The sequence below is a fragment of the Malaclemys terrapin genome, chromosome 18, assembly GCF_027887155.1.
Source record: "Malaclemys terrapin pileata isolate rMalTer1 chromosome 18, rMalTer1.hap1, whole genome shotgun sequence".
In the NCBI taxonomy this organism is placed as follows: Eukaryota; Metazoa; Chordata; order Testudines; family Emydidae; genus Malaclemys; species Malaclemys terrapin.
Window position 1 is genome coordinate 6,646,879 of NC_071522.1, and position 72,089 is coordinate 6,718,967.

General features: G+C 40.2%; 3 protein-coding genes across 3 annotated transcripts in view; 1 reads left to right on the forward strand and 2 right to left on the reverse strand.

The window, feature by feature from the left end:
* Nucleotides 1–8,917, reverse strand: part of PPM1D (protein phosphatase, Mg2+/Mn2+ dependent 1D) — a 38,671-nt gene extending 29,754 nt beyond the window's left edge. The window contains exon 1 of the mRNA XM_054008059.1: nucleotides 8,252–8,917. Within this exon, the coding sequence (XP_053864034.1) occupies nucleotides 8,252–8,714 (463 nt within the window). The 5' untranslated portion in view covers nucleotides 8,715–8,917. The remainder of the gene's footprint in view (nucleotides 1–8,251) is intronic.
* Nucleotides 8,918–19,749: 10,832 nt separating this feature from the next.
* Nucleotides 19,750–59,133, forward strand: APPBP2 (amyloid beta precursor protein binding protein 2). Its single transcript, XM_054008061.1, has 13 exons — nucleotides 19,750–20,025; nucleotides 32,932–33,020; nucleotides 35,010–35,161; nucleotides 35,896–36,019; nucleotides 43,640–43,808; nucleotides 45,544–45,633; nucleotides 46,957–47,024; nucleotides 47,101–47,206; nucleotides 48,123–48,247; nucleotides 48,502–48,587; nucleotides 51,244–51,434; nucleotides 51,891–52,056; nucleotides 52,928–59,133. Exons 1-13 carry the CDS (start codon nucleotides 19,885–19,887, stop codon nucleotides 53,179–53,181), a joined length of 1,761 nt encoding a protein of 586 aa, XP_053864036.1. The 5' UTR covers nucleotides 19,750–19,884; the 3' UTR covers nucleotides 53,182–59,133.
* Nucleotides 59,134–64,357: 5,224 nt separating this feature from the next.
* Nucleotides 64,358–72,089, reverse strand: part of CHCT1 (CHD1 helical C-terminal domain containing 1) — a 10,182-nt gene continuing 2,450 nt past the window's right edge. The window contains 5 exon segments of the mRNA XM_054008689.1: nucleotides 64,358–64,527; nucleotides 64,530–64,572; nucleotides 66,384–66,577; nucleotides 69,470–69,569; nucleotides 71,161–71,336. Of these exon segments, the coding sequence (XP_053864664.1) occupies nucleotides 64,480–64,527; nucleotides 64,530–64,572; nucleotides 66,384–66,577; nucleotides 69,470–69,569; nucleotides 71,161–71,336 (561 nt within the window). The 3' untranslated portion in view covers nucleotides 64,358–64,479.

A 72,089-nucleotide genomic window follows, 5' to 3' on the forward strand; every position in this document is an offset into this window, starting at 1 on the left:
GGATTGCAGCCCTGGTAGAATCCATGAATCTTAAGAAAAGCTGCTTTTTTTCCCCCCCCAAGGAGGGGGAGCTGTACCTCAAAAAACCTTTTCAAGTGACCTCAAATTTGGATCACTAATCCTACCCTTTCCCCCATAAGGCTCACCAAATTTCAAAGGAATCAAAGGGTATGTCTACACTACCAGCTGGATCAGCGATCGATCCAGCAGGGATCGATTTATCGCGTCTAGACTAGACACAATAAATCGACCCCCGAGCCCTCTCCCATCAACTCCTGTACTCCAGTGCCGCGAGAGGCGCAGGCGGAGTCGACGGGGGAGCGGCAGCAGTCGACTCACCGCGGTGAAGACACCACAATAATTCAATCTAAGTACCTTGACTTCAGCTACATTATTCACGTAGCTGGAGTTGCGTAACTTAAATCGACACCCCCTCTCCCACCCAGTGTAGACTATGGCTAAATAACATTGGAGATTTTAAAGCACTTTAAAAAGTCCAGCTTGAAATAGAACGCTATTCTAAACCTGAACTATAGCAGAGCTGGCACTCCACAACTGTGGAGAAAGGCCCCCACTAATGAAATCTTGAAGAGAAATATTACTTTGGCCAGTATAGATAAAGCCGATAAAACATTTAGAAGGAATGTGTGCAGGCAGAGTCAGGAAAACAACGTGGGCAGCTGCATTCAAACACAATGCATCAATTATCATTTTTCTTAGCCATTGTTTAAAAAAGAAACGTTTTTTTGGATTCTCTCTTTGGAATCAAAATCTTCAGTCAGAGACATGGATAATCTTTAACATTCTTGTCCAGAAATTCTGTTGTTTGAAGGTTATCACTTGTACAGGTTTAGATGCCTTCCCACTGTTCACCTTCTGTTAACTGAACAAAAGGACTGGAGCCTTCAGACTATAAGGATATGTTTACACTACAGCCGCACAGCTACCGCACTGCAGCTGTCCCATTGTACCATTGTGGTGTAGAGGCTTCTTCCATCGACAGAAGGAGTTTTTCCATCAATGTAGATAGTTCCCATCTTTCAGAGAGGTGGACTATGTCAAAAGAAGAATCATTCCATTGACTTAAAGACATGGACACCAGGGGTTAGGTGGGCCAAAGTTATGGTGCTCAGAGCACATCATTTTTCACAGCCCTGATCGATGTAGTCAGGTCAACTTAAGTTCTAGGTGCAGACCAGGCCAACATGTTGTGTACTTCTATAGCACTATTCAACAAGGGATCAAACATTACTTTACAAACATTATGTCCCAAGATCTCTGGGAGGTGGACAACTACTATCCCACCCACTTTGCAAATGAGGCTTGTCCAAGTCCACAGAGCAAGTCGATGACAAAATTATGTCTAGAAGAACCCCAGAGTCCTAACTTCCAGTTGTGTGTTTAGCCAGCAGAAACCACTTCCTCCCCATTTAAAAATGTAATTAGATATCAATTTCATCCCCAATTATTTATTGAACACAAACTGCATTTGACCTGACAGGTGGATCAAAAAGGGCTTTGTCCAGCAAGCATGACAACTGTGGATATATTTAATACACTCATAAAATGGTGAGATTGAGGCAGAACTCTGAAATCCTCATTTCCATTTAACCTGTGCATTTATTACACAACAACATGCAGCTAATGAGTTCCTACCAGTGTAACAAACCCTTTTTAGCAATAAAGAAATGTATTAGACAATCAAATTAGTGTTTACGTAAAATGAAAAGCATTGTAACCAAAATCCCACATTTGAAAACAAAACAGATACAGCAAGAGCTCATGATTTTAAGCTCTCACTCAGCCACACCTATGTCCATCTACAAGTTAAGCCTCGATTTGTTTTAGTGATGAATACTACATATAATCTAGAATAGGACTTTCTTCAGATATTCAGATCATGCTATCTCAAACTACGAGAGAGATGCGTTTTAACTAGTAAACCCAAATTATTAAAATCCTCTTTGTTCTGTGGGTAAGCAATACATTCATTATCATTGGCCACGCTAAAAAAGATTTAAAAAAAGCTGAAACAAATGTAGTGATAGAGTTTATCCATGAGCGTTAGCCCAAAATGGATCCGACATGCGGCATTCAGTGACTTGTATATAGTCAGAAACAAAGAACTAAGGATTCTGTTAATATAATACTACTTTCAAAGAATGCAGACCTGATCAGACATCAGTGGATGAGTCAAGACTCCAGATCAATTACTAAAAACTATGACTCTGGGGGAAGGCGCTCACATGCCTCAAGTTTCTTCTCACTTCAGAAAATGAGGATATCTGCCTACTTTAGAAAAGTGCTGTCATGCTGAACACTTGTAAAAGACTTCGGCTTTATTTTCACTGGGGTAATGGAGGTGTTGTTAACTCAAGTTAGCTAATGCAAGGTGGATTTTACCTGCCATTTCACTCTGAATCTCACTCATCGTTAGATTATCAAGTTTAAGATGGCTAACAGATCCCCTCCTCCCTTCATTGTTTTAAGACCCTCACAAAGCCCAGAGTTAAGAAGAGTAGCAGTTTTAACTCAATTTCCTTGCTTTAACCACTTTAAAAAAAAAAATCAGGCTTTTCATAACCCTAATGCAGAATGGATGTTTTTAAAACACCAATACAGTGTTTTTTGTTTTTCTTACACTCAATAAAAGGTTCAGGAGTAGTCAGGTATGCACTTTTATTTCCAAAATAAGGACTCTTAGTACAAATTGTTTCAGTGTTAAGTCCAAAGCGAGGGTCAAGCCAAGACTAAGATTACTAAAATATAAAGATGTACATTTATTTTTCATCCTGACAAACGTAAACTAAAGACATAACAGGTTGTTACAGGTGTGTCTACAACCACAACACCAGATGGTCAGACAAACGATCCTAACTTTCTCTGTTTGTTTGTGGTTTGGTTTGTTTTTTTAAGTACGAAGCTGTATCCACCACTGACTACACAACTATTCTCATGTGGCCCATTCCCTAGCTAACTCTTGAGCTGCAGCTAGTTGCCTTAAAGGATACACTGCAATAAAACAGCTGTGTTAGATCAGTGGTGATTCGCACAGTAATTTCAGATTTTCTGTAGTGTATAGAAGCCAGGTGCTGATACACAAACCTAACCACACCTGATCTGGTGATCTGGAACTGAGGCTTAAGTTCAGTATTTGTTTCAGTGGGATCACAGGTCCCAACAGGACTTCAATAGCCTGCCACTGAGTATTATCTCAACCCAGCAACATGCATCTTTCAAGCTTTTTTTTCCCCCCTTTCATTAAGTGTACACGTGAAATGTAAGACCACGTTTCCTTTTGACAAAACGAGTCCAGTGCACTGTGTTTATACCAGACTCCAATATTCCAGATCATCCAATATGGTGGACAAAAGCTATTTTTCCTAAATCAGATGCACTGAGAGCACATGCCACTTTGTTAAAAGCCACAATGCATTGTTTGTTCTGGACAGTATTAGGTTTTCTCCCTGTCCAAAATGCTCCAACAGCTTCCCAAGCCCCTGGTTTCAACTGCTGCTATCCCTCATTCAAAATACTGCCATGGCTCCCAAATGTTCCTTGCGTCTTCCCTCCTCTTCCCTACCTGGCCATTGAGAAAGAGCCTTCGCTCAATTACGCTATCTTAAGAAGTTTACATAATCTGTTTTAAAAAACACACACAATGCATACCAGGGGTCTTAGTAATGTTCCTTTAAGATTGAGGGACTGTCAGTAGGATTCTTTATAAACAGGGATTTTTCTGACAGTTAGAGGACTATTGCAAGGCAAGATCAAGATGACCCAACTATAAAGGCAAAGTTGTACATCATTAAGTTGACGAATTATTGCCCACTTTATTGTGCACTAAGTTGAGAGTGATCAAAAGAGGAATATTGAGATGAGACAACACCACCACACAATTGCATTCACCACTCAGAATTATACCCGCACGGCCTGTAAACAACAATCTCTCCTACATGTTCGGCAACAGAGGAACAATGAGAAACTGCTGTTATGTCCAAGTAATGTAATTCAACAATAGTTTTCTCGCTTCATTGGATCTATACTCCAACATTTACATTTAAATCATACAATTATATTCTCGGTGTCAGCATCCGACTACAACATAGCTGCAACTGTGCACTAACACCATCACCTGCCTAATAGTTATAGGTTTCAGAGTAACAGCCGTGTTAGTCTGTATCCGCAAAAAGAAGAACAGGAGTACTTGTGGCACCTTAGAGACTAACAAATTTATTAGAGCATAAGCTTTCGTGGACTACAGCCCACTTCAGTCCACGAAAGCTTATGCTCTAATAAATTTGTTAGTCTCTAAGGTGCCACAAGTACTCCTGTTCTTCTTTTTGCTAATAGTTATAGACTCAGATACCTCTTCCCGCACAGTATCAATTTGTTTTAAAAGGAGTTAGATTTTGGGATGTCCTTAACAGCAGAAGACAAATGTGCTAACATGCACTAATACTTTTGGCACAGACAGGCCCCAAATTAGAAGTGTGTAAACTGGTTAACAGTGTTAACAAATCTTCACCAGCCTTTTTATATACAAGGCTACATACAGTACTCTACAATAATGGTCCAGAGCAATTTAGGAACACTATTTTGAACCATTACGGTGAAGAATTTTAAATGGGCAAGTTGAAAACTTGTTTGGAGACATGTTAAGACAGGTGCCTACTCTTTCCACCTGTGAAAATCCTTCAGGGCTTGACAAGCTAGAAATTTACGCATTACTAGTAGTTGGTACTAAACCGGTGTCACAAATACAAATACCCCACCCTAACTGACAAAACAGACACCACCTTGGAGTTTGTATTACAAAGGAGTGCAGCCAGCCCAGTGTGCACAACAGTGGGGAAAAGAGAAATTTTGAACAAGAACAAGAGAACAAAGCCCTTCTCTTGAAAAAAGGACCTTGTGGTTATTTTGTTTTGTTTTCCATTCAGACTAAAACAGGATCTCATTGTTTAAGGTCTCCTCCAAAAGGCTCAGACAGCAGACTGCATGGAACTCAACCCACCTACCTTGGAAAGCGTGGAATCAGATCAGTCAACTCTGTCAGGAATGGAACAGCTCATTCCAGGGAATGCAAGTGTTCTAAGCCTGCCATTAAACTACACGTAAGCTAGTTGTAGTCACTGTGTAGCAAGAGATTTAATAAAACAACAAGATGGTAAGTATTGTTTTAATTCTACACACACACACACACACAGGCACACACACCAAGCCCTTCTTCCTTCCACACAAAAATATCACTAAAACCCTACATAAATTGTGGAGCAGTTTTTGTTTGTTTTTTAAATGGGCAAAAGAGTGTTAGAAAAACTAATTTCAGAGTAGCAGCCGTGTTAGTCTGTATCCGCAAAAAAAAGAACAGGAGTACTTGTGGCACCTTAGAGACTAACAAATTTATTAGAGCATAAGCTTTCGTGGACTACAGCCCACTTCTTCGGATGCATAACATATGCATATGCATCCGAAGAAGTGGGCTGTAGTCCACAAAAGCTTATGCTCTAATAAATTTGTTAGTCTCTAAGGTGCCACAAGTACTCCTGTTCTTCTTTTTGAGAAAAACTAATAAGGTTACTACAGTTGTACAATTACATGGTAGAGTATTAAAAAAAACAAACTTTTGTTTCTGGTCTCCCCATGCTGGTTTTCTCACCCTCTTTCCTCATCGATCAACAAAGCTTTTGCTACACACCGAAGCAGTTTTATAATCCAATTTAATGCTCCTCTATCTCAGCTTTACTCTGCCCACAAAACAAAGACAGATCCCTCTTGCAGGACATTGGTCGTCAGCTTGGAAATATCGGAGTCAATGGCTTATTGGCGGTAACCATGGACAGTCACTCAGGGTATGCATACGCTACAAACACTACAGCGGCAGCCACACTGCTACAGTGTAGTTGCTTCCTACATTGCCGGGAAAGGTTTTTCCCACCACTGTAGTTAATCCACCTCTCCAAGAGGCTAGATTGCTGGTAGAAGTCTTCCATCAACCTAGCTTTGTCTACATTGGAGTTAATAAAAACTTCAAGTTTTCGTGCACCTGCAGCAAAAGCTAGCAAGTTTGTGCTCCAGAAATCAGGGAGGAAGGCTTACTGCAAAACTTACAGAGAAGTTACAAAACTACCAGCAAAAGACAGTGCCCTGCCTTAAGGTGTCCTCGAAAACTGTTTAGAACAGTCATATATCAGAAGCTCTGTTTGGTACTCACCAGTTGTTGCTCATAGCATTTCCTACATCACGTCAATAGTTTTGTTTTTATGTGGGGGGGGGTTGCACGTGCTATGAAAACCACCTTTGGTTACCACACTCAGCAGGGAGACAACTAGAAAACAAGCTCATTATCTTTTCCCTCCATGCTCTCTCCCCATTGTTTGGGTCCATATGACCACCCTACTTCCTGTCATGCAAGCCCATAATCTGGGGGTCAGCTGCCACTCCTCTCTTTTCCCTAATATCCAGGCTTTGATCAAGTTCTGCTGTTTCTTCCTCTACAATAGCTCTAAAATCCACTCCTTCCTTTCTGCCCCAACAGCCACTTTTCCCCACACACCCCACTCCAACTATGGCAACCTGTTCTTTCAGGATCTTTCCAATACTTATCTTACCCCTGAAAACCCTGCTCTGTCCAAAATGTTTTTGCAAAAAGTCTCAACTGTTACTTCAACCATGTCATTCCCTTTGAATCACTTCATTGGCTTCCTGCTGTGTTGTGCATGGAATCCTACTTTATCCTCGACTTCAAGGCCCAATATTCATAGTGCTCCTGCCTACAACTTTGACCTGGTCTCATTGTGTATTCCCTCTCCCTGCCAGCCTTCATACTCCCTTTGTCTTCATGCTTTTCTTCCATGCTGTCCCATATGCATAAAGGGTCCCCAGACTAATCAATAAGCCACAACCCTCACCACATTTAAAATCCTTGTGAAATTTACTTCTGCAGTCTCACCTACTAGATGTGTGAGGAAACATCACATGCATGATATAATATCATCACCTAAATCTTTCCCTCTTCTCTTGCATAATTAGGACACTCACTTATATCATGCTGTATTGTTAGGGCAGGGACTGTGCTCTTTGTTTTGGAACGTACTGAGAATATTCCCAGATACTCAAATAGTAAAACAAGTAACAAATAATAATCCCAGTTGCAGCAGCCATGCTTTGAATCCTTCCATCAGCAATCAATGGGCAGAACTGGAGACGGGGCAATTAAGGAAAAATGTCTGCCAGGTCCTTTTGAAGGGACCCATTTGGTACTAAAAAGAACAGGAGTACTTGTGGCACCTTAGAGACTAACAAATTTGTTAGTCTCTAAGGTGCCACAAGTACTCCTGTTCTTTTTGCGGATACAGACTAACACGGCTGCTACTCTGAAACCTGTCATTTGGTACTAAAAGAAGTTCCCCCTTCCTCTCAGGGCATTCCAGGTAAGGAAAGCCTGGAGGTGATCACATGCATAACTCCATAAAATACCAAGATCTACAGAACAGATTTAGCAGGGGTTCCAACTTGCATTGTTAGCAAGGCAACACACAGCTTCACAATCACCCTCTCCTCTTTTATCCAAAGTCTTTATCTAGTGCCTTTCTATCCATCACAATGTCTCCTCACAGCATGGGGTCCTTTCCCTTCCCCAAATAATCTTTACCAAACGACTTGATCGAACCAGAAAACCATTTTTCCCCCGGAGACACATTTGCAGTCTCTCCACATGTAGACTGAAACGATTATAGTGATGAAGTTGGAGTCCTGTTTCCAGCAGCAATGGAGGGAAACTTTGCAACCATATAACTCACCGTATGTTTAAAAAAACAAAAAAGAGAAAGAAGTGAAGAAAGAAAGAGATATCTGAAACCGGGGTGTTTCCCCCATTCTCGATAATAGTGCATGGAGAAACTTGGTGGTGTCTTGTTCCCAGTGCAGGATGATACTGACCTGTTTCCAAAGGGGGAGGGGAGAAAGAGACAGGTGCTGCCCTTTTACCCCGGGTCGAGGGTGCAAATTGGAGGGAACAGGGGGAAAGTAGCAGGCAGAGAAGTAAAAAGGCGATTATCCTGCTCCTTAAAGGGGGGGTGGGGAGAGGAGAGGCGATCACTGCTCAACCAATTCCCAAATGGGAGGGGCAGGGGGAGAAGCAGGAAGGGGGGAGGCTGCCGCCCTGATAACAGTTCGGATGGGCGACGAAGATTAGGAGCAGAAGCGAGGGAGAAGTTGAACCGATCTGGCAGCGCCTGTAACTTACGCAGCTTTTTCCACATGGCCCGGTGGCAGGCAATGAAGCCTTTGCGCAGGGCCGCGCACACCTCGGCCGGCTCGGCGGAGCAGAATCCCTTCTGCTTCTTGATGAAACCCCAGAGGTTCTCCCGAGCGAACTGGGCCGCCTCCCGGCCCCCGTGCCCGTCACACACGGCGAAGAAGGCCACGGAGCGGCGAAGGCACCGGCTGGAGCCGGGGGACGGCTCTTCCTCTTCCGCCGCCTTCGGGCTAGCGCCTCTCCCCCGGCAGCTTGCGGGCAGGGGGTCGTGCCTGGCCCTGGACTCGGCCGCCCGCTGGCTTCCAGGCCCCGATCCGCCCTTGTAAGCGGGGCCCTCCTCCCCTTCGGCCGGCAGCTCCGGCTCCACCACGATCTGGGTCACATCCTCCATGTATTTCCTGCCGCCCTGGTCGGAGAACACGCTCACCCCCAGCGAGTACAGACCCTCCATGGGGGGGACCGGGGTAGAGGCTGGAGCCGCTTCTCCGACGGTAGCAGGCCCCCAAAGAACCAGCGTGGGGTCTCCAGCCGAGCGGCTCTGGCGCGCTCCCCCGCCAGCAGCTCCAGCCGCGGCCGGTGACTATTGTTTATGTTCGAGGCGCTGTTTGGGCATGTCCGAGACACGGAACGCGGCGCTCATGTAACAATCCCCGATGGAACCCGCAGGACCTGAGAGTTCCGAGGCGCAGCGCCCCCTGCCGCACGCCAGGGCTCACTGTACCTCCGGCGCCACCGTTCGAAACAGCGCCCCCTGCGCCCGTCCGCGAGTCGGGCCTTGCAACAACCCTCTGCAGCGCTCAGCGCGGTAACCAGCAGTGGCTCCCGCAGCCGCGAGCAGGGCGTTAAAAGCTTCTGCTGGTCCTAGGTCCACTTCAGAGGCTTCTCTGTAGGGGGACCACTGACCAGTTAACCAGTGTAAAAAATGGGGGTGGGAATAGGCCCCTGTACAAGACAAAACCTCAAATATTGGGATTGTCCCTATAAAATTGGGACATCTGATCACCCTAGTTCTCTATTAAGAGTTAACTTTTAATTTAACTGAAGATTGCTATAGTATCATAAATGTACAGGCACTTTACAAGGAGGGAGTACAGCTTTATTCAATAGGGTGCCAGCTACCAAGTCAAAGTCCTGAAACTTACCCCTTTAAAAACCTTTCACTCTAGTCCCTGATGGCTTTACCTCGCCTCACCTTGAAGACTGACTCAGCCTTGCTATCACAGCAGCAGCTCCTACAGGGCCCATGGAATAGGATCCTGAACGACAGACAGAACTGCTAGGGCTGGATCCTTGGTTATATAACCGAACAAGATCTGTAAAAAGCAACAGAGTGTTCTGTGGCACCTTATAGACTAACAGATGTATTGGAGCATAAGCTTTCGTGGGTGAATACCCACTTCGTTGGATGCAGGTATTCCACTTCGTCGGAAGTGGGTATTCACCCACAAAAGCCTATGCTCCAATACGTCTGTTACCCTATAAGGTGCCACAGGATTCTTTGTCACTTTCTACAGATCCAGACTAATTAAACTGGTGCAACTTCTCATGTAGACAAGGTTTTATTCCAGTTTAAACATGTTTTATTTTGGTTTTAAGCCAATTGAAACAGGTTTAAGCTAAACTCAAATAAGCCACTCAAACCGAAATAAGAGTGGCCTTGTCTTCACTAAGGGAAAAAAAGGTGTATTTTTAGTACATTAGTTAATATATGTTAAAATCCCAGTGTAGACAAGGTAATTGTAGTTTTAACTTGTTAGCTGGTCGAGGTAAATCCTAGGCTCCCCTGTAGGGAGATGTTAGCTAACATGTTAAAAGTACACCCTTTTTTCCTAGCCCCAGTCTATGCTTAAAACTTACGTCGGCGTAGCTACAGTGCTCAGGGACTGTGGAAAATCCACACTCCTGAGTACCGTAGCTATACTGACCTAACTTCCGGTGTAGACACAGTTTGGTTGAAGGAAGAATGCTTCCATCAAGCTAGCTCCAGCGCTTGGGGAGGTGGTGTTCCTACAACAATGGAAAAACCCCTTCCATCACTGTAGGTTGCATCTACACTACAGGGTTATGCTGGCATAGTTATGGCGCCGTAGCTATGCAGCTACATGGCCACATTGTACATAGTCCTAATGTAGGCAGGGCTAGTTTCTACAAAGGGGTTTGCACCAGTTAAAGTATATTGGGTTAAAAATAGATTTAAATTAAACCAGTGCAATGTCGGTGTTTGGACAAGGCCTAAGGTGTGCTTTGACATTTTGTGGTAAGGTAACCTGTAATACTTGTTTTAGCAGCTCAAGCCTGGTTTACACTATAAAGTTTTCTGGTAAAACTTGCCTTCTGTCAGCATGCATTCACCTTCAGTTCTGATAAAACCCTATACTTCTGCCAGTAAATGTATACCCCAGCAGCATAAGTTCAACTCCAACAAACAGCCCTCCAGCAACAATCCCACAATGCCACTGTCCCCACAGCAGTAACCACCTCTGTCAAATTTTTGAACTCCTCTACCAAGGGTCACAGCAACCAGAAGCTATATACATACACTTTTAAATCCCCAGCGTGTTTTGGAAATGCCTTTCTTCCTGCTAGCCCATTGTTGCAAACACACAGGTACGGCTCCATGTAAAGCTAAAGCTAAAACTGCAGCTAAATCTTTTGCTTCTGCCTGTTCCAGGAAAGAAATCCTGGATTTCCTCAGTTAATGGGGGAAAGGAGCAGTGCAAGCACAGCTGCAAAAATTCCCACAAGAGTAAGATGTTTATTTGAACAGTGCCAAGGAGATGCAGAAGCTGGGGTACAGCAGGGAGGAGTTCCAATGCTGGGCAAAGGAGAAGGAACTGCAACAGTCCTACCAAAAGGAGGGCAACAAAAAGGTCAGGTGCCGCTCCCCAGAGCTACTGCTACTACACAAAGCTAAATGACATACTGAGCAGGAACCCCACCACCAATCTGTGAGTGGCGGTGGATCTTCTGTGATTTCTGGATGATGGCACTCCAGAACTGTACAGATGAAGAGGAGGGAGGACATAGAAGATGCAGAGCCAACAGAGAGCCAGGCGCTCTTCTAGTCCCAGCCAAACCCAACCCAACCCAAATGAACCCAGAGAGTGAACCCACTGAAAAAGGGGACTTGGGAATGTGTAATTTAATGTTCCAAAGGTGTGAATGCTTGTATGTGTTGCCAGTCCCTTCCCCAATTCAAGGAGTAATTGACCTTGGTAAATAAATTCAGCCCTCTTTTCTTTGGTTAAATATTTTCCAAGCCCTCCACATTATATATGGTAAGTGGTATGCAATATATTCAACTCTAATTCAAATTATTACATCTCTAGTGATAGAGAGAGAGGATATAAACATTTTGAGTTTGCATTGTTACTAATTTAAAAATAATGAGTGACTAGATGCCTTAGGGGTTTTGCAATGGGAGATGGAGCCTTTCACCTTTAGAAAACTGGTGTTCAAGTTAGCTAATTAGCAATTGGTGCTTTGACAACGTGAAGTGCAAATGTTAAACCCAGCCAGGTTGATAGTGGCCAGAGGTTATTTACCAACTAATTGTTGCTAGGTGGCCTAAGTGAAGTGAGTTGGAAGTCTCAGTAGAATTGTTTGTGGGCAAGTATCTATGGGTACATCTACACTGCAAATTAAGGAGTAATTGTAGCATGGTAGGCACACCTACGCTAGCTTTAATCTAGCTAACATGGATAACAATAGCCGTGAAGATGCAGCAACACAGACCCCATCATAAGTAGCAATTTGAGTACATACCCAGGGTCCCTGGCAGACTTGAAGTGGGGCAGCTAACTCACACTGAAGCCTGTGCCACAGCATCTTCAGTGCCATTGTTATCCAAACTAGATTGATTAATCCTAGAACAGATATGCCTACTGGCTCCACAATTACACCTTAAACTGCAATATAGGCATACCTTTAATCACAATTACCTCCACTAGGGTGACCAGATGTCCCGATTTTATAGGGACAGTCCCGATATTTGGGGCTTTTTTAAATATGGGCTCCTATTACCTCCCACCCCCATCCCGATTTTTCACATTTGCTATCTGGTCACCCTAACCTCCACAAATAGTATCCCTCCCTATTGTTAATCTTCCTCAGAGAAGCTAAGGATTGGAAAGGCATGGAAACTGATCTCCACCTTGAGACCCTTTCCTGTCAAGGTAGGGATGAAGTACACTGACCAATTAGTATGGGGAAGTTTGTACTACCTGTTCTTTGGATAAGATGCTTCCATCCCGATGCTGGCAATTGGACACTGCACCAATCACCTGCAGTAATTCACTATTTTAAATAAACACAAGATACAGGGTCACATACAGCTTCCTTGTATCTAATTGCTTATATACAGATAGAGAAAATTTCACAAGAAATTTGAGAGTAAAATGATTTAACTGTTTTCATCTCACTACTTAAAAATTATTCAGAAAGAGATACAAAATCTCCAGCTGGCCAGAATACAGAAAGACAGCAGTTTAGATTCTCTTCTCAAGACCAATATAGATGAAACCTACAAAACATTAAATTTACTTGTCTGAATTGGAGCAAGCAAAGAATGTCAGCATAAAGAAGAAAACTTTTTCTGACAAGAGGAATGTTCACACAAACACTCTCCTTTTCTTTGTGTAGTTTTACAGGAGCCAATGCACCAGACTGCTGGTCTACAGCTTAATTATTTCCTGTTAGAAGCTTACAATTTTAAACTTCCAACAAATTCCCCATAATACTGTTCTAAAGGTTCCTGTAATGTCCACATCAAGAAGATAGAGCTCGTCCATATTTTAGGCACGTAAATGAACTTCCTTCCCACTTCAAAATAAGCAAATTATGTTACAAATGCAAGTAGAGTATTTTTACATTTGTCCTTGCAAGCTAATCCAATAATTTAAAATATCTATTTTATCACAACTGCTGAAGTGTGAACAAACATCTCAATCATACCAAAGCTTAAAGCCCTCATCTTGACTAAGAAGCTTCAGAGAAAACACAAATATGGGAGAATATTGTCTAAACCTTTCGAGAAATCTCACTTTTCACTGGTATTTTAATGAAATACTTCAATTACACATGGGTATACTCTCATCTATGTCAATATGTCAACTGGCTTCATGCAAGTATCTTACCTTTAGAAAATGAATGTAAGGAACAACATTGTTTTGTCCGGAGATGGACTAGGTGAGGACTTTTCCATCTGTAATATCCTGGATTCTTTTTTCCCCTGTAAAACAGACAAAGCACTTACAGAGCACCTTTCACCAAAGAATCTCAAAATGCCTTAAAAGTATTTATCTTTTTGACGCAAAGTAATTTAGGGACCATGATAGGTATTCTAATTACAGCATACTTCCCGAATGAGGGGAGTTAAAGAAGCCTCCCATTTCTCTCTGTGAAGTAGATATTAGATCTATTTTACAGGTGGAAGAAAATGAGGCAGAACAGTTAAGTAATTTAGCTAAGGTCACAAAAATAGTCAGTGACAGAACTAAGAAAAGAAACTAAGAGTCTTGACTCCTAACTTGCTGCTCTAACCATGAGACTCATGTCTAGCCTCATAATAGATCTTTAGTATCTATTTCATACATGCATACATATGTCCTCAAAAAAAATCTATTCACAAACACACATATATATAAAGTGGCAACTAAAATTATATCAATATAATTTGTTATATCAATATAACTTGTGGCATTAGTTTTTCAGGAACCATCACTTTGAGTTCATTGCCATGGTAAAAAACTCAAGCAGGTCCTCCCCTCTTCTTTCTAGGCTTAAGTACTAAGTGGCAGAACATTAATTCAGTTGTTCACAATGATTAAACCTTCCTCCATATCGCCAAAAGTGATTTTTTCCACAGGTACACCAGCTAAGGTAGAAAAGGAAACCTGAGCCTAACAGTTCCACCAGCTTGTCCAACCTTCAAGTATGTAAGGAATGAATTTAAATAGTCCAATGTAAGCCAGCAGTGATAACTTTGTAGTGATCTCAGCTTAGTTTTGGAAAACTTTAGGTCATAGGAACAACAGGTTCAAAGTACATCAGCATGAACTCATGCCTCTGTATTTCCTCCATAGAATCTCTCTGTCTGCATTTATTCCAAGGGGAACTTTTCAGATGATATTGTAGCAATCAAGGTCTCATTTGCACTCAGAATACGCTATAACCAGGAGATTGTGATCTGGTTTCCTTATATGACATTCCCATTCTCCTCACTGTTAGGCTGATCAGTTTCTTCGATGATTTTTCAAAGGCCAAACTGAAACATGGAAAAAGTAAATGAAGACATGAGATGTGACATGTACTTTGTATTATTTAAAAATTAACTTTTCATAATCCAAGGTATTAGGGAAAAAAGGAAGTTTGTTTACAAAACATTTAAAAGATGACAGTGTCCTTTGTCTTTGTTTATTTCCTATACATCTATACACACACACTTAAAATTCCAGGGACTATATAAGTAATTGAACTCTTCCTCCTCTCACATACCACAAACTCACGTAAGGCTCTTTCTGAAGATGGGTCTTTGCTTCACAGTCAAAGGCCTGATCAGTACTAGCCTTGAAGTGATGGCAGAAGAACTACTGACTTCAGTATGAAAAAATATACCCTTGACTAACACAGTTACGCCAACCTAACACCCAGCGTAGACACAGCTATATCAATGGAAGAATGCTTCTGTCAATGTACCTACCATCGTTCAGTGAGGTGGTGTTCCTGTACCAATGGAAAAACCCCATCGGTTGGAGTAGGCTGTGTCTACACTGTGGATTATGTCTATGTATCTACAGAGACTCCTATAACTTGTATTATATTAATAGATCATTGATGTTGATTTTCAATAAGTCTTGGAGCTCTGGGGAAGTTCCAGAAGACTGGAATAACACTAATGTTGTGCCAATTTTTAAAAAGGGTAATTAGGATGACTATTATAGGCCTTTCAGGCTGACATTGATCCTGGGCAAGATAATGGAACAGCTGATACAGGACTCAATTAATAAAGAATTAAGTAAGGGTAATGTAATGGAAAACAGATCCTATCAGACTAACTCAATATCTTTTTTTGACAAGATTACAAATTTGGGAGATAAAGGTAATAATGTTGACATAACATACTTAGACTTTTCCAGGGCATTTGACTTGATACTGCACAACATTTTGATTAAAAAACTAGAACTATATAAAATTAGCCTGGCACACATTAAATGAATTAAAAACTGTCTATTAGGTCTCAAAGTAATTGTAAATAGGGAATTGTCACAGAGCAAATATGTTTCCAGTGGGATCCCGCAAGGATGAGTTCATGACTCTATGGCAGTGTTTCCCAAACTTGGGACGCCACTCGTGTAGGGAAAGCCCCTGGCAGGCCGGGCCGGTTTGTTTACCTGCCGCGTCCGCAGGTCCGGCCGATCGCGGCTCCCACTGGCCGCGGTTCGCTGCTCCAGGCCAATGGGAGCTGCTGGAAGCGGCGGTCAGTACGTCCCTCGTCCCGCGCTGCTTCCAGCAGCTCCCATTGGCCTGGAGCAGCGAACCATGGCCAGTGGGAGCCGCGATCGGCCGGACCTGCGGATGTGGCAGGTAAACAAACCGGCCTGGCCCGCCAGGGGCTTTCCCTACACGAGCAGCGTCCCAAGTTTGGGAAACACTGCCCTATGGTATTTAACATTTTTATCAGTGACTTGGAAGAAAACATAAAATCATCGTTGATAAAGTTTGCAGTTGACACAAAAAATGGGGGAGTGGTAAATAACAAAGAGGACAGGTCACTTATTCAGAGAGATGTAGGTGCAAGCTAATAATATGCATTTTAATAACACTAAATGTAAATGTATACATCTAGGAACAAAGAACATTGGCCATGCTTACAGGATGGGGGACGCTATTCTGGGAAGCAGTGACTCTGAAAAAGATTTGGCAATTGTCATGAATAGTCAAATATGAGATTCTAGTGTGATGCTGTGGCCAAAAGAGCGAATCGATCCTGGGATGCACAAACAGGGAATATCGAGTAGGGGTAGAGAGGTTATTTTACCTCTGTATTTGGCATTGATGTGACCACTACTGGAATACTGTCCTGTTCTAGAGCCCACAATTCAAGAAGAATGTTGATAAATTGGAGAGGGTTCAGAGAAGAGCCATCAGAATAATTAAAGGATTAGAAAACATGACTTATAGTGATACATTCCAAGATTAAAATCTATTTTTCTTAACAAAGAGATGGTTAAGAGGAGACTTTAATACAGTCCAAGTACCTACATAAGTGACACGATATGCCGGAATAGTCTCTGTACTGTAGACATAACCAAAGATGTTTTCTGACTTTGGCAACTTAGGCATGCATAATTGTTATTAATATAAGCGCATCAAAGAGGTCATTGAATGGTACACATTCTGCTTATAAATTAATAATATGGCTTAAAGGAGTACATTATTTTTTAGCAACCAGAAGGTTATTACAAAATAAAAACAGATAAGCAGTGTATGTAAGCATTGCAGAACAGTTACAGTGAATAAAGTAGGTCAGCCAGTTTCTATAATTAAAGCCAGCTAAATGAAGAAAGCAGGCATATTTGTCAGACATAATAAGGCCAAGTGACAAATTCATAGAGATGGAACATAATGCATGCTAATAAACTGAGACCAGGAAAACAAGCTCAAAGACAGACTTGGATAACATTATTAGAAGTAACCACACTCCTGCCTATTCAACATTTCCCAGAGAGTTAAGAAATGTATATTGTACATTTCTCTCTCTCAATAGTGAGAAACACACAAGTACCGAAAATCCACAGACAGCCTTTTTAGCAACATTAATAACCATTAATGTAAAATTTAAAATAATAAAAACCAACTGACTCAGTGTGCAATCTTTATTTTGGAGAAGTCCTATGGCCTGTGTTGTACAGGAGGACAGACTAGATGATGAGTGCTCCCCTCTGGCCTTGAAATCTATGAATCTTGGGCACGTCAACTGCTTTCTCTTAATCTGTGAAATGGATAGGATAACCCGCACAGAGCTTTAGTGAGGATTAATTAATTTTTAAGTACTTTGAGGTTATATAAAAGACTATTCATAAAGTAGATTAGGAATAAAGTAATAAGTATTATTAAATGTACTGTACTGGCCCTTTGTTTAATTCTATTATACCTTAATTCATTCATTTATTCTTAAGGGGTGAAGGGTATGCTACAAAATCCCAACAGGGGAAACTCATTTCTACCCAGTGAGGATGTATCCTATTATCCACTCTGGAGAATCATCAGACAATAATAGAAGTATGCTAGCCAAGATTTTGAGAGACAACAAAAAGAAAAAAGAGAAGAGAAATAATGGTTACTGATACTCTGTCAAGGGAAAAAATCCTAAAAGGACAATATTCTCTTGCAACCTGTATTTGAAAAACAAACACCTCTGACAGTGACATCTACAAGGTTATTGGAAACAGATGAAAGCCTAATCCCTTGGAACTTTTAGAAAGGATAAAGTAATACACCGCTACCTCGATATAACGTGACCCGATATAACACGAATACAGATATAACGCGGTAAAGCAGGGCTCCGGTGCGGCAGGGCTGCACAGTCCGGTAGATCAAAGCAAGTTCCATATAACACGGTTTCACCTATAACACGGTAAGATTTTTGGCTCCCGAGGACAGCGTTATATCGAGGTAGAGGTGTATGTTGTTGGCAGCAATCCTACATTGGCCATGGCAGGTTGGACTAATCCTGGATCGAGGCTGAAACACCATTTCCGAACAGTTACAGATCTGTGATTTTATCTATCCATGTTTGCAATAAAAACATTTACAATACAGAAGTCCCTAACTCAAAGTCATGGTTTTTAACTCATGGCATTTAATTGCAGCCATTGATCCTGAGCCATAGTTATTCAATGTAAGACCTACATTCTGCAGATTTCTAAGAATGTCTGCTGTGCATATTCTTACTTTCTGCCTGCATTCTGCTGGGGTAAGTGGCTGCAAATAGGCTTCTTTTTCAGACTAGATGATCCTAATATTCTAATATTCCTTGTGTTCCTACAATCTATGAGTCTATGAACTGTGGCAGAGAACTAGCTATCACAATCCTTAATGGGATGGGTAGGCCCTATAAGGAAGGCAAGTTAGAGAGAATAACTCTGAAACAACACGGTAAGGAGAAAAATGGGACAGTGGCTAATGACAGTAGAGAGACAAGATGAGTGAGGTAACATCTTTTATTGGACCAACTTCTGTTGGTGAGAGAGACAAGCTTTTGAACCATACAGAGCTCTTCTTCAGGATAGCGTCATTTCCATAATCAGTCAAAGTTGCATCTACAGTAGGGGGGGGAAAAAGCTATATTTTACCCTGTTTTAGCTAACACATGGTAATTTATACACTATAATATTCCAGTAAGGACAAGGCAGTTGTTGTTTTAACACATTAGCAAGTTGAGGTAAAGCTTGCTAGCTCCTGCTCCTCCTCGGTGTTTACGACCTCAACCTGCTAAAACTACAAATAATCTCGTCCACACTACGTATTAATTAATGCATGGTAAAAAACAACAACAACAAAAACACCCTTTCTCTCAGTGAAGACAAGGCTGAAGGGTACGGGGATCCACATTTTAGCTCATCACTGAAAAAAAAGAAAATTACATTCCCAGGTTAGGAAGTTACTGAATATTTAGAGCCATGACCAATCTTTTTGCTTGTATGCTCTCTCTCCCCCACACCCCTTGTTTTATTAGACTGTACCTCCTTCATAGCAGGGACAGCCCCCAGTGTTTTTTGGACACGAACACGACATGAATAAGGAAAATAATTTAGAAGGCAATTTGGTGGGGACAGGACACAGGGCATTGCATGGCAGCAGTGACTAATTCACAGCTGCTTCTCTCCCCAAGAGCCAGGTTTTCCTCTCACGGGCGCCAATTTTAGGCCGCTGTAACTCCATGACAGGTTTCAGAGTAGCAGCCGTGTTAGTCTGTATCCGTAAAAAGAACAGGAGTACTTGTGGCACCTTAGAGACTAACAAATTTATTAGAGCATAAGCTTTCGTGGACTACAGCCCACTTCTTCGGATGCAACTCCATGAGTTCCACTGACCTCCCCTCTTCCCAGCCCTTCTTCCCGACCATCTCCCTCTTCCACCCCACCCAAACGCACCCCTCTTCCCCCTCTCTGCCCGAAATGCACCCGCTTTCCCCCCTCTGCTCCCCACTTTCCACTCCTCCCTCCCCATTGCCCCCCCCTTACACCGTCTCCTCACCCCCACCTGGCTTCACCACCTCCCTCTCGGCCCCTTCACCTCCCCCGGGCGCCCCTCTGCCGGCCCTTCCTCCCCCTCACACCTTCCCCCCGTTCTCTCCCGTCCCTCCCCCCACCTTCTCCCTGACGCCTCCCCCCGGCTCCGGCCCAGCGGGAGCAAATCATCCCCCGGCCTCATCTCCCCACCCCCTCGCCGTGCGCGCTCTCCGGCGCCGCCGCCGCGGCCGCTGGCTCCTCCTGGCCCTCCCCGGGCGGAGAGCGTCCGGGTGCTGCTGGGCGGTGGGAGCCCCCCGGGTGCGGGGCGTGGGGGGAGGTGGAGCGGGCCGGGCGGGCAGGCGGTGGCGGCGGCTCCGCACACCCAAGATGGCGGCGGTGGAGCTGGAGTGGGTGCCCGAGACGCTCTATAACACGGCGATCTCGGCCGTGGTGGATAGTTACGGGCGGGCCCGGCGCCGCGACATCCGCTCTCTGCCCGAGAACATCCAGTTCGACGTGTACTACAAGGTGAGGGGGGCCGGGCCTGGGGCAGATCCGCTCCCCGCCCGCCCGCTCGCGGGCCCCTCCACGGGGAGGGCCTCGGGCCCTGTTTGCCCCCGGGGCTAGGCTCAGGTCGGGGGGGAGAGTGCGGGGCGGTCGCAGCGAGGGCCGGGGGTGCGGGAGCTCCTGGGTCCGAGACTCCGTCAGGGCCCCGGGCTGCTGCTGCTTCTCCTTCCCCGGCCGGCGCAGGACGCCGGACAGGGACGGGGATAGCGAGGGGCTGGCTGGGTGGGGAACCCCTTTCGGGGGTGATGGTTGGGGGGTGAACCCAAATATTTTTGGCGGGAGGATCCTGGATTGTGGGGGAAGAGTGAGCCCTATGTTGGGGGGTGAGAGAAGGGAGGCCTTGCCTCGTTTTTAGAGAGGGAGACTTGGGAGGGTGAGCGTAGTTTTTTTTTTTGGGGGGGTCTTTCCTTTTGTGTGTTGGGGCTGGGGGCGCGTGGGGGGAGAAGAGTAAGATGATGCTCAGGGTAGAGGGACCAGAATCGCCTCCACTTTATACTTTCTCCACTGACCTACTGGGGAAACAGCAACCAGGTGAAAAGGTTGGGACCTTGCTTGAAACCGCTTAATTCATTGACCGTAGTCTTGTCATTTGGGGGGATGGGGGAGACTCCTCTTCTTCCCCTAAATCTAGAGCCCGTATAAAAGGTGTATTCACTTCACCGGTGGCGACCACTAGATTGGCATTTCATATCAAAGAAGTGTTCAAAATGAGCATCCTAGGAAGCAGGAGGATCTAGAGCCCGCTGAGGTGGGGCATTGCCTTTTCACTCTCAGGTCAGAAAGCTTTTAAAGAAATGTAGTGTGTTTTAAAGGGAAAATAAACATTTTTTCAGAAATATATTTGAGACGGATAACGGCCCTCTTATCAGCATAGTGTAGCAGTATTCAGAGCTAAGGATGATCACTTGCGACAGGCAAATCTTTCCTACCAGAGGGTAACAGGCAAGGAAATTTATATATGCTAGATATTATTCATCTGCATTATGTGTTAGGCTAAGTGATATGGAAAAGTCTCTCTCTTGTGCATACACTCATAGATAGTATGGCTGTAGAGAGTGATTTATGGTGAGCTATTAATTTAACATGGTTTTGTGACTAATCTGAAGGAGTGCTTTGATTTTTTTTGTTTTTGAAACTGCCAATAGCTGTAACCGCTGATAATCAGAATTTGCTGGCGCTGTCTCTCTTGGTATTTTTTCAGAAGCAGTGGTTATATTTCAATAATCACTAAAGATACACAAAGAACAGGGGCTTTTAGGGGAAGTATTTCTTGAATTTTTTTTTATTATATTCACAGCCTTTATTCCTGAATCCTTGAAACCTGATCTGTAAGGGAGGTTAATAGGTAACTGACTTCTTTTACTATGTGTTCAGCTTGAATCTGATTCGTTCTGATTGTTCTTTTTCCATTATGGAACAATTCAATCCATCTGATTGATAAAAGAGACTTCTCTCTAGTCTCCCCTTTATGCTCACTTACAGGAGTATGTTGCCCTGGTTTGGAGTGCCTAAGAAGTGAACATGCAAACCTTGTTCCAGTGTTACCTGACCTCAAGAATGATTTTTCTGTCACACTAATCAGGGACCTTTGGTACTAAAACACCAACTTGCATCCATTTAAAAATATATATTTTTGCTAAAGAATATACCAAAAATCAAAATTCAGAATCCCAGGAATCTGCAAAATGTGTATAACTTGCATTCCCACTAAATAAAATGTTGATTTATGTAATTTCCACATGAAGAGTAAATAAAACTACATGACACTGTTTGTTGACTGTCTTGCATAATAGTTTGTATTGTCATCTGGGTTTTTCACTTTGTGTCTTTGTTCATGTCCTTAAGTATGGTTTAACCATGGATGTAACCTAATTTAGGCTCCGATGCTAGAAGAAACTCTGCACTTATGCAGAGCCCCATTCATTTCAGGGTGGGGCTGGGGGGGAGGGGGGGTGCATGAATCTCCTTGTAAAATCAGGCCCTAGACTGTAAACTCTTTGGAGCAATGACTGTCTTTTTACTGCATGTCTCTAGAGCACCCAGTACAATGGGACCTTGATTGGTGCGCCTAGGTACTATTGCAATACAAACTAATAATGTGGCTGAATCAGATTATGATACAGTTGGCCAGAAGTATGGCTAAAGCCAAACTGTATTATAACCATTTTGTTTTTTGGGGGAAGGGGATGATTGCAGTTTGTTTTAAATTGCCAAGACTTTTAAAATGCTAGTGATTTTCAGTCCCCAAGTTGAGATTGTTTAAGGAGGCCTGATTTTTCAGAGGGCAGATGCTCATGTCCTTTTAAGATGTGTTAAGTAGGAAAACCAAAATTCACTAGTACTCTAAGGGCTTGTCTACATTGTGCGTTAGTCCTCACCACTTGCCAGTAAATTCTAATGCACACAAGTATCTCGTGCGCTAACTGGCCTGTGTGGACCCTGCTGATGTATGCTAGAGTTCCCTAATGTATGTTAATAAAGTACGGTTTGGAACAAGACTACATTAAAGCGCACTAAAGAACTTCTAATGCCTCTGCTATCATGTAGGCAAGCCCTTAGAAAACCTTGGCTGGGTGTTCACTGTATTCACATAATTGTTGGTCCCATGGAGATAGGGCCTCAGTGAACCACTAACACTTTTTACTCCTTAGTATCTATTCTCTGGAAATAATTGAGGAAAAGTAATTGTCTGATTGATTGAGCATTAGCAATATTGAATATCAGCTAGTATGTAATGGAGAATAAATGCATAAACGGCATATACGTGCTTTCAGATTTTGGAGCGAGAACCTCTTTCTGGCTGCAGATGTTTAAAGGCATGAAAACCTTTTTTATATCACATTGGTGATTGCAAATAACAGTTAGATTAATCTGCAGGGGTTCCCCAAAATCCCACTAAGTTTGTAACCATTTGTGTTTATGAAAAACTTCACTGCACATTCTGCAAAAATAAGTGTGGTAACTAACTGTGGTCACATTCCGCCTTCATCAAGATTATTAATATTAACTAACTGTGACCCTTCAAAGCTGTAAATGTATTTTACATATAATGGCCAATATAACCATTTGCAAAACCATCACTAACTACACCATTTATAGCCTCAAAACTTCAAAATAGTTCTGCTATTCCTTAAAGCTCCAGGTCTCCCAGCCAGTTCACTTGAAATAAGAAATCATAGGTAGGTCAAATGTTGGCCATAATGGTCAAAATAGAGAAGTTATTTAAAGCCTCTCATGGGGCATTGAGAAGTATAACGTTTAATGGTTTGGGGCCTAGGATCGGAAAGATTGCCTCTTTCCCTGTAGTATAGCAACACTTGAAATTAGCAGACACTCTCAAACTGACAGCCCTCATATTTTAAAATGGATGGAGGGAATTGCTGGCAGAACTTATATATTCTCTTAGGCTATTCAGGGAGTTGAATCTGGTTGTGGTGGACTTAAGTGTTTAGCGGGCAGCTTGTAATAAGAAGTGGACTATCCTGGGAAGTTACCTGGACAGCAAAGTCTTTTATATGAAGAATGTTTATCCTCCTTCAGCACTGTTAATAAAATGTTGAGGTGTTTAAAAGCATGGCAAGGTCCTCTTATTAAATGTAAGCGAATTAGCAGTGCCATATCAACATGACTTTAAGGGAAATAGCATTTGTCTAACCAGCTAAAGGCAATTTTGTGGATCCATTATTTGGATTTTCAAGAAGTTTTTGAAAGTCTCTCTCATAAGTGACAATCAGGGTCAGCCTTATGGGTGAGTGGGCGATGTAGGCAACTGCCCAGGGGTTTGCGGGGTGCCATCCAATACCTCAAGCTTCCAGGTCTGGGCTGCTGGAACAGGGGTGAGTGCAGGCGAGCCCAGGGCTGGAGACCCTGGCCAGCTGGGGCCAGCTTGACGGGGTGCAGGCAATGCCACTTAAAGCTGCCAGCTGTCAGAGCAGGCGAGTCAGCCCTTAGATCCGCCTTTCCCATGGGCATGAGTGGTGGCTGCACATCTGGTCTCCTCCTGCTAAGTGGTCAGGGGGTATACGGCCGCGGGAACCCCTGGGCTCAGAAACTCCTCCCTGTGCAGCCCACTTGGGCTCCACAGCCCGGAACTGATCCTCATACCCTGCGCCCCACTCTGCTGGTCTCAAACTCAAAGAAATGGAGCCAAAATACAAGTTCACCCAGGGTGTCCGGCCCTGGTTACTATTAAGGAAAATTATGGTGCAGTTAGGTGCAGAGTTCTAATGTAGATTAAAAACTAATTAAAGGAACACTATCAGTATTTTTAAAAAGATTACATTTCTGTTAGAAAAGCTTTAAAACTATTTTATTACAAGAAGTAACTGAGATTAAAGGGAAAATATTTTTCTACTTCTTTCAGTTTCCTTTGTGCACTTGCCAGCACTTTGTGCATATCCCAATTTCATTGTTTCGCTTATATAATTATGTACATTTCCCCTGTTTGTGGGGTCTTGCATGGGGCAACATGGGAGAGAAAAACTGATTAAACTATGGTTGTGAAACAAAAATCCTTGACAGAGATACACAGCAGCAAGTGAAATATTTGGAACAACTTTCAACTATTTTTTTTTTAAGTTGTCTATATTTCAACCTGACCGTGTTAATTTTGAGCAGTAGACATTGTAGTTGTGGTAAGTAATGATAAATGGAGCTGATATTGGTTTGTTCCAGGGCAGTATTGGGACCAGTGTTTGATATCCGTGACGTGGAGGAAGAAGTAGACAGCAAGCTGATGAAGTTTGCCAATGATACAATTCTTCAAATTAGTGAAAACTTTGGAAGACTATCAGGAGCACTGATTCTTCACAAATCAATAACATAATGGGACTCAACAAAAGGAAATATGTATGGGGGGGCAGGTTTGGTCAGAAGAATCTGGTATTCGCTCTGACAGATACAAGATACTGGACAAGCTGCACCAATAGTCTGATTTAGTTGGGCATTTTCTATGTAAGTGATGACATATATGATTTTTCTGGCCATGTATGCTTTTTTTTTTGGACTTCCTTGCTCCTTTGGCACATTTGAAGATTTGAAAACTGTGTTAGTTGTAGTGTTTTCTTTTTTACACTCTTGGACTACAGTTTTGTACCAATATAGACTAATAGGCTGACCTGTGTGGTTTATATTGGTTAACGTGGAATGTTCTCAAATGCTTAGGCCTAGTCTACACCTAAAACTTAGGTCAACCTTCCTATGACACTCAGGGGTGTGAAAAATTCACATGCCCGAGCTATATAGTTAAGCCGACGTATATCCTGTTACAGACACCTCCAGGTCAATGAAAGAATTCTTCCATAGGTCTAGCATGGGGATGGGTTTACTGCAGCAATGGAAGATCCCCTTCAGTCCCTGTAGAAAGTGTTCATATTGGCATAGTTGCAGCTGTGTGCTGTTGTAGTACTTGTAGTGTAGACATAGCCTTGGGTTCGCCTTTCAAAATTCCCTTTTCAAAATTTTAAGTTGGGCTAAATTGACTTATTAATATCAGTCTTTTGAGGACTTCTGACGAGATAGTTAATCACAGGAACAACGGGGGAATGGTATTAATTTGCTTCAACACATTGGTACTTAAAACTATAACATTCAGTAATTGCACTACAATAAAATTAATTTGTACTATGAGAATAGCTATATAGGGAAAAGCAATGTCACTGTAAGCACTTCGTCTAATTGAAGTTATGAGGTAAAACTTCCAGAGTGTTTTTAAAAATGAATGGTAGGTTCTGAGTTAGCTTAATCTAGAATTGCATGATCCATGTTTTGACTGTAGCTGAAGTACCATGTTTTCTTACTGTGTGTTCTGCTAATCCAGAAGAGGAACGCACACAGCTAATAAAAGCTGTTGAATTATGTCTAACTAATCAGTTCTCCTCTAGAGCAAAACAACATGAATAAATAGAAATTTGCTGAAACAGCACATGGCTTGCAATAGAATGTCAACTCTGCTTTGCAACCGTATTTAATGACTCTGAGCAGCGGTGATATTATACTGTGGTTGAGTTTGCTTGAATCGTGTGTCTCTCTGAGATGACTTTCCTTGTTGATGAATTACAGTCTCATAGAAATGTTTGTAACAAAAAAAATTTGTTTTGTTCCATGGCTCATGACACCTGGGCAGTTAATTTAGTGAGGGAGGAAAGGGTAGATAAACTGTGAAAGCAACTGCAGCTATTCTTTCAGATTGAGGGTTTCTGACCAGAGTAGTATAAACAAGGCCATAAATAAGCGCTGTCGTAAGTGAAGGGAAAAAGCCTTAAGTTGATGGGTTACTTTTATAGGATTTTTGCTGTGAATATTCTGTGTGATTTCATAAACATTTTATCAAACCTTATGTTTGTGCGGTTCTAGCATGCTGTAATTTTGGGGCATAAATCAAGTGTGGAATGAAAAAGACTGTTTTTCTCCCCACCCCTTTCTCCTCCCCACTTATTCAAGAAAAGCACTTTTCAGGAGAGCAACCAATGCTAGCTAGCATTGAAGGATTCATAGATGATGGTAAGTCCAGACAGGACTATTGTGATCATCTAGGCAGACCTCCTGCATGATAGATAGGCCATGGGAATGCCCTTAATTAATTCCCGTTTGATCTAGGGCACATCTTTTAGAAAAACATCCAGTTCCTGATTTTAAAATGTCCAGTGATGGAGTGTCTAATCTAAAATTGGCTAGCTTCAACTTTTAGCCGATGGATCTTGTTATACCTTTGTCTGCTAGAGTGAAGCACCTTTTCTTATAAGATATTTCTTTCCCCAAATCTTCTCTTTGATAAACTGAATAGATTGAGTTCCTTGAATCTCTTGCTAGAAGGCATGTTTTCCAATCCTTTAGGGCATTTAGGAACCCCATCCAATTTTTCAACATCCTTCTTGAACTATGGTAATCAGAACAGGGTGGAGTATTTCAGTAACGATCGTACCTGAGCCAAATACAAAGCAATATAATTTTTCTCCTTCTAAAGTAAAAATGTATCTGTTTGTAGCTATCCTTGTCTCCAGATTACATTGACTTTACACTTCTCAATTTTGTCCTATTTATAAACAATATTTTAATAGTGTTGGAAATGAGTAGAGGAAAATTCTTTCGAAGGGACGCACTAAACTTGAAATCTAGCCATTTAAGGGAAAAAAATAAATTTTTAGGTAGTACACCTGTTCCAAACGTCACTAACAGTTTTTTAAAAGCACATTTTCATATTCCTGTGAAAATGTTTCTCTCCCTTTCTTTGTTAACAGTTGCACAAATAGAGGAAACTGACTATTCATGGGAAAGAGTGAAACTGACTGCATACAAAGGCTGTGAAATGTACAAAGTAAATAAACTAGAAAAAAAGTCTAATCTCTGTAATATTATAGGCAACAGCTAGGATTAGGTTTAAAAATCATTTAATAGTGTGGGTTTTTTTTATCATGACATGATAAAAAGTAAAGTACACAAAGCAGTTTCTTTAGGAAGGTGTTGTACATGTCAGATCTTCGAACATCCATCTTGGTGATCATGCTGTAATAAATCTACATTGTTACAACTTCTATAGAAGAATATAATTTTATAATGTATGCCCTTTCATCCTGAAGGGTCTCAAAGCACTTTGCAGGCCTTTTATGAGAATTATCTAATCTTACCAATTGTAAGGTAGAATTCAGCACATGTTTAACAGCATACATCACCATGTTAACACCAAAAAAAGAAGAACAGGAGTACTTGTGGCACCTTAGAGACTAACAAATTTATTAGAGCATAAGCTTTCGTGGACTACAGCCCACTTCTTCGGATACACCAGTGGTGGGAGGGAGGGCTGGAAGAGGGATAGGAACTACAAGATCCAGCTGAAAGGTTAGGGGCGTGTTGAGTAAAAAAGAGTGTTGCTTTAGACTAGTAGCTAGTACACTTGGTCTAACAAGAAGCACCACAGAATATTTAATAAGAACTAGAACTAATTGAATTTTTTTTTTATTTGGGGTGGGGAGGAAGGAGAAACTCATCCTGTTTTTGTTTGTTTGTTTGTGTCTCACTGAACGACTGCAACGTCATAAGCAAATGCACAATAGTACTGTACTTTGGAATTTGTTCAATATTGACTTGGGCTCTGATCCTGCAAAAATGTATGCATGTGAGTAGACCCATTGACGTGAATGAAACTACTAAAGTGCTTAAAATTGACTATGTGAGTTTGCAAGATCATTGCCTTTAAGTGCCAGCTGTATTACCAACATTGCAGGGTTTGTCTGTACAGAGAGTTGCCCTGGCTTAACCGCAGGTGTGAATTTAAACCAGTTTAGTTAAGTAGTGCAACCCCCTGAATGTCTTAAGCTAAACCAATAAAAGCCACTATTAAACTAAGATAAGTGCCCCCATGAGGGTTTGCAGTAATTTAACTAAACCAATTTATTAAACCAGTGCAAGTTTGTTTGTAGAGAAGACCTTACTTTAGCCTCCTGAGGTTTCATATCCAAATACTCATGGTCTGTTTAACTTGAATTTTGGCAAGATCACAGCCTACCTTCTTAGTACCAAGAAATATTTTTAAGTGTGGTTAGCTAGAAAGGTGCTAAATTGGGCCTGGTCTACTTTTAAAATTAGATTGGCCTGGCTACCACGACTCACAAGGTGGATTAGCTACAGCAACAGAAAAACCCTTACCATCTCTGTAAAAAGAGTCTATATGGTGCTGTAACAGCATAGCTACAGCGCGACAGCTGTGCCACTGTAGTGCCCATAGTGTAGACCAGCCCTGTTGGATTTCCCTGGCCATTGTAAATGGAAATGAAGATTAGTGTGCATTCTAAAGTTAGGTGCAGTGTTTTGAAAATTTAGCAACTGTAGCTAAAATAATATAGATTTCTAAAGGAATTATTCTATGCTATAGTGTCAAGCAATTTTGTTTTGTTTTTTTCCTCTGAAGGCAGGTTAGAAACTGTGGTGTATATCGTTTTAACAAGACAAATGCTTTGTTAATTTTTTAGCAGCTCTTTCCTTTATTTTAGTTATAGACAAGTCTGTTGTGCTCTTTACTGGAATATTGGCATATCTGACAATATTAAAGATATGTCAAATTATTTCTAGAAATATAGAGCATTCCATTTTTCAGGATGACTTCATATAATTTGATAGGGTGGTGATGGTTAACTTTCTTCTTAGTTTCCCTACTATTTTTTATAAATAATCCTTTGTCAAGGGATCCTCGTGTGTGTGTTGTGGGGGTGGGGAATCCTCATGAGATTCAGCGGCACCCAGCTGGTATGATGATGTCTTTTTAAAGAGATTTTCTCCATTTTAGGATTGAGTAGTGTCATTCTTAGAACTCTGGAAAAACATATGATAGTCTTCCATTTCTCTGCAATTTTTTGATTATTACATTTAAAAATACCAAGCCATGCATGAAGTGCCAAGACTTAATGTTGCTATAGCACAGTGGTGTGCAACCTATGGCCCGCGGGCCGCATGCGGCCCATCAGGGTAATCGGCTTGCGGGCTGCGAGACATTTTGTGGATGTTGACCATCCGCAGGCACGGCTCCCCCATAGCTCCCAGTGGACCTGCGGTCCATCGTTCCCGGCCACTGGGAGCTGCGGGGGGCCATGCCTGCGGAAGGTCAACATCCGCAAAATGTCTCGCGGCCCACAATCCGATTACCCTGATGGGCCACAGGTTGCCCACCACTGCTGTAGCACCTTTATTTTTTGATACAGTTGGAAGCCATTCTAGACGAGTCCTATGTAATTTTTCTGTAGATGGCTATTAAATGATCTATCGCAGTAATTGATATCTTTACATTTCTGCAATGACTTCTAACGCAGAAAACCTGAGTTAATTGTTGAACATGAGTTTACATTTAAACACCAGATAGCTTAAGTTGTGTCAGGAAAAAGTATTTCTTTAAAGAAACAAATATTCTCAGAGGTTCAGACCTACAACAGTGCTTGACGAGGGATATTTCCCTTGAACTTAGCATTTGTTTCAAATAAACTAGCTGGCCTTGTGACCATGAATTCTCAGTCTCTGTGTAGGTTTCCAGCAGAGAACAATTTCTTCCTTTCTTGGGTCACATAGTGCAGGTTTGAGATACTTGGATAACAGTGAAAATCCTGTTTCCAAGGATTTCTGAATGTGTTTGTGCTTACTAGGAGTGAATCTTTTAGAAAAACTGCCTGCTACTTTCCTTTCTAAATCAAGTATCTGTTACCATGTGTTTGAAAATGCAGCATTCATACCACTACAGATTAAGTAGACTTAATCTAGATTACTTCCTTTAAATTTTTTGCCAGTATTTGCAGAAAATGGGTGGATAGTAAATATGCCAAGCAGTCAGAATTTCAGGTTACACTAGGGAAAATGAAAGTTTGTCATTTGATTGGCAGGCGTGCAAGTCTATGCCACTGAAACAGGAAGAGAGAGCTGCAGGAATCAGTCATGGAAAAGCAAATATCAGTAACTATTCCCAAGCCAAATTATATATGTATTCATAATTTTAAAATCACAGTCAAAAATCTATATAAACGTATTGACTAAAAACTGCACATCTCTTAATCAGCCTGTAAATCAAAACACAAGTAAAATAAAAGTGAAATTTTACAGTAAATACATTCTAAGATTGTGTACATGTATTTTAGAAATATTTTTAGAAAAAGGATTGTAATTACAATTGATGTTTGGGAGTGCAGGGCTAGAGGTGGCTGTTTTGAATTTATGATGCTAGCAGTGTGGGAGTCCCATGGAAGCGACTAATGCTTTTTAACCTGCTTTAATAATGGCTTGCCAAAAAAAGAAGAAAAAACCTTGAATTTTTTTTTTTTTTAATGGAGCAATGTAAATACTGAACACTAAAGTAGTATTTGTGATTGTTAAATCAATATTAATGCAGCTTGGAAACTTTTTTAGTTCTTTTCACAAATGACCTCATTCAGCAAGACATCTGCCTCCAGTGTTGTTCTTGAAATTCCAGTTGTGATTGAGCGATTCTTTAATTACAGAAAATAAACTTCAGATTCTTTGATGTAAAGTTGTTACTTCATTGACTTTTAGACAGCTAGGCTGAGGAAAATGGAAGTATTTACTTTTATGCATTTATTCTAATACAACGTCCTCCCTCTGACAAAAGAGGAACATTTAGTAGTGCAATGAGTTACTCCCCTGTTTTGATGACCTTAACCTTTTGAAGTACAGAAGAAATGCAGTATGTATCTAAAGGGTAACATTATATGAAACTTTACATCATTTAAAAAGGGTTGAGATATTTTTGCAACAAAATAGATGACTCAAAGGAAAATGTGTTTGTTGCAATTGACATTATTAGGTCAGAGAGTTTTCAGGTTTGTTGGAGGATTTATTAAAATATCCAAACCTGCTGTTTTCTAGAATCAACGTTACGTGCTCCTATGTAGATACTTAAAAAAAATTCTGTCCATTAAAGGTGTGCCGATCGTATTTACATATGGTGTAAAATGAGTTTCTCTCCTTGTATTACTAATAACTTAATTTTAAAAATTAAATTTAATCTTCACCATTTATGTAGCTTACTTTCTGCTCTGCATTCAGCTTATATCAGTCTTGTTTTGATTAGGTTTCTATTTCTCATGTATGAACACACTGATATTGTGTGTCTGGGTACAAACACTGTAGGGAAAAAATATATCTGTTTCAGTGTTATGTAATTTATATAAAAAATAAAACTATTTTAGCTTAACTTAAATTTTGGACCAAAAGAACCTGACAGTATCTCTTAACTAACTTTCCCCCACCTCAGAACTAAGTGTGTTGATCACAGAAAAGTACATAATGTAGTAAACAAACCAACTTGGCCTGTGCTCCACAAGAATCAGAGGATTGGCAAGCAATGACTAATTTTTCCCAGCAGTACAAAACTGTTAAAAGAATAATGCTGATTTGAAGTTTCTCATATTTATGAGCTACAAACAGTGTAGAGTAAATAATAAATCTAAATTTGTTTTTAAAATACTTCTTTCTACAGACTTTGAAAGAAAAACGGTCACATCACTTCAGGTCAAAAATGTAGTTGGCTGAGGGAGAATGGCTACTCACTTTCATTTGGTTTATAGTCAGTTTCAGCACTGGATATAGTCAGTTTCAGCTCTGAATTGTCAATATCCCTTCATGTGCCACCATGCATTTTATAGAATGGTGTTAGCGTTAAGAATGAACACAGACCAATTCTGTTTAGCCTTTGAGATCTAATGAAATCCCAGTCTGTGCTGGTATGGTTGCAAGTGGACAATGTGAACATCTTTCCATCATGGAGCATCTTGGGAATCAAAAGAATTGGTAATCATTTTTTAAAAAGTGTACTGATTTGTTGGCTGACTGCATTAATGTGTGATCTTTCATATGGCATTTGAAAAGCAATGTGCTGGGATTATAATTGAATTTTGAGATTTGAAAACCATTCTAATGCTTCAGGGTACCTAGGTGGATCCCCCTGTTCCACCTAGCTAGCCCTCACTGTAAGCGTGAATGGTGCAATTGTGTGATCAACTGTGTTGCCCAGTGAACTGATATCTTATAATTGGTTCAATAAAGGAACGAGAGTAAGGACAATAGGGTATATTGGATGTTTTAGAACAGAGTGCTGGATAACTCCTTTTGTGACTTACTGTCCACCTTATCTCTTTCCTTGAAACTTTACATCTGTTTTTCTACAGAATACAGTGATAGCACATTATTGTTTGTTGGTAACTGAACTCTCCCTTGTGATTATTTACCCTTGTTCTAGTCAGTCTGCTGTAGTTCACAGGTGAAGTGGCAAGTAAAGATTTTAGAATAATATGTTACTATTAATGTAAAATTTGTTTTACTATTAATATACTTTTTAGTAGATTTCATCATTTTCAATTTTTTTGCTTCCTCCAGCTTTACCAACAAGGTCGCTTATGCCAGCTGGGTAGTGAATTCTGTGAACTAGAAGTTTTTGCAAAGGTGTTACGAGCTTTAGATAAAAGGTAACTATCTTAGATTATTGCTCAATCGCATTTCATTTTTAATGTCTTGCATTTTAATGTCTTGTATTTTGAAACGATTGATATATCTTGGGAGAAAGGTTGAAATTCAGTTTTCTATTCTGAGACTCTCCCCTTTGCCCCCCAAAACAGATCCAGCTTTCTCTCCCCCCCCCCCCCCCCTGAAAAGAGAATATAAATGGGTGAGTGTGTCGCTAGATAGACGTACACACCCTATGTTGAGGTTGTGTTTAAATACTTTAGGGGGAAAAAGGGAATGTTGTTGATATAACAATATATGGTCAGTGTAGAATATGTTAATTAACATTGTTAATTCTGCATTACAACGGGTATCTATACATGCCAGGGCAATGTAATTGTAATGTCTTATTGTAAATTACCCAAAATATCAGTAAATAAAATCTTCCTCCTCCCTTCTCCCCACCAAAAAATATGCTATTCCATTGTCACTGTGTTTATATCATTCAGGAGAGAGAGAACGTTTCTGATCACTGTTTTTAAGTACTGTGATGGCTAAAACAGAATATGATGCCTAGGGCAGATCACAGTTAGGGTTGTCACTTTTTTTTGTTTTTTTTAATAGTCCCTTTAAAATTATATTGCAATGCTTCACAAGGCAGCAGAGGGTTCAATGGAAGGTACATGTGCTAAATTACTCTAACAATCATTTAGAGGGGATAGGTAAAAACGTGGAAAAATAAGAGCAGTATGTGATGCCAAACAAAGAAATGCATGGCTACAGTGGGTGTGTAATACAGACAGACACACACACCTTTAAAACTAATCTAATTTTATGGACCAGCTGGTCTTTAGCACTATTTAAAATTACTACAAGGAAACTGACTTATGCCATTCTTCAGAGCTTAAATATGTCTGCATTTTACCTGGGTGTTCAGCTCTTATCCTTCACTCCTGGTCTTAAATTTGAAGAATGTGCCCCTCCCCTCTGGTCTCATATTTTACTGATGAACATTAGAACTCTACTCCAACTTCACAGAAGGGCTTTTGAATTCCAGATCACTGTTTCTGTCACATCTCTTCATTTTTAGGTTAATGGGTAAAGCCATTAAAATCTTTGTAGCATTTGGTTCCCCATATGAATTTTCTGTTAGTTTTACTTAACTAAAATATGCTAGACATGAATCCTGTGGTGGCTTTGGCAACCCTCCAATGTTATGCCTTAAAAAGCTCTGTGGCTGCAATTCTTAGTTCTCTTTACCCCACAGAACATATGCTGTATTAAAAGGCTAAATGCAAGCTCAGCTTCACCCTTTCTGAAAGACTTAAATCAGACCAGTAAGAATATAGCAAATGTATGAAGGATCTGTCCCTATATGCCCATGTAATTCAAGATGTGGTTGTCTGCCAAAATGATAGGAAAAACTCCTCAAGCTGAGGAACTCCATCTCTCAGACAGTCCCATTGTGTTAGACTTGTAACTGGCCTCTTCAGGCTGTATTTTCCTCTGTACCCACAATAAGCACTGGCTTTTTAAAAAGCTATCACCTTTGTCCTTATTGTATCGTCCTGGTCTTAGACTCTTAATAATCTCCTTTTACTATTGGTTTCTGCACCGTTTTAATTAAGAACTTTGGAAACAGACTTCCTAATATGTTTCACATCTGTGAAATTGGCTTTTGGTTGAAATTCAGAATGATGGGTCATTTCCTGTTTTTTAAATCTGTTCTAAAATTTTGTTTGCTGTTTTTAATGGCATGTGTAGGTGGCTTTTGTTTAAGGCACCCTGTGCTGTTTCGGGAACTGTATAAATCCACTTTGTAATGTACAATGCAACAACTGTATACTACTGGTCTTGAGGTAGATGGGTCTGGGCACTATCTTCTGGGGATTTTAGATATTTTTTAGTATTTATGACTTACTATCACACTTGAGTCTGTAATATTAAAGAATCAATTGACTGGAATACTTAAGGTTTTTTTATTAAATAAATACTGTTTTCTTTCCTTTCAGACACTTGCTTCATCACTGTTTTCAGGCTCTGATGGATCATGGAGTAAAAGTTGCTTCTGTGCTGGCCTATTCATTCAGTAGATGGTGCTCCTACATAGCAGAATCAGACTCTGATGTAAAAGACAAAGCAATCCAGATTGGTTTTGTTTTAGGTAAGTGGTGATGAAGGACAAGGCTATTTAACTATGATGCTTTAGCTTAAATTAAACTTGAATTAAAGGCATAAAAGAATAAAGTATTTTAGAACATCTCTAGAAGATTACATTTGGACATGGGTTTGGAGTTTGAAACAGTTCTAAAATATATTGTGTGTATATATAAATATACATATATTTTTCCTGGTCAAGTTCTGATCCAGTGGAGTTGTTTTTAAACAACACCCTGTTAATTACAGAGAAGGGATTAGAAATTTGGCAGATATTATATTTATACAGTGTGAAGACTTGTTAATTTAATATATATTTTTGACAGAAAACTAAGGGAGAGAAATATACATAATACCAATAAGTTATATTTTGATTGAAGATGAAACCTTCCACATTTGCGTTTCATCCCCTTCAGACCAAGGACGGTTTCAAAATGGAGTCTTTGAACCCAACAGGATCTCCATAATATGAATGCAGTTTTATAGAACCTCACAATATTTCTTTGTAAAGTGATGTAGGAACATGTCACTGCAAGGTCATCCTGTCTCCAAATTATGGTAGCACTGACTTCCTATATCTTAATTTGGGCACAGATACCCACTTCTTCCTGTTCTTTTACTCTTAATCTGCAATGAAAGGGCAGATTAGTACAAATTTCACAAGCAGTTCCAATTAAGAAAAATTCATCTTTTACAATGATTCAATGGTGTCCAAAGGGTTGTTTGCTCTTGAATTTCCAGGAGGGTTCCTATCAGATGCTGGCTGGTACAGTGACGCTGAGAAAGTGTTCAGTTCCTGCCATCAGTTATGTTCCCTTCATGATGAGATGCCTCACTGGTGTCGTGCAGTAGAATGTTGTGTAAGGTAAGCTTGGACTTGAACTACTTTGAGTCCTATTGCATAAATTATTGTAAAGTTTAGGTCTTGTTTATGTTGAAGAGTTCTGAAGGCGTCTTACTGCAAGCTTTATTTATTTATTTATTTATTTGGTCATTACATCCCTGCGTTCTTTGATAGCAACCAGCTGTCCCACTGCCCGTTGTGGCAATATCCACCATGGCTTTCAAAAGTGATGGATAAATATGTTGCCTGGATATTTCTAATTAAAAAATGGTCAGTAGTGGAAAAGTTAGCATTGTAGACTTAGCAACAGAGGGTCCTGTGGCACCTTTAAGACTAACAAAAGTATTGGAGCATAAGCTTTCGTGGATGAATACCCACTTCATCAGTCTTGCGTCTGATGAAGTGAGCATTCACCCACGAAAGCTTATGCTCCAATACTTTTGTTAGTCTTAAAGGTGCCACAGGACCCTCTGTTGCTTTTTACAGATTCAGACTAACACGGCTACCCCTCTGATACTTGACATTGTAGACTTAGATTTCTGAGTTAACATTGTATCAGTTTATATTCAGAAAGGTCTTAAAGGGATGGATGTTTTTTAATGAAGATTGTATTCTACGGAAAACAGAAAAAAATCTGCTGGAAATTCCATGAGGCTCTGTCCTTTGAATCAGGAGTTTCTTTTCCTACTAGCTCTTTGGTCCTTGGTTCTCACCGTAAATAATAAACAGATAGGTACTAATTTTCTCTAGATAGCTAGAGGATTATCAAAGATATTATTTAATATGTCCTGTTTATTTGTATTACCATTAAGTGTATAATGTATCACAACACTGTGCACAGTACAGCCCACAGGAAATGATGTATGTTTCATCAGTAGGACTCCGCTTCAGTAGTTTTCAATTCAAGAAGTCCTGAAAGGCCAACACTAAACTAGCAAAAGAATATGCAATTAGTCTCTCTATGCTGCAAGAATAACTATGTACTAGCAAAGTTGTATGCCAGGACATGGTTTTGTTTTTTTTTTTTATTGCTTGTGTTGACAGCAAAACAAATGCCTCTCCATATTAGGGAACTGTATCAGAACCCACACAATTATAGAATCATGTTTTCTTTTCATGTTGGCAACAAAAATCCAAACGTGTATTACAATATGGATGTCCTTAAACATGTTGGTTAATTATGATCGCATGGGAACATCCATGGTTCTTGTAGTGCAGTCAGGCCCTTGGCTTTCAGTATGAAGTCCCTTGATCAGAAGCATAAGAGAGGAAACAGTTCTTTACGTTAAGCCATACCACAAACAATAAAACAACACAATAGTTCAGGCAGTTCAAATTGCAGACATATCAAATAGCCAGGCCAAGAAGCCCTTTTTACAAATGCTATATACAATAAATAATTCTAAAAATCCCCCCCCCCTTTTTTTTGGGGTGTGGGGGGGGGGGGGAGAGGAGGATAATTACACACAACTTCAAAGGCATGAGACATTTAAGTAAATTAGTTGGTGTTACCATGTGATTGCTTTGCACTGCAGAATTCCCTGCTCTTACCACTGTGCCTGTATATTAGAAAGAAGTTGGATTTTTTTATTTTCTTAAAAATGGAAATTTAATCAAAATCAAATCGTGCCTTCAGATCCCCCAGGTATATTGCAGGCAAATTTGACACCAGTCTCCTAAAAGTGGCTCCTGGTAGTCTGAAAATTTTAGAATATAATCTGTGCCAGTTTTTAATAACATGACACTAGTTACTTCACCTTTCCTGCACTTTAAATATAAGATTACTTGTACACCGCTTTTTGCAATTGACCCTCACAGTTCACTGCAAAATTACTATAGGCAGGGCGTTCTTGGTGAACCTGAGCAAATGAAATAATTCAAAGACTAATCCTAGGGGAGTAAAGCCTCACAAAAGAGTATGTAGCTTCGTTCTTTGCAAACTCTATGATCATAAGGCTGTTTTTTACCAAGTTTTAACTTGTTAAATCTAATTGCCGTATTCTGCCTACAAAAGGTTTTCAAGGAAGTCAAATATGTTTAAATATAGAACAAATTTTTGCTGTTTTTCCCAGCATCCGTATCTAATTCTCATTGGAGACAGTGGGCACTATCTTGTTCGGTCTCAAAAGGAAAGGTTTAGCAACAAATCTCTGTGAGAAGGTACACACAGACTCTGGAACCTTCTAAACTTAATTTGTTCTGAACATAAGAAGCAAATAATTTCAAACTACAGAAACGTGGCTGCAAAATTCATAATCCTTGGTAGTCAGGGAGGACGTGTAAGGAAGACACAGACATGAATACTCTGTAAAAATACAATTGCATTAAAATAGAAAGATGCTCTGAACTCCTCACTAGTGTCTTGAGAAAAACTGTTACTTATTTTTTTTTGAGCACCTAGAAATGTCATAAGCAAGTTAATAAGTACAAATGTGGTCACCACCCTAAAGAGCAAACAATGCAAACATTACACAAGTTAGGGAGAGAGACATGTGGGTATGGGGAGGAAAGGGAAAGAGGCAATAAAATATATTTACTCACTGAGACGGGCATGTTGATGGTCAGGTTCCTATTTCTAGTTTGTGAACACATCTTACAATGGTACTTCTTGTAATTCTGGTGTTGGATTTTTCATTTTTTATTTTTATTTTTTGGGGGGGGGAAGATCTGACATATACTGGGAGAGATTATTCTGTTACACTGAGGTTGAAGGCTCTCAGGTCCATATTTTTCCAGCTATTTGCCTCATTACTCAGCAAGAGAGTTAGCAGCTGAACGTGTTTTTGTGACAGAAAACAGAGACTACTGGCCTGTTATCTAGGACAGCCAGCGATACCTGCTTTGGGACAACAGCTCTAATGAAGTTGCTGGGAAAGATTAAAGCTGAAAAATGTAGATAAAACTGAGGAACTTAAGCCTACGCACCTAAGTAAGGAACAAAAAGGGAATCTAAATAAAGTATCTAGAGTCCAGTTGGAACTGGTTTTAAAGTTTGGGCTTTTTACACAGGATATTATAAATAGCATTATGTTTAAAAATATTCAAGGAATATGGTCTTGCATTACTTTGAAGTAGTGTGTGGAATTTGCTTACCACATATATTAGAACTAATGGCACTGGCTGTAGTAAATTACCATGAACAATGCACAGAAAACATTTTATTTATTTATTGCTACGACACACGCTTTCTTATTCTCTCACCTGCAAGGAAACAAACCAAAAGAAACATATATATTATATGCTAAACTACATAGCATAGCCAGTTGGTCTGGATCTCCCATTTCCTCTTCTTTGGTTCAATCTCCTGCTAAGTCTTCCAATTGCAGTAACTATTTCACTTTTATCTGCTAGTACTTACTGGTGTCTACATTTCCAAAAAAGGGGTGTGTGCATGCACAGGTAATGTTGTTGTTTTTCTTTAAAAAAAAAAAAAATATTTTGTCAAATAAAATCAGACTATTCTTAAGTGTCTAGTAAGCCAGACATTCAAAAGGTCACTAATATAAGCTTCAGAGATACTCTCAAATGTCCTAAGGCGTCTTATTCTAGTTCTGTACTTGATCTTCTAAAAATCCCAGGCTTTTGGTAGGGATTTACACACACTCGCACACAATTAGATCAAATTACAAAACCCAGCTGGTATATTAAAGGGATTTATTACCTTTGACTGAAGCCTCCAGATTATTGGTTATTGCCTGTTGCCAGACACTGGTTTAGATGCACTAACAGAAGTTGACTCACCGCAGCAGATCATGTGACTCCAGATTTAAAGTGTTTTCTTGTCCTGTAGTGGCTCTCAGAACCTGATGACATATCAGAACAGAAACTTTTAAGTTCTTGGAACATCGTGCCTTGCAGTATATTATGCGCACACGACCCCAGTAACTTTTCAAAATTAATTGACTTTGCTATTTGTGCATCATATTCCTTAATTATTATGTTTACCTGAGCAAATACTCACATCTGATTAGGTTGCATGGTACATGTGGTAACAACATTGTAACGCTGGATCAACTGAAATTATTAGCCTGTAAGATTCCCATCTCATTTTGGATAACTTTTTTTTTTTTTTTTTTTTTTTAAGGAAGGTTTTTATTTTTCCTTTAGCTGGCTTTGTGCCTTGCTGATGCATAAGGTGACATTGCCAGATTGAGGACTGTGTTACTGCAGTGTCCTTCCTGCAGCAGTCTGTTGTGGACTGTTAATCTAATGTACTGATTCAGTGGTGCAAAGTTGCATTTTCTTCCTTGTTCTAATAATTGATTATAGTTCATTATTGCTTATAGTAGGAAGTGCACACATATATTTCTGTATATGCAATACAACATTCTGATGATATTTTTAATATCTGCCTAGTTTTCTTGCTAAATTCACCTGCCTTCAGGATGAGTTTTACTTTATTTTATCTGAACTTTGATTTTCCTAAACTAAATGTTAAATTCAATAAATGTTTTTCTATGCCTTCGTTACAGAGTAACTTAGTCTTAAAGAGACCAAGGTAGGGAAGGTAATACCTTTTATTGGATCAAGAGACAGGTTTTAGGGGGGGACTGCAAATAGTTTAATTTTAGCACTTACGGATACTGAAGTTCTGATGGGGAGAGCTGGGAGATGTAAAAAAATGAGTAGTTTCACAAATCTTATGCAAACACTCAAGCTCTTTGAAAGGTACTATAGGAGGTTACTGTTTAAATTAAGCAGAGTTAATATGCATAATTTCTAGGAGTTCTACATCTTTCATTTTGAGTTTGGTTTACTGTAGCTAAATAGTCTCTAGTCACTTTCATTCTGAAATAAGTGTCTACTGGGAGACTAGCATCCAAAATAAATTGTTTTTAATTCCCATCTTTTGTTATATTCTTGCAAGTGTGTATATAGATCAGCCCTTATACGTGGGTTTTCCTGTTACACTTGGTGATAAAAGTTGGGTAGTGTGCAGTGTGCTTACTTCAGATGCTTTGATTCATTATCTACTTGTTGCACAGCTTCCATTTTGCTGCTAGGTTTGTTGCCACCCTGTTCCATGTGAAGGTTTTTATACAGTCAGTGTTCCTTATTCTGTATCACATTTTCTATTCTTTAGCTTTGTTGTCATTTTGTAAATATCTAGCAGTTAGCTGGAAAGTTGGTATCTCTTTGTAAGGCTTGTTCTTTCTTTGTAGCCGTTCATATGGTTGGAATACACCTGCCTTGTGCTTGGGCTCTATTATGAAAATTTTAAATACATTTCTTTGTCTGGAATTAGTGTTAGAATTTACCATGCTGCATTTCAATAGGGTGAATCGTTTATAGGGAGAAGCTGTGCTGGCTGCCTGCATTTATAGGGTGCATTTGGCTGTATTACATTGCTGTTGCAGGAGGCGTTAAAGCAATAACTTTAAAATCCTCTATCTAATGATCACAGAACCTTGGATTTAGAGGAGGAGGAGGATCCAGACAAAAGCTTCATCCTTCCCCTTTTTTCCCCTGCATGGACTATGAGAAAATCCACCATAACCTCATAGGATGCATCTACACTGCAGTTAAAAAGCTGCCGAGTCGGGCTTGCAGGGCTCAGGCTAAGGAGCTGTTTAATTGCCGTGCAGATGCTTGGGCTCAGGCTTGAGCCTGGGTTCTGGGAAAGCTCAAACATCTACACGGCAATTAAACAGTCCCTTGTCCCGCACCCCAGGAGCCTGAGGCAGCCGGCAGAGGCCAGCCGCGGGCGTCTCACTGCAGTGGAGCTGTACCCATCCAAAGCGTGTGCTATGTGGCTGCAGGGCAGTTGATTGACAGATCACATTATTTTTAAAAGATCAGACCCTGTTTTCAGTATGTTATCTTTCTGCTCCACTTCACTTCAATGTTTGCTTGTATTTCCTACGGTAGGTCATCCTCCTGATTTGCTCTATTTTCTCAGTACCTGTCAAAATATATTGCCCCTTTCCTAATAACAGATTTTCAGGATGTGCAAAGGAAATACTCATCACATGTTCTAAAAAGCAGGCATCTGTAGCTGAGGAAGCACAGTTGTCTCTTTTCTTAGCCTGTGATTGGATAAGGAAACATTTCTGCCTTTAGGCTTGGAATATGACACAAGACACACATCTCGAATGTATAAAAAGGTGAATAAACATCAATTTAAACTTACAGAAACCTTTTGTGTGTATTTTAAATAGATGATTCGAGGAATTGTTGTTAGCTTACACAAAGAGAGAGCAGACCTCAACCCTGCTGCATTTGTTGTCTGCAGGTGGTAGCTCCATCTCCAGAAGCCATTGTTAATCCTGTAGATTGAAATGTACCAGGGCTAGAATGGCAGATAAGGAAAAACCTGTGTTTCAGTTCTGTTTTTTATGGGTCACCCAGGCCTTTTTTCTCCCCTGTTGCATCTGTCCCTAATGGGTGGGTGCTCCAGGGTTATCTGTGGGTGATTTAGGATGATGAATGCTATCGTACAAAATGGCTAAACATTGAAACCACTGTTTCTCTTCCCTCATTTAGAACTCTTGCAGGCACTTAGCTATTCACTCCCCATAGCCATTGAGAACAAACTGTAAACTTGAAGTTAGCTGCATCGATAGCCATTTAGTAACAATTGCTGGTCAGGCAGGACAAACAGTTACATAATTTTTCCACCTCCCAACTTACTTAGAGAGTAAGAGTTCAGAATTTACATTACTAGATAGATTTTTTGCTGTAAATACATTTAAACTCTTTAGAGAATTTTTCTACCAAATAAATATAGGGTCCTATGTAACTCTGTACTTTTCAGTAGCTTCCACTGTTAACCTAACTTCTCCAAACTCATATACATGCTTACCTGGAAACACTTAGTAATATTTGGAATACAAAGCATTATCTACTTAGCTAATGTATTTCTAGAGCGACTATGATCATAGCAATTAAGGATAAGTTATTCTTTTGTCTATCTGAGCTAGAAGAGACTTCTTCCAGTATAGTGAAGATTATCATCACTACTACAATATGCGCTCAAAGGCAGCAGTGCGCTGTTGTGGGCATGTTTCACACACAGCTTAGATCAAGACCAAACAACATTATCATCCCTGCCTTTACAAATAGGGAATTTATCTTTCAAATTAATATGGTTTCACATACATCAGGGATGTGATGTAAGCCTTTTGTAGAATAACTTCCATGTGTATGTTTAAGAGTTACAGTGCTGTTTAAAATAAGGATTGGATACATTTGTAGAGAGTGTGGAGAGGTTTTGGATGTGGAGAGGCAAAGCAAATTAACAAATAGTTTTTACTTCACCATAGAACTGTGATGTTGGAGATAGTTGTATCAGTGTAGGGCCGAATAGATTTTATTAAGGTTACCAAAAAAAAGCCCAATTGTTTGAATGTTTTAAGAATGTCTGAACCGTTTGTTGTTATATCTAAGACATACAAACAGTAAAAATTGTTTTGTAAGAGTCAACAGAAAAGGGCATTACAGAGCACCACTATCTGATATTTCTTCGGCAGCCCTGGATTCAAAGAAAGCATAATTTTGTGAGGTGACAATAGCCCAACCCTGGTATAATTTAGGCTATCAGATTACAGATCTTTGATACTGCTGTACATTGAAGTCAATTGTGGAAAGCTATTTAGAAATAGTATAAACTGTTCCAAGACCATTTTAATATATTTTCCTCAGATTGCTGCATGTTCGAAATGGCAACTGCAAATATCACTTGGGAGAAGAAACATTCAAACAAGCTCAGTCTTATATGGACAAACTTGCAAAACATGGTCAAAAGGCAAACAAAGCAGCACTTTATGGGGAGTTGTGTGCACTGCTCTTTGCAAAGAGCCACTATGATGAGGTGAGTGGTGGTGTTTTTTTCTTTAGGGGAGTTCTCATTAACCCTGTTATGATTCCCTGTCACTGACTCTGTGGGTAGTCTGGGATGGTTTTCTGACAAAGATTTCTGAACAAACAAGGGGGTGTGTGTGTGTGTGTGTGTGAGAGAGAGAGATTAACAGAAAAATATTTTGTTTACTGAGGTTTTTTTGTATTTCCTTTGCTATTTGCGATAGACTATGTTAGAACAGTACTTGGTATGGTAGTGGGCACTGATACATATTAGATTCTCGGATAATATACTTTTTATCAATTAACACGAACCACAAGGGGACCAATGTTACTTTAGTTGGTAAAGTAAAACTCCCATTGTTTTATCAAAGCCTTGCCTGAACTACAGATGGGTTGCAGAACCCAGGAGTACTGGTAACTGTCATGCTGTTTTATACAATTTAAAAAATGGTTGCTCCAAATAATTAAAATGACTTGGCTTTACGAAATACATAAACATAATGAAGAAACTCCCTAAATATATATCTTTATATTTGAGAGCATTTTACATTAGTTTTTTTTTTTCTCTTCCTTATGTTCTTAAAAGCTATTCTAGTATTTCTGTATATCTGCACATTTGCCTGTAATTTCTTGTGGTACATATTTCACAATAATTAAACATAACTACAGTAGAACCTCAGAGTTATGAACTGACCAGTCAACCACACACCTCATTTGGAACCAGAAGTATGCAATCAGGCAGCAGCAAAGACAAAAAAGCAAAGACAGTACAGTACTGTGTTAAATGTAAACTACTTAAAAAATAAAGGGAAAGCAGCATTTTTCTTCTGCATAGTAAAGTTTCAAAGCTGTATTAAGTCAGTGTTCAGTCGTGAACTTTTGAAAGAACAACCACAACGTTTTGTTTAGAGTTACGAACATTTTAGAGTGACAAACAACATCCAATCCCAAGGTGCTCATAACTCTGAGGTTCTACTGTATATTGCAAAAAAATGCTGTGAGCTTATGGATGAGAATAGCAGAACAAGCTGAGTATTTTGTTGCAGCCATTATGTTTTAATCTGATTTCAGTAAAACTGTATTAAACTGTGCCTGTTTTCAGTTCCCAAATATTTTAAACCTGACCAGAAAGTCCTAATATTATGTGTATTGTAAACATAAAGTAACAATAAAAAATTACCATTTTCCTCTTGCCTGAACAAGATAATGCTTTGTAATGTTACTGCAGAATAACATTATCTAGAAAGTGAAAAATTAAATTAGACTTACCTAAGATTTTTCAAATTGAAATGTTAGAAAACACTTTAAGAATTAATCGATGAATAAATTTATCCAAGTATAATTAAGTAAACATTTGTAGTTGGGCTTTCTAAGTAGAACCAAACATGAATGTATTTGCTCCTTTTCCTGCTAAAAAGAGAGTCTATTTAGAGAACGGTACAGGGCCATGATACAGTGTACAGGACTGTACAGCCTCCAAGGGTTCTGAGTCCTGTTCCTGACTCTGTTAACTGACTCTTTATATGAATTCAAGGAAGTCATTTAATCCCTCTGTCTTTTTTTTTTTTCCTGGCTGTAAAATGAGAAATATTCCGGAATTCAGGCTTTAAAGCAATTTAATTCCTAAATCAAAAGGTGCTATAAAAAGTCAGTCTTTTTTATTATGAGGATCAAGTTATATTTCCTTAATGTTACAGCATAGTTGAGTTCGAAGTTTATTATGTTAATACCTTTTTATTCCGCAGGCTTACAAGTGGTGTATAGAAGCTATGAAGGAGATCAAAGTTGGCTTGCCAGTAAAAGTAGTGGTGGATGTCTTAAGACAAGCTTCAAAGGTGAATTTAACTTTCAGATTTGTAGCATAGTTACAAAGGAGATCTGTCAAGGCAAGTTTATATTACATTAACATATTTTAAAGCACATAGAATACTTGGATAACCTGTTCCAGTTCAGTGGCATTGTATCTTGTTTGCCCAGTGACTTTGCCAACCTCTGTTTAGAGCCTAAAACCAACTACTTGAATATTAGATCAGCGAAGACTTGGCACATCATTTCAAATTATACACTGTAACCTTCCTGCTTTGAAAAACCTGAGTTATAGCTGTTTTAAGGAACAATATTATCTACAGGCAGGTCTGTGAATACACCTACTGTGTGGCATGTTGGTGTGTAATTTATATAGTCCTGAGGTGCACTAAAAGTGTACTGTCAGCAGTACACATCAGCAAGGCCCACATGGACACTTAGTGCACACCACACTCGAGCGCTGTAGATCTGCACCGCAGCATGCCACGCAGTAGAGTGGATGATGTAGAGAGTTAGCTTGCTCCCCTATCTTATCATAAGTAGGTGAAATGCAAGTTTCTTCTGTTTCGAGTGCTGATTCCTGAGGGTATTCACTTTGTGCGTCTGGGACCAGAAGTTCTTCAATAGCCGTGTCCGTTGTTCTGCACCTGCACGCGATGCCTCCTTGTGCTGCAAATTGCGGGCATATGTGGCGACACAGACTGCCTGCCCACTCCGTTGCTGTTCTGCCACTCAGAAGTTCCCTAGAATTGCAAATAGCGTCTGGGAAGATTTTCTTGAATTAACTTCAAAATTCTTTAGTAATCATGGTTGAGGCTGCAATTTAGTCACGGAAGTCATGGAATCCGTGACTTCAGCCTGAGTGGTCGGGAGCTGCAGGGTCCTCTGCCACCTGCTGGGGCAGGAAGCTGTGGGGTGCTCCCATCACCTCTGGCAGGCCCCGAAGCTCCCTGCCGCCGGCAGCAGCGGGGGAACCCTCCAGCTCCCTGCCGCCAGGGGTGGCGGGTAACTCCGGGCTGCTGTGGAGGAACCCCCTGAGCTCCTAGCCTCATGCGGGCAGCCCCATCTCCCTGCAGCTGCCCTGCTTGAAGTAGTGTGGGGATCCGCAGATCCCCCTTTTGTCAGGGATATTTTTAGTAAAAGTTAGGGACAGATCACGGCTTCCGTGAATTTTTATTTTTTTCCCATGACCTGTCCATGACTTGTACTAAAAATATCCGTGACAAAACCTTAGCCTTAATCATGGTGAATATTTTGAAACTGAAGGTACTAGTAGGTGGATAAGTTAATATCTAGAACAGACATGCTTTGAAAATACAGTCTCATGTAAACTTTATTTCCTGTCGTCTTAGGCTTGTGTTGTAAAACGTGAATTTAAGAAAGCTGAACAGTTAATAAAACATGCAGTATATCTAGCACGGTAAGTAACACGACTGAAAATACTGTCTCAAACTGTCCTCCATTACTGCCACTGGTTAACATTTTTGTCTTTCCAGGGAGCATTTTGGAGCCAAACACCCAAAATATTCAGACACTCTATTAGACTATGGATTTTACTTGCTCAACGTAGATAATATATGCCAGTCTGTTGCAATCTATCAGGTAAGTTGCAGAGTCCTTTGTCTTTGTTCTCTTTTTAATGTTGATAGTCATTCAAGTATTTCCATTTGAGCTCATGTAACAACTGTCTGGGGTAGCTGAGAATTTAGTTTTTTGGGGTGTTTTTTAAATACTTCAGAAATATTTGGTATACAGTATTGTAATTCTTAGATTTTTTTTTCTCAATTCTGAAGTGTTTGCTTTTTGCAGTAGGAATATGTATACAGATGCATCCACCCCTTTTTTTCTGGCTTGCTAAGATTTTGAACTAGAAGTCACTAGTCAAATAGGTATGATCATATTCAAATATAGCATTTTTTGGTATTGGTCACTTATTTGCTTTTCAAGTAAATCAATAGCTCATGTCTATATTAAAAGGTAAAGTAGCGTGCATTTGCGCACATTTTGGTTTGAGTGATTTATTTCAGTTTAGCATAATCTGGTGAAAAACTAAATCCAGTAATTTAAGACAAGCTAGCAAAGTGTTCTTGAAGCAGAGTATGTTGAAGTTTTTCTGTTGTAGAAATACTTGTTAATTTCTAGAAAGTCATTTTTTTTTTTTCCTTAAAAATAAACAAACTAACTAATCTTGCAGGTGCATTTACTATATTACCCTAACAAAAAGAGAGAGAGTAAACTTGTTAGGGTGTCTGTTTGCAAAGAGCTTTATGTAATTATCCTGTTTTGGAAGCTTGAATTATACTTTTAGATAAACATTTTGCATTTAGTCTTTCAGGTATCCTTACTTTTAGATATACAAATTGAATTTCCACTTTAGTTATAAATTTCCGAACCACAGTAAGAATGGCATCTCAACATGCATTTTCTGTACAGAGCTAGTAGTTCTTTAGATTTAGAAACATGATAGAAATTCAAGAAATGTTCACAATATAAGGGGCTTTTCTTGTGACTATTTCAGACAGCTCTTGATATCCGACAGTCAGTGTTTGGAGGTAAAAACATCCATGTAGCTACAGCTCATGAAGACTTGGCTTATTCTTCTTATGTTCACCAGTATAGTTCTGGAAAATTTGACAATGCACTGTGAGTACTGTGGTTGTTTTAAGCAGTGAGAAAATGTTGGTCCCTAATTTAGTGCAGTAAATGGGAAGAAATGTACTTCATAAATAGTTTACAAATGGGCTTCTTGAAACCAATTAAATATCTCTAATTTTTATAAAGTATAAATTGGGTCTACGCACTTTATAGATCCCTTTTTATTTGCTAATGATTGGACCAGTAAATTTTAGAGAATAAGAAAATTAATTCAAAAATGTATGTATTTGAACTTGTTTCAGATTCCATGCTGAACGTGCTATTGGCATTATCACTCACATTCTTCCTGAAGATCATCTTCTCTTGGCCTCTTCCAAGAGAGTTAAAGGTAGCCCATTTAGTTACAGTACTGGAGCATTGTTAATTTAATGCCTTATAGGTGGACGTCAGTTATTGAGTTGCATTTTATTTCTGTTGTCCTATAGAGGTAGTATAACACTGATATTCCTCCCCCCTTTGCCCCCACTACCAACTAACAGTTCTATTAATTGGTCTGGCAATAAAAACTGTATCTTAAAGAGCCTTTCCTAGAAAGTAAAGATGCAGGTAATTTTTCTTATGTTTTCACCATTGTTTTATACACTCATAGCTTCCCTAGAATTCTACATCAATTCAGTGCCAAATTCTGTGTGGATTTAAAGGGTGGGTTAGCCAGGTTGTATAGAGGTTTGATATGTGTCTCTATCTGGCCTGACAGTGCTGTGGAGGTCTTGTCCTCCACCTCCTAGCAGCGTTTCATCTTACTTGTTTCGACAAAGAATTTAGTTTTAGGGCAGTGGTTCTCAAAATGTGGTATGCATACCACTGGTGGTGTACTAAGTACTTCAATTGGTCTCTGGAGCAGATTTTTGTCACATAGTGACTGTCAGTCTTCAAGCAGTGATGGTTCTTACTAGGTGCAGCCCAGTTCAGAGCTCTCATTTGATGTCTAGAGGCTTCTTTTGACTAACTCAAGCAAAAAAGTAAGTATTTCTCTGCCTTTTGCACAGCTGCTTCATTACTTTCCCAGATGGTTTTTGTTGTAAATGCAACTGTGATCAAATTTGCAGATGGCAGCAAATACATGGGAAGACAGAACCAAACTGTGACGCGATCAGGAAAAATTTAGAGCAGTGGCAACTTCAAATGATGAGAAGATTCTGTACTAATAAATGTTATGTCTTACAGTCAGGGAGACAAAATAAACTTCATCAATAATATGGAAGATGTAACCTACTGCTGTGACAATAGCATTAACATTAATTTATTTTAATACTTTTCCTTAATATTGCTGTCTTATTAGTCAGTGTAACCAACCCCTGTAGTTGCTGAAGGGAAGGCATGTGAGGGTAGAATGGAGGTATCCACAGGAGTGATGCACAATCTGGGAGGTAGGGATGTAAGAGTGAAAATCGAAGATGAATGTCAGGAGTCCAAGAGGAGCTTATAATATATGCACAATGTGAGAGGCTGTTGGTGTTTTTCCTAGCAAATATATGAAATAGTCTCCTGGCTGCAGAAGTTTTGAGCCTGAAAATAATACTGTCTTATTGGATGAGGTACTTTTTAACCCCCCCCACCCCAAAAAAAAAAAAAAAAAAAAAAAAAAAACGGGCTTCACTTCCTGGGTGGGGAGCACTGCAGATGAATCCCCATTCAACCACCCCTTCTCCCTTACTGCCCCCTGCCGCCCCATCCAACCCCTCCTCTCATTCCTGATGGCCCCTCGGGGACCCCTGCCCCATCCAACCACCCCTTCTCCCTGTCCCCTGACCAGCCCCAGAATCCCTGCCCCTGACTGCCCCCCACCACCCCATCCAAACCCCCCTCTCCTTCCTGACTGCCCCCATTCAACCCCCTCCACCCTCTGACTGCCCCGATCCCTATCCACATCCCCGACCACCACCCCAAATTCCCTTGCCCTCTATCCAACCCCCTCTGCTCCCTGCCCCCTTACTGCACTGCCTGGAGCATTGGTGGCTGGCGGTGCTACAGCTGCACTGCCCAGAGCACCAGGACAGGCAGCCGCGCCGCCCGGCTGGAGCTGGCTGCGCCACCGTGCAGCTCATAGCACCGGGGCAGGCTGCGGCTCTTTAGCTGCGCTGCCCCAGGAGCTCGCAGCCCTGCCGCCCAGAGCATTGCGAGCGAGCTGAAGCTACGGGGGAGGAGGAACAGCAGGGGAGGGGCCGGGGGCTAGCCTCCCAGAGCAGGTGCTCAGGGGCCGGGCAGGAGGGGCCTGCGGGCCGGATGTGGCCTGCGGGCCATAGGTTGCCCACCTCTGGCTTAGTAGAAAGCTATGCCTGAGGCTTGAGGAATAGGTTAGCTTGACCTACGGCCTTTGAAGGGATCAAGAACATTATCAGAAAGTTGCATTGCACAACTCTTAGGTAATAAAAGAAACCAACTAGTTCTATAGTAGTATAAGTTCTAGTAGTGCTTTCCTGTAGCTATTGCCTTCCTCTCTCCATTCCAGTTCTTCTGTCCTTTCTAACACGTACAAATATTCATTACCATATGTGAACTGGCTTAATGGTATGGGCCCAAACTCTATGAAGTCTTAATTTGCTGGGGTTTCCATAACTGAAGAACTGCTGGAAACAAGAGTCTTTGTATACAGTATTCCTTATAACACCTAAACTACTTTTTTCTTCCCATGCAGTTTGCTTTGAAGTATTGGTTTTGACAGGGGAGGCTAAAACCTATTTCAAATGCTGTCTATAGCACAAAGATATATTTGTAAAGTATGAATAAGCCCTTGTAAAAATTACTGAAAATATAAATCCTCAGCTGAGTTTCACATGGACTTGAAAAGGTAACGGATATAAAATCCAGCGTAGGTCTTAATGGGAAACAATGAACAGGGAACACAAAGCCTGACTAAAAGTCTCTTCAATCGTATGTGGTGGTGGTTTGTGAATATAACTGCATGGGATTCTTCTTTCTGTTGCTGACATCTCTGTGTATCTAGAACACACTAGCATGATTTTTTTCTCTTCCATATTCAGCACTTATCCTGGAGGAGATTGCTATTGACTGTCACAATAAGGAAACTGAGCAGCGGTTACTTCAAGAAGCTCACGATTTGCACCTATCTTCACTCCAGTTAGCTAAAAAAGCCTTTGGGGAATTCAACGTACAGACAGCAAAACACTATGGCAACCTGGGCAGACTTTATCAGTCAATGAGAAAATTTAAGGTAAGACCAGATGGCTATTAAATTTCCCAATTAAAAAACAAAGTAGCTATTACAGAAGTAGCTCTAAAGGCAGCACAAGTTATCAATTCCATTGTAATAGATGGGGATTACCATTTTTTAATGCTCTTCTGATTGTTTTAACCTGACTGTACCCATGGGTGCTACCTTCCGAGATGGAAAAATTTCCTAATACTTCACCTCTCCAAAGGATTGTACAGATACTAACAAAAACTACTTTCTTACACAGCAAGTAAGTGTCAGAGTCTGGAGATCATGAGTACCAGACTCTACTGCATTTCAAGCCTTTTGTAGAATGAGTGTTATGGAATCCTCTAGATTAGCTGTCAATTACACCACTTCTTTTTATGTGTGATGTATTGGAATCTTTGTCTTTTTGTTTTTGTGGGAGGGTGTAATGTCTGTACTGGCTTATTTATGTGGTTTTGGATCTTTCAGGAAGCGGAAGAAATGCACATCAAAGCAATTCAGATTAAGGAGCAGCTTCTTGGTCAAGAAGATTATGAAGTCGCCCTATCAGTGGGACATCTAGCTTCTCTCTATAACTATGACATGAATCAATATGAAAATGCAGAAAAGCTTTATCTGAGATCAATAGCAATCGGTGTGTAATTTTTAGAACAAATTATTGTACTGAGCAGTGACGATAGAGAAAACAATGGTCTTTGTTAATAAAAGTATAAATGAATAAAGGAAGGTTAATGCAATACATTTGCATAACTTATATGTGGATTCAGTCCAACTATGGTGCTTACCCTTGAACTGCAAAAAATATATGTTAGTGTTCCATGAGAACCCAGTCACCAGTAGCTACAAAACAGTAACTTTTAGTTTTAAACTAATTGACTCTTGAAACGTTTAGGAAAGTGCCTGTTTTAGAAAGTTGAATTAATTATCTTGGAGTTTAACTTTTTGGACTGTTACCTAGAGGTTCATTTTAATCATGGTTTGAAGCATGAATTGTAGCCAGAGCTTCAAAGAAATGGAAAACCAATATATCCAGCAGCCCTTTTATGATGAGGCTTGCATCCTCCTTCCTGGCTCATCTACCACTTGCAGTGAATTTTGCCCAAGGAAACATTCAATTCATAATGTCAGATTTACCAGTCTTCTAAAGTAGTTCAGTTAGTGCTCATAATTCATTGGGGTGAGGCAAGGTGAATACATGGCATGAGACGCTCCTCTGTAGACTTCCTCTTTTCATGTTGGGTTACGATCACAGTTGAAATCTGGTTGAGATTGCCCCAGAAATTTAGTAGGGTATTAAAGTAAAAGGGCGGAAATGCATGGGGGAGTAGTCACAGAGAAACTTACGCATTGCGCTCCTTTTATTAAGTACTAAATTTGACTCCTGCGAACAAAAAGATGACTATGCGGTTCATGTTATCAAAGGCAAACTGGCCTGAGAGATGAGGAATTAAACGTGGTTAAATTATCGTGTTCTTCAATTTTTGTTTTCTTTTGGATTTCTTTAGGAAAGAAGCTTTTTGGCGAAGGTTACAGTGGACTAGAATATGATTACAGAGGTCTCATTAAACTGTACAATTCCATTGGCAATTATGAGAAAGTATTTGAATACCACAATATTTTGGCCAGTTGGAACCGATTGCGGGATCGGCAGTTCTCAGTTACAGATGCTCTGGAGGATGTAAGCACCAGCCCTCAATCCACTGAAGAAGTAGTCCAGTCTTTTCTGATGTCGCAGAACATTGATGGACAGAATAGCTAGAGAACTTGGTCAATTAACCAATTAAGTTTTTTCCCCCAAGATTACAAGGGAAAGTCATACTGTGAAATCTAAACCATGTAGTTTTCTGGGGGCTGGAATTTGCATTGAAACACTGGTCCAGTCCATTGAAGAGTGCCCATACAGATGAATACGAGTTAAGTTCTTATCAGCATGTGTATGGCATGTTTAGTTTGGCTTATTGAATTTGAATACCAAACACGAGGATCCCCTCCCCCTTCTTCTGCAAAAGAAGCTACTTTGCAGGAAATCTGCAAATAAACTTAAATAAAACTGTTTAAGAGTTAAAAGAGTTGCATTCTTATTATGAAAGGAAGGTTTCAGCAAGAAAATTCTTCCAACAAGTAGAAGTAATAAATATTCTATTGTAAGAAATGAAAAAGGTGTTTATACTTTATGCATTATAGCAGAGCTAATGATAAATATTAACTAAAGAGGAAATGCCCTAGCTTTGTTTGCTGCCTTATGAAGAAAAGTGGCAAAGAACCACTCCAGAAAGAAATGTGTGTGTTGTAAACCACGCTAGTTTGTTATGGAAGTAACTGCCGTGTGTTTTTTAATCATCTGAATTGGACCAGCGTTCATCTGTAAGTGATAGAAGCTCCAGTAGACCAGCAATCCAAATTTCCTTTGGTACAGTACAAGAGCTATAATAATTTTCCATAAAAGGACCAGGAGAATCAAAAGTGGACCAGCCTGTCTAGAAAAGAGTCTTTGGACCAGTGGCTTTAATTTAATATTTCTGCCCCTGCATTCACTTTTACAGTAGAAATATTTCATTTAGATGTACGATCAGTGATAATACAAAAATATATTCATGTGATAGATACAAAACTAGGAATTGAACGTCCTTTAGCAGTTGCGATGGCATGTTTTCAACTAGTAAGCTTATACCGATATTAAAATGTCAATGCCATAAACAAAAACTAGAAATGCTTAACTATTTGCTGCAGCCATTCTTTTCCTTTTTAAATGGGCTTAGTCTAATAATTGAGGCAGTAACTTGTTTATACTGACTAATAGTTTTGTATTACAATCCAGTTCAAGTTTATGTTTCTGAAGATCACAACTTATTGTACAGTTTGCAGGGGTTAGTGGAAAATGCCAAAAAAGCACAACAGGTCTTTTTTGTGATGCTTCATTTCTACATTAAACAATAGTACAACCAGAAACTGATTCCTCTATATTAATTTAAAAAGCATCAGTTAGATGTAAAGATCTCTTAACGATGCCTATCTCACTAGCTTGTCTTAATTTTTGTTTTGCGTTTTTTGTTTTGTTTATTGAACCAAGTCTGTTTTAATGTTGAGGTAATATTCAAAATTTGAAAAATCTACATAGCATAGCAAACTAGAAATAAGTCATTGCTTTTACCTCAATTCTTATTATAGTGGCACAAACAGTGCCTCTATAGTTAAGGGTCTGTCAGTTTTCCCCCCTATTTTCAGGGGTTTATAATTTGGCTGTGAAAATTCAGTCCAGGTTGAAGCATGGCAAACAAGGTTCCTACAGTACTTGGAGTGAATTTTTTTTATTTGTTACGAAGGTTTTCTTTGTCTTCAGATTATAAGAGTGCGGAATACAAAAAAATAGAAGGTAGTGATTTCAGACACTTATTTGAATTCCTATAATTTTAATAATGGCTTTGGTTCTAAACTGAAAAGTTGCAGGCCAATAGTTTGTAAACTAGTGCCTTCAAGTATCTTTTGAGGGGGAGTAACACCAAGTTAAAAAATTAGTTACTTAATTTGGAAATGTGGCTTTAGTGCTAGTGTAGTTGTGATTCTTTCATTAAAAATAAGGGATGGCATATGCACACCAGTAGAATAACTAGTAGCATTAAGACTTCAACAGCTTTTAATGATGTATTGCAGTCTATCAAAAGCCAACTTTTCATAATTTTATATGTAATCTTAAACTGTATTAGATTCTCTATAGTAATTTTTGTTCAAGTGAAAATTACTCTTTAATGTCCCCAAACACATTTGTGAGATAAATTGCAGCTAAATAAATATTTAAGTCCCTAAATATTTGTTTACACTTTAGGAATAATTATAGATGATCAGGTAAATAATATGCATTAAAATTGATACATTGTTATGAGAGCTTGTTCTCATTTTTTTAAACTTTTTAAATAGTCACTTTAATCCTATTTAAAATAATACCCTTTCTTTTATTTTAAACCTCAGAAAATCAGGGAAAAAAGCTTAAAATTCTGTCCGAAACAAAACTAGTGATTTATGTATTGCAGAAGTACCTACAAGCCTCAAACTAGTAAGTAATCTTACATTCTCTGCAGATTCCATATGCTCTGGATTCCTAATCTTGGGTCTCTGCTTCTAGGTTGTAACTAAGAGGGAACTCCCCAAGTTCTCAAGGTTTTGTTTTTTATCCTGAGATACTGGTAGATGTCCTGTGTACTCACCTTTGCCACTTTCTCAGGCTCCTTTATTGTTCCATCATCAGTTCCTTTCTAACTGGTCAACAACAGTTTCCAAAAAATGCGACACTTCTAGTATCATTCCAGCTCCTTTCCTGATTAACTTAATTTTGCTTCAGGGACTCTTGTCTTCCCTTGTTACATTACGCCTAAAACTTAGATTATAGACTCTTAAGGAGCATGGATAGTGTCTTATTAGTGTTGTAAAGTACCCACCTTCTCTTTTTCTCTGAACGGGTTGGCAACTGGGAAGTTGGGAGAGCACAACGCAGTTCTGTAAAGTAACGTCTTTTTTTTTTTCCCGATCACCTAACAAAACATTTCAATTCTTTTTTGACCAAGAACTTTTTTTTGCTTTCCAGTGCACATTGGCTATATTTCAGCCAGTGCAACAGGTGCATTATGTGATCACTCAGATGGAGATGCATGTGCTGTTGAAGCAACTCCTATATTCTGTAGTGCTTGTGGGGTTTTATCTAGTGAACTTGAAACCCTAAAAGTTACCCAGAATTTTTTTCTTCTGCCAGCTGGCTATGTGGCCTAGAGAAACATGACTTTAAGCCCATGGGAACTCCCAATTTAATAAAACTACTTGAATGTTTTAGTACATTGCTGAATTGGGCCCTAACAGACTATCTGGTTGCATCTCACAACTATGACCTAGCAGGTCTGAATGTCAAAGCATATTACGTGCAGAGTAGAACAGCTGCGGCTGGCAACTGCAGACTTCTTAGTACAGGAGGCTTACAAAACAACCACACAGCCTGATCTAAGCTCTGTACCTTGGCATCTTGATTTAGATTCTGCAACAAGGCAGCGATTCCGCAGCTAGTGTTCCTCAAACTTTCCTGGCCCCTATAGTTTTCTGTTCCGGATCTCTCTTGAATTGTCCCTTCACGTTACTACAGAAGTCTTAACCTCTTGTGTAGTTTGTTGGACTATTGTGTTTTGACACACAAAACTTGGTGGTGTTAGATGCATTGCCTGACTTTCCTTTACCGCTGCTGCCTGTTGCAGCATGTTGTTGGCACTTCATTTTAAAAGTAGAGCGATTTTGGGGCCTCTAGGCTCCTATAAATGGGAATCTAGTGTGTGAGATATGGTCAAAGAAAATTACTTGCCCTATAATTCTTCATCTGATAAAGATACCACATCTGTAGATTGCCCTTCATTCACCTTTAAAATTAAGGAGGTCTATTCATGCTTTTCTCTCACCCTGTTTAGAACGTATGTAATTTCTTGTGACTGTAGGTATGGGGTTGCAATTTAGGAGTACTTTTGCCCCTTGTACATCAAGCAGCCAACTATGAAGCCAACTAGGCAAGGCCGATGCATTGGCAATTGGTCTGTGCAAAGTGCACTGGCGAGTTCCTCAAAGGGTCAACAACCTTGGGGAGTTACTGCATAATTTTAGGCTTGAAGTGGAGACCCAAGAGTGGGAATCCAGTGAAATACTTTTTCCAAAGAACTAAATTTACAGGTAAGTAATTTTTTTTAATCATCTGCAATACCTTGACACAAGAGTGTCCGGGACAGAATTTCAGTCTTTGCTCCGAATTTCTCAGCTTTGGTTCTAAATTTAAAGCTCTAACATTTGTTTGACTGTAGGCTTTGGTTTTGTGAATCAGTTTTATTTGTATCTTCTATTTTATGCAAACAGTGCAATTTCTAAAGAAAGGGAAGAAAGTGATGTCAGAGTTTCCTCAATGCTTTGTTCCACGGTTCTTAGAATCAGAAACCATCTCCATCAGCTGTAAGAATGGATGTTTTTTCCCAACCTCAGGAGGAGTTTTTTTTTTTTTTTTTTTTTTATGGAATGGAAGGAACAAAGGCTACTTTAAGCTGGGCAAGGGGAAAAAGTCACAATAAAATGTTTAAACACGTATCCCTCCGTTACTTGAAGTAAAATAGCTAGTAACTATTGCGCTCCAAACAGTTGGTTGGTCACTTATTTTGTGATGTTACTTACAACCAACAAGTGTCTGCCTTTCTCTTTCATAGAAGTCTTTACATGCACTCACTACTTTGTTGTATAAATACCAATTGTTTAATCTTTTTTTTTTTTTTTTTTTTTTTTTTTTTGCACACAAGTGTTTTGTTGATAAATAATTTTGAAAGGTTTTTTTGTTGAATTCTAACTTATTAGGAAAATAACATTCTTTTCATAACTTTAAAAATTAAATTTAAAAAATGCTGTGGTCTATAATTTGCTAACGGTGCCATTATGCTGCTGCTTATGGTACAAAAAAATGCACATTTTATTTAATTACCTTTTTATTGTCGCACATACTAGTAGAGTTACAAAAAAAAGGAAAACGCATCGTGCCTAAAACATGATTGACTATGTTGACAAAACCTTTACTTGATTTTAAAACTGACTGGATTTTACTTTACAGCATGGTAGCAAAGTTAGTTGGATGGATATTGCTATTATCGGTCTCTAAACAAAGTTTCTAACCCTGTTGCCTGTGCAGAAACTTTATTGTACTTACAATTTTATTGTTAACTTTTTTTAAAAAAAAAGTGTTGCTGGCCAAGTGCTAATTGCAAATCTGAATATTCTGTTCGTTGTGGATATTTTCATGTTTGACGCAAATGGCCTGTTGCACATTTCATTTCTTGGCCTTTTGGGGATTCTTGCTGTGGGGCGGAGGAGGGATTTTATCCAGAGATCTGGACTATATATATGCATTTGACATCACTGGTAACGCTTTTGTCCCCAAATCTCAGGAGTGTTTTAGGCAGTGAAATAGGTTTCCCTTCACCGATACCAAGATGCGTGTTCTAGGGTCTTGTTAACAATATTTCATTGCAGTCCTAGGTATCTATAGCATGAGTGGCCTTAGTGAATTTGTTGAAGTGCACATTTTTTTTCTTTTGAAAAGTAAATTTTAAGATGAAAAATATATACTATATAAATATATAGAGAGATATCTAGAAACTTGGTTTGTGGTGCACAAGTTAAGTGTTGGATCACTAAATAATTGTCGCAGGTACCATACGTGTAACTCTTTTTTTCTTTTTATGTATATTCCTTTATGGGAAGCAATGTTGCCATGGTAACAAAAACTTTACCATTTATTTCTTACCTTATGATGTGAATGAACTCTACATTTTATTGACTATTACCAGGTTCAGTACTATTTTTATACTTTATTGTACTACAGGGGATTTTAATTTAATAGCATTCTAAAAAGATGTTGCTTGAACTATTTAAAGCAAAATACTAAAACAAAGACCACCTTTTAAACCGGAATCCCCACTTACAGTGCCACAGTAATTTATATGAACGTATCTTGATCATTACTAGACTTTGAACACCATTCTATTTGTTGTGTCAATAACCTTTCGTATCCTACTTCACATAAACTGCAGTGCCCAACATTATTTGTAACCATCAAACCATACTGAGTATGTTTGTAACCAGCATTGTGATATTCTGTAATTGTATTGCTAAAATGAATTATTGACCTAATAAATATAGTGTTCCTGCATTCATAGTATTTGCCTTGAATTTAGTTATAATTGTGCCCTCCAAAAAGTCTGTTCTTTTCCGCTCTTTCCCATAGACACCCGTAGAATTGAATAGTCAACTTGCAGATTGCATACCTTTTTAAGCAAGTTCGACTGATGGAACAAAATGCAGTATCCTTCTGTGATGCTGAAGAGTGCATTACAGCACAGTTTCAACCAACAAGTGAGTGTAATGCTTATCATTCTTTCTTGGGAGGAAAGGTGTGAATATTCTTTAGATTCCAATGTGTGCAACTCATACTTAAAGAAGAAAAGGATACCAAGGGCCTGATCTCCCTTTGAGAAGTGTAACATTAACTCTGTTCATCAGTTTAAACTCTAATTGTGGTTTTGGCAGGGGAGGTTTGTTGGGTTCTCTCTTAGACTTCGCACTTCTTAACCAAACCTAACTCACATTTCACTGTTAAATAAAGTTTGAGGGTTTTTAAGTTTATTTTTTGTAAAGAAACATTATGTGGCAGCCTTATTTAAGCCTTAACTTCAGCCTTAATTACATTTTTTGCTAGAGCTACATAATATACTAAGATGCATACAAACATATACCCTCTCTCTCGCCTCTCATTGTGTTTATCTGTGTATATACACATCTTCGAAATGGAATAAGATTTAAAAGATACATGGACAGTAAGCTGTGTGGGGATCATGCCTTACCTTTTTCAGCTATACCTCAATGCAGTTTAACTTTGGCTTTGAAAGGAACAAACTCACCATTTAGGTAGAATCTACTTGTTTGTCTGTCAGTGCTTCTGGAAAAAGAATACTAAATGAAACCAACTCACTTGCCTCCAGTGAGCTGATTAGTTTTATAAAAGGAATAGGATATAAGGTCCTGCAAGTATTTTGGTCGTAGGTAGTAACTTAAATTGTATTGCCTTTTGGCATCCTGTGCCATGTATTGAGTACTAGAAGTGACTTCTTTTGACATTAGGCTGTTGTGACAAATCTCCAGTAGTTAGAAAAGTAAAAAATGTGGAAACTTTATCTTGGGAATTACTATGTATGGAGTATGGGGATTTGATGGTTTGACTGCTGTTTCATCGGCATTCGCTGCTTTTAGACAAGTGATGCACTTTCAGGCCACCAAAAGGTTTTATTTCTATTTATTATTACTGTTTTAGTACAGTACATGGACTGTGCTAACTGCTGTCCACACCCAGAGAGAGTCTACCATTAACAGTTTACAATCTAAGAAAATTTCAAAAGACTCCCTGTGGACCCAGGAAGTAGTCTTTAGTCTTTCTGACTAGTCCTAATACCAGCTGGCTAATTGCTTTTCCTTTTCCCTTGCAGAGGGAGAGGGTACTATTGCTTTAAACAAAACACTGCAAAACCTTAGGACTGGATTTTGCAAGGTATTTAGGTGGCTAAAGATGCAGTTGGCAACTGATAAAATTTTCGAAAGCACCTAGCTGCCTATTTCTTGTTGATTTCAATGACAGTCTGTCTAGGCAGACCTACTTGCTTTCTCTTCAGAGATGGATACCACTGTAATTGCCCACAGTTAAGCTACCACACAGTTCTTTCAATGTAAGCTCATTTAGTCTTCCGGTAAAAGCATTACCGATACCTACGTGTGTGCTAATAAGCTTACCAGACATCACCCCAATTCTAACTTGGGCTCTGGCAGGAGCAGTCCAGTCCTTCAGAACCCCACAAAGCGGTCTCTTCTGTGGTCACAAGTTCGTAACAGCCTCAGCTCTGAACTAGCACACATGAAAAGTTTAGTCCATCCTTTACATGCTTTGGGGGTCTTTGATGTGGAGTTTCCAGGAGCAGGTAATTCGTTTAAAAAAAAAAAATGGGTTTCTCTCCTGAGGGTGTAGTGTCAAAAGGCTGGCTTCGCAGGGTATACTTTGCAATTTTCTCTTCCCAAGTACTTTCTAGAAAATCCACGTCATGCATATTGTCCCCAAAAGTCCTTTGCTTTCCAGAGATAGCATTACTCAGTCTTCTAGAGAAGTTGCATACAATAACACATGCACAATTGCATTTTTAATACAATGGATCCAAATTAATTCATTAACGTTTACTCTAATTCCATAAGGTTTGTCCAGGATATTGTCAGTCTGCTGCATCTTCCTCCTAAAAGAGTGGGTGTAACTAGGGTGCTGACCAGCACCCTAGAGTAACTCCTTGACTTATCACCTGGACAGGTTTATTCCCTTTATGGTAGTTTTGTCCTCTACCTTTCATAATTTCCCATGTTCAGATAACAAATGTTCCTCTAGCAAGCCAGCATATATCCTTTAGACCTATGGGGTTGAGCTTTCACAGACCCATTGTTACCTCCCAAATATTTGGGTGTAAACTTGAGACCTGGTCCTCCCACTCCTACCTCCCATCTGGGAAGTGTGTGTGATGTCTTTGTCCCTCAGGGATCAGTTCCAAGATGAGACCCACACCCTGGGAGGAGGGAAACCATCTCCAAGAAGCCCTGAGATAGGTGGAGAGAAGCAGTTTGCTATTCGTGCCCAAGAATGCCCATGACACTGAGTCGCAGCACAGTACTGACAAAAGTATGGTGTGTATTTCTCTTTGTAGATAAATAGGGCTCACAGGCTGTCATCCCTACACCTTTTGTTATAACTCAAATGTATTTTAAAAGAAAACAGAGAGACAAGAGAACCATTGAGAATTTCTGGGGGACAGGAAGTTCTCTCTGTACAACAGATGTGAACATCTAACTAAGATGGAGACTGTTTTGTGCTCTTGTTTGTGTGTTGAGAATTTAAATCTTTGAATAAGTTGGCTGGCCACCAGATGTCACTGCGGCTTTACATGCGTTCAGTGTTCAGTTTCCTATCCTTGCTTGTTCTGATCAAAGCTATTGAAGCTTTTCTTCGCAGCTAATCTCGCTAACTGTAAATTATTTCTCCTTTCGCTGTCTGCAGCTTTATTTTTTACTGTGATCCACGTTATGTATGGTCTGAATTTTTTTTAAATTTGTGAAAATCTTGCCTTAGTTCATAGTCAAAACCATAGCACAATGTTTCCATGAATCCCCGATTCATCTTTTTTTTTTTTTTTTTTTTTTAATACTGAAAGGTAAAGGAGATCTGAGTTAACAAACTTGTGCATCAAGCTTTTGGACCTCTTGCCGTTATGAGACCACTTTAAAACTGTTAACTTTTGCCAACGCCTAAACTTGTAGATTATAATAGGAAAAGTAACAAGCCCATGTTGATGCAGTAGTGACATTAGGATACAGACTATCGGTTTGTGCACAGAAATGACTAGTTTATATTGGACTTACTGGATTCAACTGAAATGAATACTATCCTTGGACTTGATTTCTTTTCTTCCGCCCTTTCCCTGCACCATCTCACCAGGCATCTATGTGAGCTGCTTGACTTTGGTAGGCCTCAGAGCCTTGCTGGTAGGCCTGCCTCTAATTAACAAGATTTCCCCCCCTCACCCCTCAGGTCCATTGGGTAACTCCCAGAATAATTTGTGAATGAGCAGACTTTAACCGCAATCAACATTATTTAAACAAGTGTGACGTTTTCAGGGCATACAATATTTTCTGATACGTGTGATGAGGCTATATCCAGTTGCAAACCTGCTATGTGGTGTATGAAATGGAAAAGCTCAAACCCTTCAACTAGAAATGTAAGTATCAACTGAAAAATAAATATTCAACAGTCATCCTGGGAAATTTAATCTTCTATGGAAAGAACCACTTCTGCTGCCCACAAATTGTTTATAATTCACTGGAACTCCGTGATGGAATTATACCCTTGTATTACATGATGGCTTTTCTGCTATTCTATATAGTGAAACACAGGGCCGGCTCCAGGCACCAGCTTCTCAAGCAGGTGCTTGGGGCGGCCGCTTGGGAGAGGGGCGGCAATTCGGCGGACGGTCCCTCACTCCGGCTCGGAGTGAAGGACCTCCCGCCGAATTGTCGCTGCAGATCGCGATCGCGGCCGCAGCTTTTTTTTTTTTTTTTTTTTTTTTTTTGGTTTTGGTTTTGGCTGCTTGGGGCAGCCAAAACCCTGGAGCCGGCCCTGGTGAAACATATCAAGGGACTGTTGCGCAGTAAAGGCAACTTTTAGCATCAGTTATGCTTGCTGCCTGCCCCTCCATCCCTGGCTACGTTTCTTCCACATATTTCTGTTAAAATTTCACAGGGGCTCCTGTGTGAATGCGCTTAATTTGCCTGACCTTGTTGTTGTTTGGACAATTAATCAGGTTTGAGCCCCTGCTCCAATCCCCAATGAGATCAATGGGAAGTCTCCTGTTGACTTCAATGGGCATTGGATCAAGCCATAAATGTGCATGTCAAGCCCTAGATGGCTCTTGCATGCTACAGTGAAACTTCTAAAAATAATACAGCTGTTCCCTCCATCACAAACTACCTACCCCACCCCTGCAGGCAAATGAAAAGAGGGGGAGCTAAATCGTCATGATTTAAGCTGCCTGCTGCAAACTGGGGGGATTTAAAAGTCCTGAAAATGGCCACAGGGGAACTTAGACAGCCATGTTCATAGAGAGAATTCAACAGACAAAAATTACTTGCCCCAGGCATGCTTCAGATCAAATATAGAGATGATGAGTAAAACCAACTCCGCTGCTCTTGGTGCCTTGGCAGAAAACATAGGGCAGAATTTTATTTTCACTTGTAAAAAGACTAAAAGGTGCCAATTCCAGGCCATAGGCATGTTCAACACTTCTTTACAAACTCACCTCCTACTGTACAGCCAAATCCAGCAACCAACTCCCACCACAGACCAGAAAGAATCAGGCAATCCGTTATCACAAAATTATTATTCAAATACCAAGCCTTCTGCAACTATCTACTCTCAGATGAAAGCCCCAATAAAACGCTCCTGCAATGAGCCAATGGATGGCAGCACCGATGTTTGCTAAGATTGCCACTGATGTCATTGGCTGATAGCCAATATTTGCCCAGTATAGCTGGAAATAACGGGAACCAATGCTGTTCCTAGAATAAGGTTCCCTTCATCAGAAGAAAATGTATGGACTACTCACTGTATTAATTTATTTAAAAACCAGTTGCTTCCAAAATGTTACTAAGAATGATGCTATAAATACAAATAGGTTTAATATTTACCAATAAGTACACTAAAAACTTCTTTCATTGGGTAAGATGCAAGGTATTTACAAAGGAGACCACATATTCTTAAATTTACAAAAACTGTCTTTAATCTTCCTTTCCAAGCTCTTGCTTTGGTATTTTCTGGTTTCCATGTTACAGCAAATACTTAGCAGTTTTATAGAATTTTTTAATTCTTAAGAGCTGCTGGGTGTGGGAAAATTCCTTGACTATAGAGGTGCTGTATTTTTCATTCTATGCTTTTTGTCCAGGAGGCTTGCTGATGGTGCAGGGTTTGTCAGGTGCTCTCTGTTTGTTGGTCTTTGAAGTGGTCTTACAGAGCCTAAAAGAGAACCAGGGGGAAAACTTCTGTAAGCTTGAGGGGGTTGTACATTCTAGCCAACAAAGGAAACCAAAATGGATGCTGAACCCTGAGCCATTCAGTTAACAAGCAGTATCCACATCCCTCCTCAGACAGTTCAGTTCCTTACTCTAACCAATTTCATGCATATATATTTTCCCATTCTACTGACATAGTTGAGGCATATTGGCTCTTGTTAGATTGACTGCCAGAAATTGGGGCTGGACAACATGGGATGGATCACTCGCTAATTGCCCTGTTCTGTTCATTTCCTCTGAAGTATCTGGCATCGACTGCTGTTAGAAGAGAGGATACTGGGCTAGATAGACCATTGGTCTGGTCAGTATGGCTGTTCTTATGTTCAAATCGTGGTGTTACCAGTCATGAGTAATAATTAGTGATGGGGCCTTTCAAGTGAAGAGCAATTTAAAATTCTTGAAATGATTACATATGCATTGTAATTGTACTTGGCATTCCCAAGTGTCTCACATCTTCAATGCACGTAACAAATACCCATGAACTGAACTTCATGACCGTTCTATTGGTTAGCTAAGTAGGATACGTCCCAATTAGGGTGACCAGACAGCAAGTGTGAAAAATCGGGACAGGAGTGTTGGGAGGGGGGTAATAGCCCATATAAAAAAAAGCCCCAAATATCGGGACTGTCCCTATAAAATCGGGACATCTGGTCACCCTAGTCCCAATGTACAGACGGGAAGGCTGGGCCGCAGGAGACTGCCCAGCATCACAAAGAGAGTCAGTCAGGAGTGTCTGGCCCCTACTTCCGCACTCAATCCCATACGTCACACTGCTTGCCTAGGCCATATACTTCTTCAGCTTTTCCACTATCCCTTGATGGAGTCCTCTCTTGTCAGGGCCGGCTCTAGGCACCAGCGTTCCAAGCATGTGCTTGGGGGGCAGCCCTTTTCAAGGGGTGGCATTCTAGCCTTTTTTTTTTTTTTTTTTGGCTTGGGACAGCCAAGAACCTGGAGTCGGCCCTGTCTCTTGTTGCTTTAGTCCTTGCTGATGATTTCTGCTCCACACTATGCTGAACGAGGGCTTTTAGAGGTGGCACTCCAGATGGTGAATGGAAGAAAGTCGAAGGAGAGGGGAAGAAAAGAGAAGCAAGAGGAAGGACAGTGAGTAAATGAAAGAAGATGAAAGAAAAGGGAAGGTCTCTCGCAGAACTGACTAAAATTCTAGCAGCTCGAAATAAATATGCTTGGGCTCAAATCCCCCCACCCTCTCCTCATAGAGTGCCATGAGGGGGTACCACTGGGGCAGGAAGGAATTCTCCTTTTCAGGTTTCATCTACACTAGAGTTAGGTTAACTGATTGCCAGTTCACTCATCATTAGCCAACATGTTTGTACTGGATACTTGTGGTATATCCTGGGCTCGGCTATAAGGTAAACCAGTCTCACATGTACAAACGTATTAGTTAACTGGCAATCGGTTGACTCGGGTTAAATTGAAGTGTAAACAAATACTCAGCCATTGGATTAGCAGTGGAGTGACTTCGCCATCACCACTGCTCCCTTGTGGTGCAGTAGTCTTTGTTGCTGCTGTTTTCCCTCCCCACACCTCTTCTGTTACTGGGTCAATGGCTAAAAGATCTGGGTTGGTTCTACCTCCCATTATCTCATCCCATGAGTCATCCATTTCCCTGCGCATTGCTGGTCATTCAAATCCACCACCTCTTTTGTACATCTGTTTTTGGAGTGAGAACCGAACAGTTGCCTGGCTTGCTATTGGCTCTCAGCTATGCCTAGCGTCCTTCAGCAGCAGCAGTACCTCTTCTTCGTCATACTTGCTGCCTCTGAGTCACCTTGTAGGCTCGTTTGTGATGGCTGTGACTGGATCTGACTCCGCTTCCCTTGCATATTATTTATGTCTCCACGGAGGCCCCATGCATCATACAGCTTCGTCAACTTGGTGTTTTCGGGTATTGGAACTGAATCGGGGTTTTGTGAGCTACAGTACAATTTCTACAAATAAATACAAACATAAAAATTCACATAACACAAGAAGGTGGCATTAAACAAAATTGAAGTGTATGACCAGGTGCTCATGTAGTGATTCCTCATGCTGGGAAACGAGCTCTTGGGTAAACTATCGTCCTATTTGGCTACACCAATGTTTCTAGATGAGCAACTACTAATCAATGCAGGTGGTTGTGTTTTCTAAGGTTGAGTCGAACTTCTTTCTTTCATGGAACTGCCTTCAGAGATCCCCACTGTGGGAGTTCTGCTCCCTGCTGGATAGAGCCAAGAATCTATGGAGGCACCAGGGGGTGGATTTAGGTTAATAAAAGAAAAAAGTTGGAGCCTACTAGTAAGCTATTTCCTGTACCACCAAAGGGTCTCCACTTTCTTCCATTCCTGAGTCTTAATCTTCCACCGAAGCCTCCCAGCCCTGCCCAGCCCTGCAGCTAGCTGACTAGAAGCTAAGCTCTTTCTCTGACTCACTACTGTCTCTCTGAACCCCAGCCAACCACCAGGTGAAGATCCCATGGGTCCTGTTTTAAAACCAGAAATCTATTCTGAGAACTCCACTGATGGCAGAAAGAGACATACACACCCCAACTGCTGAGCGACTCACTGCATCTTCTGGGCCAAATTCATCCTAGGTTCAAAGAGATGCAACTATACATCGGTGCAGTTTCACCCAAACCTAGGCAGTGAAATCAGCATTTTAATTGTTTGACCATCATAGGGTTTCACTGAGAAATCGTGATGTCGTCTGTATGCAGAGAAGCTTTGCTGATTGCCTAGCCTGGAGTATCTAAACTCATGTCCCTATCTTAGCCCTTATAGAAAAATCTTTTAGAAGTAAATAGAGATCAAACTGGTAGAATTCTACAGAAATGCAATAGAACTCTGTAGAAATTACACGTTTTTTTTTTTTTGGGGGGGGGGGGGGGTTAAGGAAAAAAAAAACTTAGCAAACAACAAGCCCTTGAGCCATCATGTAGAATTACATAGCAGCAGCATACTATAACATTGCAAATGTTCATGCTCTTTGGCCTCTTTCTTAATGTCCCAGCTCCTGGAGCCAAGTGATGATATGAGAATTTTGGCTTGCTTTTTTTTAAGCAATGAAAGTTTTTAGCCCTCATGGTTGCTGCCTGCTCAGTTTCCGGTGTGAATATCCTTCCACGTTACATGAGAAAACAAAAACTAAAATGTACTTGCACCCGGATCCTGTAATGGGATTCACGTGAACAGACCCTGTGTGCAGCCGGGACACCAACAGCACCCCCAGGGCCCAAGCAGCAAAGCAGCCTCTGCAACCAAGGTTTTGATACCAAAACAACCCAGAGTGGCTTGGTTAAAATGACAGTTTACATTTGGTTTATATCGTCTGAGGGGTTTTTCATTTAAAATTCTCCGTTAACTGTCCTGTCAGAAGCCAAGCAGATAGATTTTTAAGGAGGTCTGAAACTGCAGATGATGATGGCACCTACTACATTGGGGGAGGGGAATCTTGTTGATTTGACCTTAAGAAAACAGATGATTAAGGCTGGTTGGCAGCTCTGCTAGTCTCCCTGATGGAGTAAACTTCATAAAGATATCAAATTAATATGCTGGCAATCTCAAGCTCTTGCTAATTACAACGTTGGTTCCGTATATTTACACTTGCTCTTCTAAATAATGAGCTGTTTCCAAATAATCTATTTATGTTTTGTAGAGTGCATGATAACATTCTGCGCCACAGCCTGTTGTTTATGATGTAGCAGGGCTTTGAAAACCCACTGTTCCCTCCACACAAAAGACAAAGAGGTTTGTTTTCTCTCCCTGGCTTGCAGAACAATAGGCATTTGTCAACAGTTATATAATGTCTGATCTGTCATTTCTTCTATCAGTCCTTATAGAGACAGTCTAGTCTTAATATTATACAATGTGGCAGATTTTTATTCTTGCATAGATTCATATTTCATACTCCTCACCGGTGTAACTAAGGGCCTTCCAACAGTGTATTAAGCAATGTGAGTAATATCTGTGCCATGCTGTTTGTTCTCTCATTGTCTCCCCAGGAGGAGTGTCGTGTTTTGGTAGGGTTTTTGCACAAAGGAAGAGTAACAAGAGGTGCTGAGCTGCAGCCCGGTGGATAGAATTCCTTACCCTTTCTTTATGGCTGGGGTAGAAATCTCACTACTACACCTATCACAAACTCTGACCTTTGGTGAGAAAGAGCTAGAGCCTTAGGAAAATAAGAATTAACTTTCAAAGACACCCTCTCTCTGAAATCTGGCCATGAGATGTCTTTAATATGAATGAAGTTTGAAAAATGTAGGAGTTGTATACTGCTTATGCAGATTCACCTATTTTTCAAATCCCACTGGGGTCTCTCACCAAAGCTAATAGGAACTATCTGTTGTCATCAAAGGGCAGCATCTGGCCTTCTATCATTTTTGGTGGTAGAAATGAGTATTAAGCAGCAGCTATTTCTTGTCTGAGAAGTAGCATGTGCTCTAGCCATCCCATCTACAGCTCTCTATGATTTCCAGTCTTTATAACTCATGCTAATCCATATGACAATGTCACCAGGTAGTGAATTGTGCTGAAACGCCCTGGAAACCATTTTCTACTCCCAGGCTGCTAGACTAGTGAGAAGCTTCTGCCCGGTATAGTAAGATATATTGGCCAGTAGCTGAATGACTGTCATTGAAAAACATAGCAGGAACCGGAAGAATCCAAAGGAACTGATCGCCCTTGAGGAGACGTAGGGAGAAATCCCGACTCTAATTAAATCAGTGAGAATTAAGTCAACTATATAAGATGCCTGCCTGGTGTGATTAAAGGATCCCCTTATGGCGAGTAAGCAGGAACAACCTACTGTAGTAGCTTTTCAGTTTGCTATTGATTTACGGCTCTTACCAGAAACTTCGCCATTTGGTTGCTCTTACTGTATTTGTACAGTTTGCGCAGGTGTTTGGCATCAAGTCCTGAGAAAAGAGAGACAAATCTCCACAGCATCCTAGAGGAAGGAATGATTGAGTGAAGGCAGCTGCTTGAATGCAGATTCTTCCCTACCTGTTTTTTTTGCATCTGTTAGTGGTAATTCATTTCTGTCTCTCTCCTGTAACCAGGGACCTACCCATTTGTATGGGCTTCTTCTTTTTTTTTTTTTTAAGCTTATAAACGGCACAGATGCACCCCTCCCCTTGGAATGTGAAGAGTCATTCTGGGGTTCAGGATTCCAGGCAGAAGACTCACGTTTGTTATATAATCTTCAGCCATAGGGTCAGCATTTCTCATGAGACCCTTCCTGGTTTCGATAAAGGAAACTTCTGCATGTGGTTTACAATCCTTAGAAAAGAGATGGTATTTTCACCATAAGCTCATTGAGTCACCATAAACTGGGTTGCTTCTGATAATACAAGACGCTATTTGGCCCTGGGTTAAATTCACCCATGGTGTAAATCCACCGAGTGAAGTTAAATACCATTGGAATTACACCCAGATGGCCTCCATGTGTCTTAGGCACCGGCTAACAGGAAAACATCCACAGTACCATCGTTGATGAAACCGGATATATTGATTGGGTAGAATTTATAATCCAAATAAACCTTTGATTAAATTGTGGGCACTATGGTAGACTTGTGATACCATTGGAAATACCATAATAATACCTAGTTGCTTCTATAGTGATTTGCAGGCACTTCACTAATTAACCCTCATACACTCAGGATATGGCTTCGCTGTAGCGTGAACAAGTTATTTACACTTGAGTTACTCCTCCCGAGTTAGCCTAGTGTGAGTGAGAGCGGCCACACTGTGAAATAACACGATCTGCTTTTGCCAGGCTGGTGCTGCACTCACTTGTGTGTGGCAATAAGATTTGTAAGGGTGCATCCCATGGTTCTTTCCACTGCAATAAGCTAAGCTGCTCTCGACATTCTTTCCCAGTGAATTGTGGGAGAACGTGTCTGTTCTTTGGGGCACACGAGGGGATTTGTGGGAAGGCATTGGAGGGCTGTCAGCACCTGAATGGAGCTAGCCTCTATCTACACCACAGAGTAGACATGTTATAGCAGCTGATGAGTTGAACAAACATGACGCTTAACTTTTATCCCCTGACTGGCCAGCCAGCCCAAGTTAAAAGTGCCACTTCACTTGAGTGAAGGATTTTTGCACCTGGATGGGACTCAAATTAGGGGTAACACTTGAGTTAACTGGGCAGTGAAGACAAGCACACAGATACATCCATGAAGTAGGTTAGGGTCAATTTGTTTTCAAGTGTCCACTAATTTTGGATGCCCAACTTGGGATGTTAACGCCCTGATTTTCAGAGGTGCTGATTACCCACAACTCCCAGTGGGATATAATTACGGGTGCTCAGAAAACCACACTCCACGAGTCTCAAGTGGGCACCCAACATTATGTGTGACTTCTGGAAATGTGTTTCCAAGTGATTGCCCAAATGCACACAGCAAATTGACGGCAGAGCCAGGACCAGACCCAGTTCTTATTCTCAGTCCTGTGCTTAATCCACTAGCCCAAGCTTCCTTATAAATGAATGCTATTAGGACTTTATTGTCATTGCTAGTGTGAAAGGATTATCTTACTTCTTCCACTGTTTGAGTTCCCAGGATTTGCAGTATTGCTGAAGAAACATATTGATGTGATCCCCCAGGATGGTCAAGTTTTTCTTAGTGTACTTCAGTTTTTTGTCCTTGGGAAGCTCTTGGGGCAAATCCAGTTTCCGAAGAGATTTCTTAAAGGGTCTCAGAAACTCCTTGCACTGTAAAGACAAAGAGCTCAGTGACAGAATATTACTGACAGAAGACAGGGTTATTGCTCTAAAAGTACGTAATAGGCATCAGCCAGTTACAGTCTCCTTCATAATATAAACATGTTATGCTGAAAAGATGTCTAATGTGCATTGTATTTAACAAGTGTAATTTATATGAACATAGATTAACTAAGCAAACGCATTTATAGCTAGTGTCTTCTTCAGAAACCATTGGAGTTGCACTGTTTGGTTGAGCCCTGAAGATTCAATACTGGTGCATTCTCAGCATGGAACACAAAGGACAGTTGTCAAGTGTGCCCTCTAAGAGTTGTAAGGGGAGGGGTTTGAGGACTTGCTAAGGATGGGGGATGATTCTCTTTTGACATAAGGTACAAATGTAAATATCAATCTACAGAATTTACAAGATACCTCATTCTGCAATAAGGGGAGAAGGAAAAGCATTTTATATCACTCCCCATATACCTGGGCCCTCTGCTATGTTGTAAATTCTCTATAGTTTATGCGTTAGTTTGCAGAAGGTCTCATGATGTGTGTGTGTGTGTGTGTGTGTGTGTGTGTGTGTATCAGAGTGAACTCGCAGGCATCATTCTCTGGAATATGCTCTCTTCTTTTAGCTCTTATCTGTAGACACCATTTGTTTCCACACCCTTATTTTTCCTCCTAAGAAGGGGGAAAAGCTGCATTGCTGTTACACTAGCCCTCAGCTACAAAACTGTATTGTTTTTCCCTCCTCCTCCCCAA

What these genes read in the sequence shown, in the direction of transcription:
- APPBP2 (XM_054008061.1), top strand. Translation starts at nt 19,885, where the DNA reads ATGGCGGCGGTGGAGCTGGAGTGGGTGCCCGAGACGCTCTATAACACG. An exon ending in CCAGATTGGTTTTGTTTTAG is followed by an intron (nt 35,162 to 35,895) that starts GTAAGTGGTGAT and finishes TTGAATTTCCAG; the next exon opens with GAGGGTTCCTATCAGATGCT. An exon ending in AGTCTGTTGCAATCTATCAG is followed by an intron (nt 47,207 to 48,122) that starts GTAAGTTGCAGA and finishes TGACTATTTCAG; the next exon opens with ACAGCTCTTGATATCCGACA.